Source organism: Delphinapterus leucas, chromosome 1, assembly GCF_059928025.1.
Source record: "Delphinapterus leucas isolate spDelLeu-1000000601 "Yukka" chromosome 1, BTC_Dleu_Yukka2, whole genome shotgun sequence".
NCBI lineage: Eukaryota > Metazoa > Chordata > Mammalia > Artiodactyla > Monodontidae > Delphinapterus > Delphinapterus leucas.
In genome coordinates, this window is record NC_143129.1 from 93,840,144 (window position 1) to 93,901,091 (window position 60,948).

The following is a 60,948-nucleotide window of genomic DNA, read 5'->3' on the forward strand; positions in this document are numbered from 1 at the left end:
ATGCACTGCAGCTGCCAGGCTAGGCCCGCATCCTGCAGTCAGGCCCTCAGGGCCCTGATTGGCTGCTGCCCTCTGATGTTGTGTGGGTGGATCAGAGGACCCAGGCCTGCTCTAGCAGGCAGTCCCTCCCCCGCTTGCAGCCTTGGTCCCCCGTCACATAGTGCTTCTGCTTGTCTTCCTTGTTTCTCTGGGAGTGCATTTGCTCACACTCCCAGTTTGTGCTCAGACCCTCCAATGAGCAGCTTATCTCACTGAAGAAGCCCCGTGGCCACACTGTGGGATGACTCACAGGACTCATGGTGAATGTGTGGATTCAGGGTCATCAGCCAGCTGGGCTGTCTCTCTCTCAGTCCACCCTGAGGTATCAGTATATCCTCACCCAGCTCCTTGGCTTTGGTTTGAACTTTCCAGGCAGAAGCATCTGTCCTTCATTATAGTTCCCTCTTAATCCCACAGTCCTCATATCTCCCCAGTAGCTCGTCCTCTGGGGGACCCACTGGCCATACCTGGTACTGGAGGGTCTCTCTACATTCAGTTTATTCTCAAAGGAATGAGGCTAATGCATGGGCAGCACTCTAAGGGAAAGGGACCAGGAGGGGACTGTGTGGGTGGCATGACTTCAAGAAGGGGTGAGGAAGAGGTGGACCAGGTATGGCCCCATCACTGGAGGGGAGGTGGTCAAATCACAGTTTTCCAGGTGAGAGTGATGGAGCATCAATAGCTCTGTCCTCTAGAAACTTCCAAGCAACCTGGAAAGTGTTCATTCATTCATTCATCCATTCAAGGTTTACCGAGCTCCTACCCTGATGTAGTTTGTGTAGGTAATGTAGGAATAAACAGATCCCATCTCCTGCCTTCTAGGCTGCCACTTGAGCTCAAGAAACACAGAAATAGGTGATTAAAGTACCATGTAGCACAGCTTTAGCATGGAGGAGGGTGGGCTGGGGAAACTGGCAGTACCTAATACTGGTGAGGGTGTGGAGCAACCGGGTCTTTCACACAACACTGGTAGAAATGCAAAATAATACAGTCACTTTGGAAGACAGTTCAGCTGTTTCTTAAAAGTTAAATATATGCTTACCTTACAACTCAGAAATCCCATTCCTAGGTATTTACCCAAGAAAAATGAAAACATACGTCCACATAAAAATCTCTACATGAATGTTTATAGCAGCTTTATTCATAATTGTCTAAAGCGGGCAACAACCCAAATGTCCTTCAGCTGACAAATGGATACACAGACTGTGGTACATCCATACTTTGGAATACTACCTAGCATTAAAAAGGAATGGATTTCAGATACATGCAACGACTTGGATGAATCTCAAAAGGATTATGCTGAATGAAAGAAGCCAGGCTCCAGATTCCATTCATGTGACATTCTGGAAAAGGTAAACTAGAAGGGAAAAAATAAAGCCCACCCAGATTGGTGGTTGTGAGAGGCTGGGGGTGGGAGGTGTGGTTGACTGCAAAGGTGTACGAGAGAACCTTTCGGGGTGATGGTACTGTTCTGTATCTTGATTGTGGAGATGGCTAGCTACACAATCATTTGTGTCTGTCAAAAATCATCCAACAGTACACTAAAAAGGGTATATTTTACTCTGTGTAAATTGCACCCCAATAAAACTGACTAGAAAAAAAATATGATATGGTTTAGATACTATGCTATAGGAAGGCCTAGGGGGTGTTTGCTTCCTCGGAAGGTGGGTGACCCTGTCCTGGAGGTGAGGTAGATGGGAAGTGTGTCAGGGAGGATTAAAAACGGCCACTGAATTTAGAGGGTGACATCCTGCTAACAGGAAGAGAGCAAGGTCGTGGCTAATGGCATGGCCAATCCTAAGAGAGGCTGAAATGAAATTTCCCTATTCAGGGAAGGAAGCAGGGGCCAGATTCTACATGTATTTAGGAGTGTGTTCCTGGGGGGCGTGGGGAGAGTGGTAGTATCTGGAATGTACAGATTTAGGGAGGACCCATGTCCATAAGCAGTGAGGGGTGGGGGGTAAGGATGGGCCTTGGATCAGCTGAACCCATGTGTGTGAGCACAGCAATGAGCCAGAAATGTACTTACGTGCCTCAGAGTTTACCACTGCTTCAGAGAAAACCCCTAGACAGCACCTGCAGTATAAATAGCAAACAAGCAAACACGACATTCTTCCACATCAGAATGGAGCAAAGATGTTGGCACTGAAGCAGCCTGAAGGGGTCCAAGAGCAGCCCCACTCATCCCCAACCCCTCCCAGTTGCCTCCTCAGCTCCCAAAAAGCTAGTGCCCCTCATCCCAGCAGACCCCACCCCACACGGCCTCCCGAGCCACCTGCAGCCAGAAAAGGGATGAATGGCAGCCCTCCCCAAGGGCGCTGCCTGCGGAGGCTTGCAGGCTGCTTGCTAAGTGGAAGCTTCAGAGGCCTCTGGGGCTGCTGCCGTTTGTTTTGCTACAGGCCCCTTGGCGGATGCTGTTTGCTTGGCCTGCCCAGCGAGCCAAGGAGAGAAAATGGGGTGCCCTGGGAGAACTAACCAGGCGATGGTGAGGGGACCTCAAAAGGAGCAAATGCCGCCATGACAACAGTGCATCAAGGCCTGTGGCCCTCAGGGGTGAGGGAAGCCAAGATTTCAGATATCTCCCAGTAGTGAGGTCCTTTGGGGTACAAATGCCAAGGACTTCAGGGGGGGAATCGGGGCCCATCACCAAGAGTGAATTTTAGCAAAGGGGCCAGGCAGGGCCAGGAATAGCAACAACAGCTGTGAAAGTCTCAACAATAGCTGAGAGTAGACTGGAGCTAGGCTGCTTGAGTTCAAACCCCAGCCCTGTCCCCTATGGGGTTTTTGCCCCTAATGCCCCGAGGCAAGTTGTTTAACGTTTCTGAGTCTCCATTTTCCTCACTGGCAACATGAGGATAGTCATAGTACCTACCACCCAGGGCGGCTGGGGAGACAAATGAGTTATCCCGTGGAAAGTGCTTAGAGCAAACCCAGCCAATAAGAAGGACCCAAGGAGGGTTATCCACAATGAAGGATGATGCTGGCGGAGGAGTTCCAAGCACATTCAGGGGTTGGATTTATTCGTGGGACCAGATTTGTTCTGCACTGTGGTCCTCCCACCCCTACCCCAGGCTATGAATATTTCAAGGTCTGTTTAGTTCAGTTCAGCCTGCAGCAGTGTGGGAATCTGGACGACACAAAGCCTGATTGGCTACTTAAATTTCTTAGCTCGTCATTTCTCCCCGCTGTTCCACAGGCTGGAACCGATTGAGTGAATTGCACTTAAGCATATGAGTGCCTGCTCCATGGTGCTCCTTCTGTCCTCACGCAGAGCTGGGGAGCCAGTCCCCGTTCTGTCTCTAGCTAATACCCCTGCACCACAGCCTGGCATCACCATGTTTTCAGGAGGAGAGGGTCTAGTTCTGGGCAGGACCTAACCTGTCCTACCCACCTCCCAGGGCCTCTCTGAGTTCTTCTTTGGGGCCCAGAACAGGCTCCCTGGTGCCGAATGGAAAATGATGTTTCCTTGGGCTCTCTCCCCAAACCAGTGAAGGTTAACATTTTGACATATGCATGTTGTAATCCAAGGAGACAGAACAGTGCGGGGTGAGCATGCCCAGTGCTGCCTGGGGAGAGGGGACAGGATGAGTCTCTTGGGCAGCCCTGTCTAAAAGCCCCTTTGGACTTTTCCAGCAGCCGTCGGTCCCAATGGCTAGGGGCTGTCTTCCGGGTGGGATGGCTTTTTTTTTTTCCTGCTGCTGGAGACCCATCAAGACTGATCATTCTCCTGTTTACCCACCGGCCACTTACAAACCTGTTTTCCAAGGCTTCCAGCTTAGGAAGAGCCTAAACACTACAAAGGAGAGATTTTTCTAGGGATTTTCAGAGGGGTTGGGGGGAAGGCACATGGTAACACAAGCTCTAGTATAGCATCAATAAATTATATTTGGATATTGCAACTGTTTGTGTACTTATTTTCTTTTCCTCTTCTACTTTTTAAAAATTTTTTTGGTCAAATCCCTTTTAGAATTTCAACCTGCCTCATTATACTGAGTCCAATTCATTTGACCAGAAGAATGGGGTAGTTCTGTACTCAAAGGGGAGGCAAAGCCCAGAGGTAAAGAGATGCTTGCAAATTGGCCTCTTCCGCGCCTCCCCTTCGTGATCACCTTCCCTCACTCAAAGCTCCAAAGAGCTTGGTTTTGTTTTAGGAAGGAAGACTGTTCCCTTACAGACCTTCTTTCTTCCCCCAAAGTAGACCTCCCCACTAGAAGAGCTGTTTCTTATTCTATGCCTAAAATTAGATTTTGAACCTATCAGTCCCCCACGTGAAATGTCCCCCTCTGACTGGTCTCCTTTGTGTAAGGGCCACTAGGAACACCAGAAACAACTGTGGGTCAGATGATGGCCTGGTTTGGCGTGGCCCACATATTTCTGGGCGTCTGTCTGTCTGTGTCACCCAGACGTGCTCCTACTTACCCTGGTAATCCCTTCTGGACCAAGAGTGCCAAAGTAAATATCACTCATTCTATCTCCAGCAGCAACCTTAGATGGCCAAGGAGACGTCAGCCTTGGAAAATAAACAGCCCTAATATTATCCCAGACATGTGGACATGTTTCCCCAGCAGGGGTGGAAAACAAAAAAACCCTTAGATTCTCGTGTATTTTTTAAAGCATGCCTCCTGCACCCAAACCTCCCATGGTGTCACTAAAATGTATTTTGGCCCAAACAACAGTAACTCTTACCCAAGGGACGAGCCAGCATCCAGCCCTCGGTTCCTTGGGCTCAGGGCAGGCAGCTGTCCCCAGAACAGGTTGAGCAGCTCACGTCTTCTGAACCCACATGTCCCCTCTGCTGGTGGGGGGCAGGGTGCAGCAATTCTAGGGTCTTGGCACATGGCCTCTCCCCCCATCGTAGAAAAGTGTACAAGTGACAGATGAAGACAGGTCACTGTGAGGATCCCAGATGGCACGCTGTCACCAATGAGCACTCACTGCACACAACAGCCGTCATGCACAGTGAGTCATGAGGCCTGGGTGCAGCATGTGCCGTTGTTCACAGGGCTCTGTTCTCAGCACCGAGGCTCTATAGAGGCTCACAGCCCAGTGCTCACAGGTCTGACAGTCCAGTTGGAGCAGCAGGACATCCTCATCGTGATAAGAGCTGATAGTGCCTGACTGTGCACATAAGTGCTGGAGAAAAGCTCTCACAGGAGGGGCAGCCCAGGGAGGACTGCGGAGGCCAGGGCCAATGAGGTGCAAGAAAGAAATGGGATCTGATGGGGTCTTAGTGCAAACCTAGACCTCAAGTAAGTAGGGAGGAAGAAGGCGCCTAGAGCAGAATCAGGAGAGGCAGTTTTGATGAGTCTGATAGAAACCAGGTAAGGCAGAAGCACAGCGCTACTCTTGGGTTGGCCCAAAAGTTCGATCGGGTTTTTTCCCTAAGGTGATACATGGAAGCTAGACTTTATCCTGTGGACAACAGGGGATCAGAGTAGGTTCAAGAGACAGGTCTCAGAATGTAGGCTAGAAGACTCAGGCAGTCCCTGCTGGCCTGAAGTTGACGTTTGCATTAACGGATGAGGCACCTGCAGAACAATGGTAGGCACCAGGGCAAGGCGGAAGGAGAAAGCGGAGAGGAGAGGCCAGGAAAGGAGAACATGTATATAAGAAACAGCAAGCTTCCAGTTAGGTCAGAAGAAAAAGAGCACTCCCATGGGGTATAAGGCAGTATACAATAAGCATCACATAATTGCTATAGTACCCAAAGTCTGTCCTTTTAAGCAAGCAGAAACACTTTTAAAATAATTTGTTATATATTATATAATTATTATATTTTTATAATTTTAATAGCATGGAGTCAAAACTTATGGAACTTTCTTATTTAAATAATTTTAAAACAAGTTAGAAAATTCTGTTTCCAATTCTTTTTAAAGTGTACGGATATGAGAGATTTAAAGTTTTTACAAGCAGGGCTTTAGTCAAAATGGTGTAACAATGGAAACATCCAAATGTGTTTTCAAGTGCTCTTTCCTTAGCGTGAGTTTATTTTTTGAGACGATAAATCGTCACCTTTATCTTGAAGGGACAGATCAAGAGTGCTTATTAAAAAAATCTGACAGACATTTGTCATCCCAGAGAAGGGTAATAAAAATCGAACATTTGTCTGCATAAGAAAAACATGTGATCCATCTGTAAGCCTGGTAACTCTCTTTAGCAACTGTTTTGAGAAAACTGGAGAACTTCTATGTGATATGAAAGATCTTCCTGGTCACTCCATATCCCATTCCAAAGTAATGTAAAGACTCTATTACACTTTAAAGGCCTTAGTTTTACAAAATTAACAACATCAGTGATAACACTTCACCTTTTGTGCACGTCTGGCTTTAACTTCTTTGCTGTTGAGTGAATGTCTGTCAGGTGTGTTTCTATCTTTGTTAACATCACCCCAGGTTCCACTTTTTATTCCAGTTAATAGTTATTATTACTAACAATTAAATAATAAAGCACTTTTTAAGGAAATCATTTACTCTTCTCTCACAGGTTTTTCCTTTAGTGGTTCAAAAATAGTCCTTTCTCCTGTGTTTCTAGTATTTAAACAAAGCTAGCAAATTCTATTAACTGAGATGTTAGAAATCTCTATACTTTTAATCAAACAAAAAGCAAACTTCCTATAAGACATATTTTGCCTTAATATTTATTTCTTTTAAAATTTATTTTTAAATTAATTTTTATAGTTGCTTTACAATTAATATTTATTTCTTAAAATTTTCAGCAATGTTTTCTATGCATCTTTCAATAACCATATATTTTTTGTGCCATATTTTTTTTGTGCATTATTTCAGTTTATTTTCATGGTAGAGAAAGCAAGGGTTTTCCTAAGGGCATGTGGGATTTTTGTGTTTTGCAATTACTAAGAAAGACCAAAAGACTCATATATGTTTGTCATTACATTTAATGAAATCTGAAGTACTGGGGTAAGTATTGTAATAACTTTGAGCATCAATGAAATAATTAAGGAAGTTTATATTCATGGTCTAGATGCTTAGTTTTTAAATAGCTTACTAACTGGATAGCTTTCTACTCTCATTAGCTAATATCTCAAGGTAAAAACTCTTAGGTCAATAACCTTTATTAACAATAATAAATGTCAAACATATTTCAGGGATTTATTGCTTCATATCCAATTAGTTGTCATTGCTTTTGCCTTATAATATAACTAAGAAAGAGCTTAACCAAGAGGAGAAAGGCCATTCCAAACATTTTCTTATTGTTTCTTATGTTTGCATTATTGATAATATCTCTAATCAGTTTCCTTTGCAGGTATCTTTTAAAGCATTTGCCCATTTTGTGAAGATTATATAAATACATAGTAGGCACTCAAAAAGATGGTGGTTAAACTGAGAAAAATCTGACAGATGATAGTCATCAAGTCATCATTTCCTCCTTAAAAAGCCTTAAGTCCTTACAGATCCCAAAGGGTTGAGACTCGTGTTCGACGGAGCCATCAGTGGGGAGCCATCTCATACCATCAATGGTTTGAAACAGAGAGAGAGAAGATTCTATCCCTGGGTTTGGGAAGATCAAGTTTTTAATTCTCAGGGACTTTTCAGCCAAGAAGCATTTTCCTGGATGCCATATTCTCCCTTGGGAGGAGTGAGAGCAGTTCATGAGACTTAATTCTTCACTTTCCCCCTGAGTGATATATACAGATGAACAATGGAGGAAGAGCTCTGCCAAGGCTGAGATGCACACCCAGGCCAGCTGTGAGTTCTGCGGGGAGAATTCAGCCGCAGTTTCCCTCCCTGATAAATGGGGTGATCTGACCCGAGCTGACCCGGTTCTAACACCAGAGGAAGTGAGCCTAGGGACAGAACCAAGACGGGAACTGCATATTGGTTGGCGAGGCTTCGAACACACAAAAAGGCACAGCCCTCTGGCAATCTTCAGGCATCAGTTAGGATTACATTTGCCTTCCTGTGTAAGAGAAACCCATGTTGGCTTACCCAAATTGGGCTTTTATGTTTGTCATATAACAAGAAGTCAGGAGGTAGGGAGTCCAGGGATGATGTCAAGAAATTCCCAAAGGACCTCAGAGCATCCCAGCTTCCTGCTCTGCCATCCTAGCGTGAGGCTCTTCCTCCCAGTCATGAGCCAGCTGCTCCATTCCCACTCATCTCCTCATTCCAGGCAGGAAGAAGGGGGTGGGGGCTGAGGCCCAAATGCAGCCTTCTTCTCTTGGGCCCTTGCCTTTTATTAAGGGATGGACAGCCTTCCCAGGGACATTTACCTGTACTTTATTATCGGTCCCTGCATAAATCTGCAAGTGAGCCTGAGAGATCAGATATTTCAACTGAGCACATTACTGCCCCCCAATAAAACTGGTGTTCCTTTAGCAAAGATTAAGTGGAGAATGGATTCTAGATACACTAGGAGGGTCTGGGCTATCTCGTCAGGGAACCACCCATACTTCAATTCCATACTGAATAGACCAACACTTGCTTTTCCACAGTCCCCTCTCAAAAACCTTTTTCTCATGCCTTGGACAACATATTACTTAAAAATCTTGTCAAGAAGCATGAAATGGGGAGAAAGTCTTGCAGGGGGCTCCCTGTGAGTCCAGTCATGCATGCCCCTGTGTTGGCCCGTAAATCACTCCTGAAATATTTCCGGGGCCGTGACAGGAGACGGGATGCCTGGACCCAGGCTTTGGTTTACTGTGGGCCTCGTCCGTGTCCCCGACCTACCTTGCAATTCCTTGAGGAGGACAGCTCCAGTTCACAGATAACCGGAGCCACCTGCGAGAGGCTGGGCAAAGGCTGAGCCTTGCTGGCAGACCCACAGGCTCACCCCTGCTGTTCAGCAGGCTCCAGGCAGGGATGCAGCCCAGCAGCCCCAGAGGGCCTTAGGTTTCAGCGTCCAGGAGACTGTGTGTGGGAGGTGCTCCCAGACAAGATGAGCTGGAGGCTGGCAGCAGTGGAGGCTCTGGGCCGAAGGGCTAGCGTTGCATAAAGCTATGATTTTCTCCAGCTCCTTGGTGGATTGCCGCTTCTACTCCAAGCCTCTTCCAAGGGTGATATCTGCAAAATCTGTAGAGTTTGCTGTAACTGAATTGAATTGATATTAAGTTTGTTCAAACACTGTTTTAAGAATTTTTGCTCTATCTTCATGAAAGTAGTATAACATAGATGACTCTGAGCCTGGCTAATAATCACCCGTGTGGATAACTAAAAGAGGGATGATGGGTAGTGGTTTTTTCCTCATTGTCAAATAAATATATACACACACTGCTGAAAATTTAGAAAGTACAGAAAAGTTTAAAGAAGCAGGAAACAAAAACCCTTTATAAATCTTAGGACCAATATGTAGCATGTATACACACACATATATGTATATCTATGTGTGCGTGTGTGTGTGTGTGTGTGTGTATATATATATATATATACTGTTTGTGTGTGTGTGTGTGTGTTGTATTCCCATACAGTGCCTAGAAAAATTCTGCTCCCAATATCATTCTCCCATTCTTCATTCCTACCATAACTCCTATGTTATTTAGGGTGCAATGTACCCAGGTAAAAGATGACATTTCTTAACCTCCCTCCCTTACAATTGGCAAGTGCTAATGGGTTATAAATGGCACTTAGATGGGCTTTCAAGAAGACCCCGAAAGGAGAAGAGGGGGCAGACAGGGCTTGCATGCATGCCCTTTTGTTTCTTTCCTATCTCCGTTTTCCTGCCTGGAATGTGGATATAATGGCTAGCACTCCAGCAGCCATCTTGGGTGTTCTAGGATTGAACTGTGTGCTAACAACAGTGGTGCAGAAAGCTAGAAGGAACCTGCATGACTGATGACCTTGTTGACCTATCAGACAGCCCTGGAATACCTGCTTCTGGACTTCTTGTATGAAAGAGGATAAATGCTTAGTTTGTTTGTTTTGTTTTGTTTTTTTCAGTACGCGGGCCTCTCACTGCCATGGCCTCTCCCACTGCGGAGCACAGGCTCCGGACGTGCAGGCTCAGCGGCCATGGCTCACGGGCCCAGCCGCTCCGCAGCTTGTGGGATCCTCCCGGACCGGGGCACGAACCCATGTCCCCTGCATCGGCAGGCTGACTCTCAACCACTGCGCCACCAGGGAAGCCCGTAAACGCTTAGTTTTTTTAAGTAACTGTTATCATGTCTCTGTTAACAACAACTAAAATAAATTCTTAGCTGATCCAGTGCCTGACACAGAGCGAGCGTCCTGTAAACGTTTGGGACAGCACATTTCCCTAGAAAGAGCTTTTGATGATGAGAAGCAGAGTGGGCAAAGAACCCGGGCCCTTGCTCTAGCATCAACTCTCTGAGTGACCAAGTTTCACACTCTCTCTGGGCCTCAGTTTATTTTCTGTGAAGTTCAAGGATCAGGCTAAATGCTCTCTAAGAACTTCTTTGGGCTCTTATCCCTCTGAATCTATGGATTGGACAGAACTGAGGGTTCTTCTGGTTCTACCTTTTACCAGTTTTGTAACTGTCTGTGGGTCACTTAGCCTCTCGTAGCCTCAGATTTTTAAATCTCGGTTGCCTAGCGTATCAGGTACACAGGAAATATTTGTTGAATGAATGGGAAAATTGCGGACCATGCTACCTGTCTTGGCTGCCTCCCTGCATGATATCAAGGATAAAATAAGATAATCCTACACAGTGCCACTGGAAGAGTGGGTTACTATGATTCAACTGGCTCCAGGACTGGGTTGACCTGGCCTCCCCAAGCCCCACACAGAGCTTGTGTCTAGGTATTTGCCAGGACTGGCCTCTACTACAAAATGGCCCTGTCACCTTCCTCCCCAAGCAGCTTCCAGACTTCTTTGCGGATGGCCAAAGTCCTTGGGCAATGGAACACAGAGAGAACTAAATCAATCCTATGACAGGTGTGAGGGCGAAATAGAATCAGTATCAATCCCTCCCTGAATGAAGTTCCAGGCACAGCATCCTCTATCTCCCGGCTAACACCTTCTGAGGATACCAGGGACTCTGCAATCATTTGCCTTCAGGAGAAGAAGCTGTGGCCATCCATGGAGCCCCTTGATTCCCATTGGCCCAGAGCTTTACCTGTGCCGCTGTTTCCCAACAGGAAGTTCAGTTGCCCTGCCGCTCAATCTCCATGGCAACCCTTGCTTTTGAGACACTGAATGGAAACTGCTGGTGTGGGGAGACCAGTAGCAGAATACGGATTTGCCAAGGTGTCTGTAACAACGACTGCATCTCAATACCTTTCCAGATACCCAAAGAGCTAAAAATACATCCAGCTCTGTCTAGGGCTCTCCAGCCAGGTCAAGCATCTTAAAGTGCATCTGTGCTGACTCTGACCTGCTAACATTAGTTATCTTTGGTAACTTGGGCTTGGGGGACAGGGAGTGGAGAGCTGAATGCAAAATTGCAGAGCACAGGTCTGGGGGGGTGTGGTATGTTAGAGAGAAAAAGGTGGAGGAGTGAGGAGGATCTCCTGAGAGGAAACCAAGGGGTTGTGGAGGGACAGCCAGCAGAGCACATTGAATCCTGACTCTGCAGAGCACCCGTGAACTAGCTGGCCCAACTCAGATGATCCAGGCATTTGTTCATTTGTTCATTCAGCAAACGTACATGAAGTCATATTCCGTTCCAGATTCTGTGTCAGGCACAGGGCTTACAGGTGTGAAAAAGAATGCATATGCTCCCTGTTTTTAGCAGAATTTACAGAATGTTTTGAGGTTATCCTGGAAAGTGCAGACATACTACACGTACACCTGGAGTGAGCTTCTTCAGCTTGAAGATTATTTTATCAATACATATAACCTTGGCAGTGTTCCCAGCATATAGCAGGTGGTGAGCGAATACTGGATCGAATGTCATGGGATGGAATCTAACGGCGTTGCTGCTGTGGCTGTGGCCTGTTTACCCCAGTGTAACAGCCCTCTTTGTGGGCCTCCCCGAGGCTCTGGCCCGCTCTGCAGTATGCGCTCGGGCTATGGCTATGATGTACTGTATTGGGGATAGATGAGGTGCCTGCACCAGTCACCTGCTAAGGGAGCTCAGTGTAAGTGACAGGTTGAATTAATTCCTGGTCTCCTTGGCAGGATCTACAGACAGTCCTCCCCTCACCCCATTGCTTTCCCGTAATCACTGCACATGTCATTCAGTTAATCCTGCATTTCCCAGAGCAGGAAGCTGTGCAAAGTTTCGAGCAAGCAGTTCCTGCCAGGGCTGCTCTCAAAAAGCAGGTGTCACATACCCAGCCCTGGTCCCCGCTCCAACACTGGCCTCCTCCACAAGGCGGATAAGCCACAGACGGAGAAATGGAAAGTGATCACAACTCTTTGGGGCTGTTCTTGGATACACAGTAGGGGCTAAGCAGTCATATGAAGAGCCCACAAATGATGCACCAGATCATGTGAGGATGCCACCATGACCCTTACCGCCTTCCTGAGCCTTAGGGGGTCAGACCTTGCAGCTGACTGGTTGGCTTGGAGCAGAGGGAAGGGGCTGGGCTCCTGGATGCCCCCCAGATCCTTTGGGCTGTCTGGCTGAGAATGTAACCATGTAACCTAATTCTCTTTTTTGGCAAAGCAGCTCTGGATATGCCTGATGGGAGCATCCACTGTCCGAGGGAGCAGCTCTGCTTCTGGTTCCCTCCTGCAACTCTGTGGGCAAAACCGCAGTGGCATCTCCTTCCGCCTTATTTCCGCTTGTGTGTGAGGTGATAGCAGGTCTTGGGTAGTTTTCCTTCCCTACCCCCTGCCCCCTGCTGAAGGAAGCATCCTGTGGCTACCTGGGGATTGGTCTGGAACTGATCACCTGCGCTTACTGGTGGCTCCCTGCAGGGCCATGGGGTGGGACAGGGATCCTGCAGACCAAGACCCAGCATGAACCTTTGGGGGTTACTGGGAGGGTCCTCACTTGGACCAGGACCTCAGTCCTGCCAGTTGCTGGACTCACTGGGGGCTTCACCTGAGATGTTTCTTACCACCCCCCACTCTCTGACTCAAGCTGCCCCCAGGGCCCATCTGATGACACCCTCAATAAGACACCAGCAGGACTCTTCTCATGGCTGGGGTCCTGGGGTGGAGGAAGAAACAGTAGAGAAAACTCAGCTGACCAGGGATACCATTTCAGGAAACAGATGATCCTATATCTGTGGCCCGGCAGAGGAAAGAGCCCTCCACGTGGGAACAGAAAATCTGAGTCTCAGTTCTGCTCTTCAACTAACCAGCTAGTCACCTTAGCTAGTCCCCCAGAACCTGTATACCCACCTCACAAGGTTCTCAGGAAAATTCATCAAGACAATGGATATCCGAATGCTTTGAACAGTAACACACAAATGTGTGGAATTTATTCAACCCCTGTTTTGTGGTTGGCACTGTGCTGGATGATATGGTAGAAACTTGTAATATCTAGAGTTGACCTCTCAGGGCTGGAAGCAACATGACATCTCAGATGATTGGTTGTTGCTCTTTATGAAACCGCACTCCTTCTACAACGGGACTTGAACCCACAATTCCTGACTCAGGAGGAGACTCGAACCCACTGTGTTTTCTTTTGTTTTGTTTAACATCTTTATTGGAGTAAAATTGCTTTACAGTGTTAGTTAGTTTCTGCTGTATAACAAAGGGAATCAGCTATACATATACATATGTCCCCATATCTCTTCCCTCTTGCATCTCCCTCCCTCCCACCCTCCCTATCCCACCCCTCTAGGTGGTCACAAAGCACCGAGCTGATCTCCCTGTGTGATGCGGCTGCTTCCCACTAGCTATCTATTTTACGTTTGGTAGTGTATATATGTCCACGCCTCTCTCTCACTTCGTCCCAGCTTACCCTTCCCCCTCCCCGTGTCCTCAAGTCCATTCTCTATGTCTGCATCTTTATTCCTGTCCTGCCCCTAGGTTCTTCAGAAACTCTTTTTTTTTAGATTCCATATATATGTGTTAGCATACGGTATTTGTTTTCCTCTTTCTGACTTACTTCACTCTGTATGACAGACTCTAGGTCCATCCACCTCACTACTAATAACTCAATTTCGTTTCTTTTTATGGCTGAGTAATATTCCATTGTATATATGTGCCACATCTTCTTTATCCATTCATCTGTCGATGGACACTTAGGTTGCTTCCATGTCCTGGCTATTGTAAATAGAGCTGCCATGAACATTGTGGTCCATGACTCTTTTTGAATTATGGTTTTCTCAGGGTATATGCCCAGTAGTGGGATTGCTGGGTCATATGGTAATTCTATTTTTAGTATTTTAAGGAACCTCCATACCGTTCTCTCTACTGGGTGTATCAATTCACATTCCCACCAACAGTGCAAGAGGGTTCCCTTTTCTCCACACCCTCTCCAGCATTTATTGTTTGTAGATTTTTTGATGATGGCCATTCTGACTGCTGTGAGATGATACCTCATTGTAGTTTTGATTTGCATTTCTCTAATGATTAGTGATGTTGAGCATCCTTTCATGTGTTTGTTGGCAACCTGTATATCTTCTATGGAGAAATGTCTATTTAGGTCTTCTGCCCATTTTTGGATTGGGTTATTTGTTTTTTTGATATTGAACTGCGTGCACTGTTTGTATATTTTGGAGATTAATCCTTTTTAAGTTGCTTCGTTTGCAAACATTTTCTCCCATTCTGAGGGTTGTCTTTTTGTCTTGTTTATGGTTTCCTTTACTGTGCAAAAGTTTTTAAGTTTCATTAGGTCCCATTTGTTTACTTTGTTTTTATTTCCATTTCTCTAGGAGGTGGGTCAGAAAGGATCTTGCTGTCATGTATGTCATAGAGTGTTCTGCCTATGTTTTCCTCTAGGAGTTTTATAGTGTCTGGACCTACATTTAGGTTTTTAATCCATGTTGAGTTTATTTTTGTATATGGTATTAGGAAGTGTTCTAATTTCATTCTTTTACATGTACCTGTCCAGTTTTCCCAGCACCACTTATTGAAGAGGCTGTCTTTTCTCCATTGTATATTCTTGCCTCCTTCATCAAAGATAAGGTGACCATATGTGCGGAACCCATGGTTCTTTTAATTGAAACCTCTCACCTGTGTCAGGACTTACCGAAGCTCAGGTTCTTATGTCTTGGTGCAGAAAGAATTCAGCAAGAGGCAAAGTGGCAGGCAAAGAGTGAGTTTATTACCATAGGATGCTCGTGAGAAATACAAGCGGGCAGGCGAGAAGGCTTTGCCCCAAGGACTGAGAGGACTTTATTTTTATAAACAAAAGAAAAGTGGGAAGGGGGGAAGACCACCCTCTTCCTCATTCTTGGGCAGACATCAAAGCTTACATCATTAGTTCCTCCTTCGACCCTACATGGTTTGAACAGGACTGTCATGGCGCTATTTAAATCATATGTATATTAGCAAAAGAGTGGTGACATATACTAAAATATGGTAATTCATCTCAGGTTTTGGAATAATGTCCCCTTTCCCCCTTTTTTTTCCCCTTCACCTATATTTCTGTCTTGGCTACATGCAGAAATGCTGCTCTTCAGGGACTATTAACTCCCTGACTTCATGTTAACAAGATTCAGACCCCAAATCTATTGTCTTGCGTTTTAACTATCAGGGTTTGTGGCTTGAGTGTGCCTGGTGCTTGGATGCACCTGGTCTCCCTCCAAGGCAGTGTAGATTGTTGCTAGGTTACTGGATTCTTTTTCTGAGTGGTCATTAGCTTATAACAGTCTTCGAAACTCCCTGAAAACTCCCTTTCTGTCCTTAATCCCCTACTGGGATTTCTAAACTGACTATTTCATTATCCTAGTCTATCCCTGTCATTTAGGGAAGGCAAGAGGGGGCAGGAACAAGGCCTACACGTGTGAAGTAAGCCAAAGCCATAATGAAGTGCCCTTATGTTTAATAAAAAACAATGGGAGATCGGGAAGGAGAGAAAGGGAGAGATGGACATGGCCCAAAATGTCAGGGAAGGCTTTGTGGAGAAGCCCGTTTGAAGCTGGGCTGTGAAGATACTCAGTGTTGGCTTCAGCGAGCTGGCGGAGAGGATGGGGGCGGGAGAAGGGTGTGAGGGTGGAGAAACCTAGTGAGCACAGGTAAGGGTGCTGTGAGGGAAGACGGCCTGCCCAGCAGGGAGACAAGACTGTAAAGGCTGGGCTTCGGCTCTGATTTCAGGTCTCTCCGTCCGCAGTTGTTTGCCTTGGACGAGCTTAATTAGGCTTAGTCTCAGTTTCTTGACTGAGGAAAAAATTGCTACCAATACCTGCCTGAAATGACCAGTGTGAGGAGTATGTTAGATCCAGGCCACAGTTATGCAGCTCGCTAGCTGCCTGACCCACACAAGATCACTTCTCTGAACCTCAGACTCCTTGTCTTTAGAGAGGGGATCACACCTCCTCCAGAGAGTGATGTCAGGACTAAAGGAGTTAATGTCATGAAATATTTGGCAGAATAAATGTCCAGTGAATGTGAGAATTCGCCAGATTCACTCCAGGGAGGTGAGCTGTTGGAAAGTTTTTGATCAGAGAGGAAGGGTTTGAGTCGAGCCCTCCGCCCTCCCCGCTATGACCCAGGGAGAGCATTTCTGAGTATCCAGGAGGGAAAGCCCCGTGGGGAGCAGAGCTTCTGTCCACCCCATCCCAGGCGGAAGCCAGCAAGTTAACCAGGCCAACCGCAGTCCTGCAGGGCGCACCCTCATCCCCTGAACCCAAGTGACCAATTTAATGACTGTAACCAAGGCAGGAAAGGAATTCAGAGCAGGCTATCCTCTGGCAGTCACTGTTGGATTACGGGCCTCATTTCTTTGTTGGAAGAAAAAAGAGATCATTCTGGTGGATTTATTTTCCTGTCGGCACACTGAATCACAGAACCTGGACAGCCTTTCCCAGCCATGAAGCCACTGAGTTCACCGAGTGCCCCTACTGAGACCTGGGAAAAGCATTGCACTCAAGCTGCCGGGGCCACTGGACTCTCTGGGCACCTGGACCAAGAGTGGAGGTGGGGGCAGTGGGCTGCAGAGGCCCCAGGTTAATGCAGAGCCTGTCCCCCTCCCCCTCCCTTTCCTGTGACCACTCCTCAGAGAGCCACCCGTAGTGGGCTTGGTCTCAAAGTCCCCCTGATGGGGGTTCCCCCCTTTCCCTCACTGGGTCAGGAGAGGCAGCCCGAGGTGAACAAGGACCCTGGACCCAGAAACACTGATGTCAAATCTCCTTTACTGATGAAGTACGGAGTGGCCAGCGAGAGCCTTCACCTTTCCGTGTCCCGTTTTCTTCGCCTGCAAAATGGGATGCTGTCCTGCCCTGCTGGCCTCATGGGGTTGATATGGGGATCATTTGGGTTAATGCTGTCTGTCATCCTATCACCTTACAAATAATCACGAATGACCAAGTCACTTAAGTGCTTCCTTCTCTCTTGGGCAAATAATCCCAAATCCTTGCCCTCCAATCAAATTTGAATCCTGTCTCTCTGCAAATCATTTTCCTGTTTGTGGCCTGTGGAGCTGGAAGCCCTCTAACAGACAGTCCTCTAAGCCAAGCTGGACTAGTGCACGGTTGGGGGTGGGGTGGCGGATGGCTTCACGGGGAGGTCCGGCCGCGACTCTGGCCTGGGCTCCCCTACCCGCTGGCTGCGGGCAGCTGCCACCCCAGATACCCGGCTCTTTCTCTCTCCTTGCCCACCGCTCCAGCTCCCTCCCTGCCTGTTGTGTGGTCCTCATCCACTCGTCGTGACATCAAAGACTGGAGTGTTAGCCAAGCCTGCAGGTGAGGCCAGCGCATCCTGGCAATCCAGGGACTTGGCCTCAGGAGCAGCCACTTACCTTCCTGCCCGTGGGCTGGGCTCAGCCTCCCCTTCCTCCTCCTAGAGAAGCCCCGTGTCCCTCCCAGAGGACGCGGCTTCCCCTGGCCGAGCACCTCAGGAGAGGGTCCTACTTTCCTCTTTTCCCTCAGGTTCGAGCAGGGTGCCCAGGTGCGTGCCTCCCTCAGAGGAAGCGTGTGTCTGTGGGATGACTGGGTGAATGAATAATTGTGCTGAAGGCCTCACAAAGAATTCCCCCGCTCCTTGGGATTTGGTTTTCCTCAGACATGAAATCCCTACCAACACTGAAAGCCCCTCCTCCCCTTCCTTGGGCCAGCCACGTGGGCATATTTCTCCAAGAGGATAATTCCATTGCTTTTCCTGGGAGTTTCCAACCCCAAAATGGCTCAGGCTTGCGCAGTGATGCCAAATGTAGCACAAAAATTATTCTGAGCAACTCACAGCCTGGTCTTACACAAATAGTGAAGTAGAGGAGGATGATTCTGGCTTTCTCTTTCTTCGTTCCTGTCTTCCGTACTGTCATTGATTGAGTGAATCACTCATTGAATCATTGATTCAGTTACAGAGCCCCAGGCACTGGTAGGTGTAGGTTATACAAAGGGGCGATGGAAACTGTGCAGCCAGGAGGGAGTTTGTAAACCAATAGAACAAAGTTCAGGGCTGCCTAGTCCAGGGAGGCCCAGAAACCCAGGGAAGCAAGGAGGAGGGACCCCTCCTGGGGGTGTGGCTGGGAAGACTTCTGGGTGGAGAAGGGGCTTTGGGGGGAGGCGGTCATGTGGGCCTAGCCAATGAATGAGGGAGGTCTGGTGATGTGGGAGGGGAAAGGGTGGGAGACCAGGGAGAGAGGAGCTGTGTCTGGGAACCATCTGGAAGACAGTGTTTCCTTTGACAGGACAAAAGGGGGAGTGATGACCCATTCTTCTGTCAGCAACTGACTCCAGCTAAGGTGTTAACTGCTCATTAAGGAAAGTGTTAAATGTTAATTAAAGGTGTAATTGTGAATTAAGCTTTAAGGTGTGGCCTCCTTTTGAGGACTGTATTTGTTTTCATCACCTACTGCCTGGGAAGAGTGTGGCCTTGGAATCAAGCCGACCTGGGTTCGAATTTGATTGCAGTCACTACCTATAACCTTGAGTACATCATTTAGTTTCTGGAACCTTCACTTTCTATAAAGTGGAGACAATAGCCTTCACCCCATAGGGTGGTTTTGTGGGTTAAATGAGATGTCATATGGAACCTAGCTCACGGCTAGTACAACACACGTGCTCAGAAATCTTGCTTTTACCTCAAAAAATTAAATACAGAATTACTATATGATCCAGCAATTCCGCTTCTGGGCACATACCCAGAAGAACTGAAAGTTGAAGAGATATTCGCACACTTATTATTCACAAGAGCCAGAAGGGTGGAAGCAACCCAAGTGTTCATCAGTGGATGAAGGGATAAACAAAATGAAACAAAATGTGAGATCTCTCTCTCTCTCTCACACACACACACACACACACACACACACACAAAATGGAGTTTTTTCAGCCTTAAAAAGGAAGGAAATTCTGACACATGCTACAATATGGATGAACTTTGAGGACATTACGTTAAAATAATCACAAAAGGACAAATACCGCATGATTCCACTTAAATGAGGTACACTGAGTAGTCAAGTTCATAGAGACAGAAAGTAGGATGGTGGTTGCCAGGGCTGGGGGGCTGTGGAATGGGAAGTTGTTGTTTAATGGGTACAGAGCTTCAGTTTGGGGTGATGGAAAATTTCTGGAGATGGATAGTGGTGACGGTTGTACCACAATGTGAATGTATTATACTTAATGCCACTGAACTATACCCTTAAAATAATAAATTTTGTTGTGTATATTTTATTACAATTCTAAAAAGAGCAATGTTGCTTTTATTCTTATTCTCCAGCAGCAGAACCTCTACCAACTTCTCTTTTCTTTGTAAGGAAAGTGGACTAGGACGGGCTTGGCGTGACACTTCTAGAAGGTCACCATCCTGAGCTTGATGCCTAATTCTCAAGGGATCCTGCCCAGACTCCCAGAGGGGATTGATGAATCAGTGTTCTGTCGAGGCTGAGGAGTCTATAGATCAGGCTCACTGGAAGGAAGCTGGCTGCAGGCTGGAGTAGAGCAGACGGAGGGGAGGTGGATTAGCATTCACGGAGTGTCCACTGTGCGCTGGGCAGAGCGCTCAGCAGGTGCTAGGCATGCAAATGACAAGCTTCTGCCCTCAAGGGATTCGCAGTCAACTTCCACCTTTACCTGCCAGCTGGACTTCCCCACTGTGGAGATGGCCAGGAGGGTAAAGGGGAAGAGACAGCGTTTGGCAATTGTCTACCTGGACTCAGGGCCCAGAGATTTAACCAGGGCCCCCTGAAGACCTGGCTTCTGAGGCTAGAAGTCCTCTGTGTCCAGATCCTAAGGAGCAGTCAGAGTTGTCTGGGGGGATCTTCACAGTGCTGAGTCTGGCAGGAGCCCAGGCCATGGGGCAGCAAGGGACGGGAAACCTACCTGGGCACCCTGCTTCCTGCAGCACTCTGGGTGGGTGGGGCTGGGAGGACCTCCCCTTGAGCTGACTGAAGGAACCTGCATTGGCCAGCATCCCCTTGGGATCACAGGCCCCAAGAATCGAAAATCTTCGTGGAGATCACCTAAATAGTTCAAGGTCCTGGAAAGATCTCATCCTTCCTACATCCCCAGCTTCCTGGCATACGGCAGATGAAGACCCTACTGCAAAGTGCAGTTGACAGTTTAAACATAAGGTCTCAATTCTATGCAAGTGCTTTTTATTAATTCAACAAACATTTATTGCGCCCCTACTTAATACCCGGCATGTTAATAATTCAGTCTCTATACTTAAGCTGTACAAAAGATAAGAGATATAAGTATAATTTCCAAAAAGTTAAAAGCACAAGTCTCATACAGATATGGAATGAACATGTGTCAAAGACTTTACTGAACTCACTAACTAACGAGGGAACCAATAAGATGACAAAGCTGGTTCAAAGAGCATTGAAGGGACTGAGATTCAAAGGAAAGGCACACCAAAATAATTTTTTTTTTTAAGTTAGAGACAAATCTGGTAAATATCCTACAGGGTAATAAAACAGGGATTATCTCTCTTATTGGACAGAAATCATTTGAATCTCTATCAGCAAAAATCTACAAGTTAACATGTATTTCATGGTCTGAGCCCTTCATTAATAATAGCAAATGACAGGGCTTCCCTGGTGGCGCAGTGGTTGGGAGTCCGCCTGCCAATGCAGGGGACGTGGGTTCGTGCCCTGGTCTGGGAGGGGCTGGGCCCGTGAGCCATGGCCTCTGAGCCTGCGCGTCTGGAGCCTGTGCTCCGCAATGGGAGAGGCCACAACAGTGAGAGGCCTGCGTACCTCAAAAAAAAAAAAAAAAGAGCAAATGACAAAGTCAAACAATGAACTTGTCTTCTAGAGCAGTGCTATCTGACAGTATGTAACGTGGGTCAGGTGTGTAATTTAAGTTTTTCTAGTAGCTACATTAAAAATTAAAAGCAAATAGGTGAAACTAATTTTAAGAATATATTTTATTTAATCCAATATGTCCAAGACATTGTCAGTTTGACATGTGGTATTAGCCACATTTCAAGGGCTCGATAGCCATGTGTTGATAGCACAGTTCTAGACAATTAAATAATCTTCCTGTAGGTCTGTTATACAAAGCTTCAGTATGACACTGAAGGAACATACAGTCATCCCCTTGGCCTTATCTAAATTTCAGATAATTTTTCCCAACATACCTACTTAGGTCTCTGTGACCTAGTTGGCAGGGGTATGGGAAAGGTGAGTCCAAACAGTGGCCCTTAAAAGACAGCCATATAACCATCCAGTGCAACAAATGGTCTTGGACAGGTGTATGGGGGCCGTGAGGGCCCAAAGTTTTGCTGGTGGGATGGGATGGATCAGAGAAGACTTCACAAGGGATAAGTGGCTTTCACTCCAAGCAAGGGGAAGAGTGTAACTAAAAGCAGGACAGTGCACAGGTCAAAGAACACTCTTGCCCAGGTGTGTAGGCAGGGAGGGCAGGGACTGAGCCTCAAAGTTAGGCTGGGACCAGATAGATGGTCAAGGGTCTTGGGCCTCTCACCTCTATCCAACAGGGAGCCATAGAAGGGTTTTCAGAAAAGGAGGGACGTGCCCAGACTCATCTTTTAGGAAGACACCTCAAGGAGCTTTGGCCCTGCGGCTGGCAGAACCTTCTCCAATTCCCTACCCTCTCATTGCCCCAGTTGTGAATAGGAAAGAAGTCATGGCTGGTAGCTAAAAATATTTCCTAGGCTCAAGTTCCAGATATGATGCTAAATCCAGAGTGAAGAAAGCATTGGTGAAGGAGGCAAGGATGGAGTAAGGCTCCTCTGGGTCTGAGGGAGGCTGCAAGGTGACTTTTATGGATTGGTGATTTAGTCACTGATAACCAGGCAGCCTTTAGGGCGAACTTAGTACAAGCTAAGAGAGATCTCAGCCTGGAATTAACTCAGCCACTGGCCAAACGAGGCAATAGAGGGCACGGGTTTGGCTGTTTTGATTCCCGTCATCTGGATGGAGATAAGAGCTGGTTTTGATTTCTCTTTCCCTTTACATCTTGAGAAGTTCAGAGTACTTCGTGGGCATGCCCTAAGATGCTGTCTCTCAGTCCTGCAACAGGCAGGTCAAACAAGGGCAGGGGAAGCTGGAACAGGCATGGATAGTACAAAGAACAAAGAAGAACTCTTGAATTTTCTGAAATTTCCTCCCTGGTCCCCCACCTCATCAATGTCAGAGAAGAGCGACCTGACTTCCTTGACTTCTAGTTCTACCTGAAATGCACAGAATAAGCTACTTCAGGCTGAGAGCCTGTGGCCTACAGGAAGAGGAGAGGCAGTGTGGGGAAGGAGAGATTTGGGGATAGCTCTGCAATCAAGTCATCTCTCTTGGTGGTGTATACAAGGGCCGAGGGGTCTTAAATCAGCTTTTTTACAGCTGATGTGTTTCCAAGTGACCAGTCTGAGAAGGCAGACAACTCTAGGGTCCTATTTCCACTGGGCGTTATATAATCACCATGCGCAGGGCTAACCACCCAGTCACACAGGAAAATTCTAATCTAATCTCCTTGGAGATAAGACTTCCCCTGGCTTTTTGCCATGAATTGATCACCAGCTGGGGCTTCGTGTGAATGTCTTCTGATGAAAACTGAAGCCCAGAGCAGCAGAGAGGACTGAACTGGAACTTAGGAAATGGACCCAGCCCACAGCCTCCTATTTAGAAATGAGCTGGACAAAATGTCAAATACTTGGTTAAAGCCAAAATCCAGTCTGATAACCAGCTGTGTTCCAAATATCAGATGGGGGTTCGGTTGCCTCTCTGCCACAATGGGGACCTTCTGCTTACTCAGACCTCCCTCTCCCAATCCTGCACCAGATCTAACGCTCCAGCTCCAGTTCCTCGTGGGCTGTGACCTCCTGTGTTCTCTCTCTCCCCAGTTTAGTTCTCCTCAAAGGTCCTGTGGTGGGGCTTCCCTGGTGGCGCAGTGGTTGAGAGTCCGCCTGGCGATGCAGGGGACACGGGTTCGTGCCCTGGTCTGGGAAGATCCCACATGCCGCGGAGCGGCTGGACCCGTGAGCCATGGCCGCTGAGCCTGCGCGTCTGGAGCCTGTGCTCCGCAACGGGAGAGGCCACAACGGTGAGAGGCCCGCATACTGCAAAAAAAAAGGTCCTATGGTGGAGTCTACCTATTAAATGTGGAAAGAGCCTTAGAGTTCATCCAGGAAAGAAGGAAGAGAGGAAGCAAGGACATTAAGCTTCATGAAATGTTAGTTGCTAAGTCGTAGAGACATGGGATCTCACTTGAGCCTTGTGAGAACCTGCTAAGGTGGGCAGTATTATCCCCAAGTTTACAAATGGAGAACTGCCGCTCAGCCAAGTTAAGCAAGTTGCCAAGGATTGCACAGCAAGTGGTGGAGGTGAGGCTGGAGCTCTGGCCCCATCATTCCTGTCCACATTCAGTCCCAAGTAGAGCTGATCTGAGCTCGAGAGAAAACGGCGATGGAGCAAAAGTCCCAAAGCGAGAGGGACTCCTTGGGCCAGGCTAAAAAGCCGTGCCAGGGGCCACCTGGCTCCAGCTGCCTTCACGGCCTGTGCTGGCCCAACCTCTAACTGCCAGACTAAGAGTTCTTTGTATTGGCAGGGGTGGGGTGGGAGGTGGGTGCAAACTCCTCCGAGAATCTGATGAAAGCTCCGGATCCTGTCTCTAGAAAACGTACATTCACCCTCACACACATACAGCTTCCGCTGCAATTTCAGGGGGTTCCTGGGCCCCAGAAGTCAGCAATTCTCTCTGAAACCCGGGAGTCCCCATGGGGGCCAAGGTGGGGAAAGAGGGAAAGGGTTTGGAAGCGCAGAGGAAGATGGAAACTGTGCTCTGCGGGGTGGGGGAGGTGAAGGAGCAAAGAGGTGGGGTGCAGAGTGGTCAGGGAAGGAGGCGCCCACAGCAGAAGTTCAGGAGGCCTTGGCACCTCCCAGGGTGACATTTGCTACCATGGAGTGAGCTCATGGAAGGGCGTGGTGGTGCTCCGGGAGGGCTGAGGGAGATGGGCCCCCAGGCCAGTCCTGACACATCCCACAGCTGGGTTTTGTTCTAATAAGGGAAGTGGGATTCTGTGACACAGCTCAGATTCCGAAATCTCCATTTGGAAAGCGAATTCAGATCCCTTCGCCTGAAGCCAGCAGCATCCACAGTTAGAATAAAAACCCACAGCGGTCTTGGTCTCAAAGTAACAAAACCTTCCACCTGCCAAGGACAGGGTGGCGTCAGGCTAATGCAGCCACCAAGCCAGCCTGTTAAAAATACTGGTTATATAAAGAAAACATCCTCAGAAAAGAACCCCGACTAATCTGGGCTGGGCTAGAATAAACGTCTCCTGTCCTGACCTACCCCCGAGGTGATGATTTATTTCTCCCTTGAATTGCTCCCCCAGGTCGGCGCATTCACATGCTTGCTCAGCAGACCCTCAAACAGAGCGTTTTGGGTTTGCCCGGCTGTTCCATTTCCAGCCTGTTCAGTTCATGTCAGGTCCCACCGCTGGGCTTGGTCCCTCCTTCTCCCCGCCCCCTCGGCTTCCCCTTCCCGCTTTTTTTCTCCTTCCTCCTTTCTCCCTCTTCCTCTCCCTCCTCCTCCTGCTCTGAGATCCCCGATTGGCCTCCCTTCCAGGCTGCCTCTCACCTTACCGCCTCCTTGGCTCCCATTCCCAGGGGCCCACAGGTGTGTGTGGAAAGGGGGCAGCTTCTGATCCTGGGCCTTGAAGGAGAGATGAGGAAGGGAAGGGGGAAGAGGCACCAGCAGCACAGGTGTAGCCTTGGCAGCAGGCTGCTCTCTGATTTCTCACTGCTTTGGGGAACAAGCACGCAGGTATCACTGTGTCACCAAGAGGGAAATGGCCACGCCAGTGAGTCATCTCACGAGCACCCATATCCCCAGCGCCTGCATCCAACAGGACACTGCCTCCATCCCATCATCCCACAGTGAGTGGCCCTAGCAAGGCATTTCTGGAAAAGGGTTTCTGGTGCTTTCTGTTGTGGAAGTTAGCCCTGCCAGCCGGCTCCCATCCCCCCTGCCCCCCCCCACGCTCCCCTGTTTCCCTACATGTAAATGGGGAAGGACACTAGTTGAGTACCATTCACCTGCCTGAGTCGGGCTAGCTCTTTCACGCATTCATCCTCCAGTGATTCCTCCTGGTAAAATTTACAGGAGATGTAGGATTATTCCCATATCCTGGATGAGAGACCATGCTCAGAGAGGTTGTCATTTGCCCAGGGTTGCACAGCTCATAAGTGGCAAAGCCAGTGGCAGCCAGAATCAGCATTCTGAGTGTGGGTAGTAAATCGATGGCAGTGGTAGTCCTGGTGCTGAGGGGCCAGTTCCTACCTGTGGCTGTGTGAGGCCATAGAGCCAGTGGTCAGGAGCATGGGGCCAGGGCCAGGCTGAATGAGTTCAGGTCAAACTCAGGCTGTGAAATCCACTATCTGTGGGACCTCTGTGCCTTGATTTCTTCATCCATAAATGGGAGTGTTTAAAAGAGCCCTTTCCTCCTGGGTTTGTCCCGAGGATTAATCCACATATAGGGCTTAGAGCAGTGCTTGGCCCACATAAGCACTGGGTGTTAGCTATCACTACTTCCAGAGGCACCAACGCTTTGATTCTGGAGGAATACCCCAGCCTCTGAGAGAAGGTTGGAGGAATGATAACTTTCACTTCAGGTAGTGCTTTAGAGGATCCAGAGGCCCCATCCACCGATTTTCTCATTTAATCTTTATAACTCCCTTGGATAAAGGCAGGGGTGGTTTAATTCCCACGTCACAGATGTGAGCTTGAAGCCCAGCAATATCATGGGACATGACTGGGCCCCTATGGAAACTCCTACCAGCCTCTCTCTATATGGCTTCTTATGTGGCAGGACTTGTGCCCAAGAGTGCACACCTGAGCAACCAGACTGGCACTCAGAGAACTGGGGAGGGCATGAGGCTCATAAAAGAACACCCTGATGAAGGCTGAGAAGAAGAAAGATGGAGAAGAAACCAGGACATGAGCCCCTGGCCCTTCCAAGTGGACTCCACTGCCTATCTAAGCCATTAATGTCAGGAAGGAAAAACCCAGCTGGTCACAACCAGGGAAGCCAAAAGGAGTGGAGGGCAGTGGATGGGAGCCCCGGTGGCAGGGGAGGAGGTGGGGAGATTTGGCTGGCACAACCAAGGAGCCCAACATTCCAGGGAATTGTTCTGGACAAATTCTGAAACCAGACATGGGTTAGAATGACAGGTATGAAAGACAAGAGTCTTCAGTGAGCAGCTAATTCATTTGCTTTCTACCCCTTCCATCCTCCCTTCCTTCCTTCCTTCCTTCCTTCAACATTGAGCTCCTAAGCCCTGAGCAGGGGCTGGAGATAAAAGTGTTAAAAAGGTGAAGCATCCATAACTGAGTAAACAAGCAACAAGCTATACTGTGATAAGTACTATAATGGAGGCGCAAACAAGGAGCAGTGAGAGCATAAAGGAAGAATCCAAGAAGGGTTCTCAGAGGAGGTGACAGCTGTGTGGACCTTGAGGGATGAATAAGAGTTTTCCAGGAAGAGGACTCAATACTGGAATGTGGAAGGGAGCAAAAAAGAGAGAGAGGATCTTCTGTCTAGAAGCAACTCCTATTGCTTATCACTTCAGATTTCCCTTTTGTGTTCCATTTTCTTTTTTGTTAATCAGAGCCAAAGCAGAATTCCTTATAGAGCCCTGGTCTCTAATTTACCTCACACAAGAAGCTCCTGCTTTCTTTCTCCTCTGAACAAAAAAATCATCTACCCTGTTTGGAGCTCTCTGGTGCTAGGGTTTCCTATAACAGAGAACAAGGCTCTCATTCCATGAGTTGAGATGAGGTCTAGTAATCCTATATCCTGAGAAATAAAGTATACATGGACTCTAATTTACACTAGAGTGTGGATGACTGATACAAGATACTTACCTATGCATAGATTAGAACACAAAGAGAGAGTGAAGAGAACAGAAGGACCCTGGAAGTATGTGTGTGTCATTAAAGGGGAAACAGTAGTGAGAACCCTTGACAAGGGTGGAGAAGAACCCGGGAAGAGAGATGGAGAGAGTACTAGATTAACAGTCACAGTTCAGCACACTGAGACCCAGAGGGAGAGTGGTACCCTCTGGAGCCTTCTTACTTGCCCCCTACTCTCACAATCCCACCCCCAGACTCCCTGGAAAATGATCGCTACCTCCAGTGGGGTCCTGAGAGAAAGAAGGTCCCTAACTGACCTGCCAGGAGTACGGCATTGTCCCTTCAGGGGAGAAGGCGGTCCCAAGGCATGAGGCTGGATGCAGGTGGAGCATCAGGAAGGACGCCGGTTCCATCCTGTTCCTTGGTCCTGTGTCTGCCTGGTGGACTGAGAGGACGGCACAGGCTGGCCCCCAGGCCAACCAGCCAGCAACCTAGGAAGGGTTAAGGATCCCAGGCAGCTTCTACACCGTGCTGGTGGTAGCAGGGGCACAACTCTGCTCTCCACAGCACCTTGGGAACCACCACCCCTGGGAGGGCCACCATGGCAACAGCTAGTGTGGGAACAGGTCCTCTCGGTCTCCCTGCCTCCTGGGCTCGCCCAGGTCCTCCCGAGGGGCAGCTGGGCCATGAGGGAGAGGCAGGCCACCTCGTCTCTGAACCCTTCTGGGGCCGAGGGCTGAAGGCATGGAGGAAAGTCTGGTTTTGTTTGTTTCCCTTTGTTTGCTCTGAACTTTTGATCACTGACACTGCATTGGAAGTAACTGTCCTTGGACCTGGGGTCTAAAGATGAGGAATTGGGGGGAGATTTAAGGGGGAATCTCTGGGGACATTAGGAATGGAGTCGTGCCACAGGTTGAGGCATCCCAGCCTCTGGTCCCTGCAGAGGTCCCCTCGGGGCTGGTCACCTCCAGGAGGCCTGAGCGGGATCCGGAGGCTCAGAGCTCAGGAAGGAGCCCATGGGAGGTGAGGGGGGCACTGGCATGAAGGCCAAGCTGGGCCAGCAACTCCTGCCTCAAGGTTTTCCTTCTTTCCCTCCATCCCAACCTCCCCCCTCCATCGGTCTTTCCTCTCTTCATCACCCCTTCCTGCCTCTTGCTCCTCTTGCCTTCTCTTCTTCCTCACTCCTCTTCCTTTTCCATCCACTCAAACATTTCCCTGGGCACCTACTATGCAGGGAGCGCTGGGCTAAGCCCTGAGGGGGCGCCGGGATGAATCAGCTCCCTGGGGTAGCTCACAGTCAGGGGAGGGGAATTCGACAAGCATCCAAAACACCAGGAAGAGATGGTTAAGTTCTGAAAGGAAGAGCTATGGGAACTCTCCTCTCAGTCCCTCTCTTCCAGCCCTCCTCATTATTCTAACAGTTTCTCAGGCAGGAAATGCATAATGTAAAGAGAAGAGCTTTCACGTTATTCCCCAAGGACTCGCAGGAACGCCCTAGAAGTGAGGTGCCAGCCGGAGACATTTGGGAGGGATAAGGGAGGACACAGTTGAGCACTTACTCATGCCAGGCCCACCTCTGCCCCTTCATTCATTCATAAAACATTTATTTCACACGGTGCTCGGCCCCAGGTACTTACAGAAAGGCAGGCAATAGACAAATACAGTTACGAGGAAGAAAGTACCATGAAAAAAAATGAGCAGCTGCAGTGACAGAAAACAACACAGAGGTAGTGGCAGGGGGCAGGGGGCGGGGGGGGGGGGAAATCACCAGGGAAGAGACACTTAAAGCCGGACCCAAAGAGTGAGAACTCAGCCAATCAAAGGGGTCGGGAGAGGTGGGGCACAGTGGTCCACATGAGGGAACAGCATGTGTAAACTACTAAAGGGGGAAGAGGCTGGTACGTGTGAGAAAGTTTCCCGGGGGGCAGAGGGAGGGGCAGGAATGATTTGCTGAGGCAGGAAGAGGCCTGATGAACAGCAGGGCCTTGAGGGCTCGCCTTTCTTTGAAGAAGTTTGGATTTTGTTCGAAATACAGTGGGAATCCAGCCACTGACGGTTTTAGTCAGGGGTAGCACGATCTGATTTCTGTTTTAAGAAGCGCTCTCTGCTGGGTGGAGGCTGGGTGGTAGATGTCAGCGGGACCCAGGGAGACCAGGAAAGAGGAGATGAAGCCCACCTTCAGAGTTGGAGGGGAGAGAGTGGGAGATGGAGAACGTGTGAAACACATTTCAGAGCTTGGAATGATAGAACTCGCTAATGGCTTGGAATGGGGGCGGGGTATTGTTAGATATTTTAATCTACTGGTCTTTTGGCCTACCTCCCCTATTAGAATGTAAGCTTCATGAGGGCAGGGATTCCATTGGTCTTGTTCACTATTGGTTCCCCAGGACAGAGTATAGGCATTTAATACAGATGTAATGCACGGCGAGTGAGCTGAATTAAGGAATGAGAGGGCGGGATTAATGATGACACCTCAGTTTCTGGCTCAGCCTCAGGGAGAGGGGCCACGCCCTCTCTCCACACCAGGTATTGTGAGTTAGGAAGCAGAGACCCTAAGTCAGCAAAAAGCACAGCCCTGCAGTTCCAGGAGACTTTTATGGAATAGCCCTAGAAGTAGGCAAGTATGGCGGGCGGGGGCCCGACAGAGCTATGGGGAAAGGAGAGGCTTCCAGCACCAACAGCAGAAGGCCCCTCTGACCTGGAGCCACAGCTGTCCTCCTGGCTCCCTCTCAGCCCATGATGCTGTGTTCAAAGCCAACTGTGGTCTCCCAGGAGAGAGCAGGTCCCAGAACCCCTGGCAGCCCTCGCCGGCCTCTGGAACAACACAGGCAGTTGCGGCATGGGTGTGCTTACCACAGCCTGAGGTGACTGAGCCCGCTCGTGTGCCCCCTGTTGTGTGGGTACCAGGGTGGGCATGCTCAGAGGCCTGCAGCTGGGAGGTGAAGGCGGGTGCTCACTGTGGTGACGCTGTTGGGGACCCTGGGGGCTATAGGGGTGGGCGCTGGGTGCATGTCGTCAACACCGAGTCACTCTGGACTGGATGCACCACAGATGCCGGTCTCTGCTCCAGCCTGTGCAGAGGGGCAGGGAAGAGGCAGACAGGGAGTCTTCTACCCTAGAGTTAAGTACTTTGAGGAAAATCATGCTGGGAAAGGAGCTTATCTGAGTCCTGTTCAGAAGACCTGGGTTCTGGACCTGTCCCCACCATTAACAGCTGTGTGGCCCCATGTAAGTCAGACCATCTTAGAACTGGAAGGGGCCTTCTAATTCCACCTTCCAGGCTGAGCAGAAATTCCTGCCACGAACCCCCGGCACACGATCGTTCGGGGTGTCTCTAAACTTCCAGGATGGGAACTCCACTCCAGGACAGCCCATTCCTTCAGGAGTTTTGTTAGGAAGCCTCTCTTTTCCAAGAGGCCTGGAAGGACCCAACACCAGAGGTTAACAGTGTCACCTCCAGGGAGGACAGTGGGATTGAGGGGGGCGATAAGGCTTCCCAGTTGATTTGGTTTGGGATGCTTTCAGTACCACGTGTTAAATTTGTAATGGCAAGGAAAACAAAAAAGTCAGGTTTTTCTTGATTTGAAGCCAATCTGCCTTCCTAACATTTCCACCTACTGGTTTTAGGTCTGCTCTTTGGGATCAGAGAATAATCTAAACCTACTTCCCCTCTGATACCCTTCAAATACGTGAACTTGATCCCCATCAAATTTCCAATAAGCCATTTCCAGGTTGAGCTGCTCCTCACGTAACTTGGTTTCCAGACCAGTCCCCATCCAAGTACCTCCCTTCTGAGCATCAGAAAATAAAACTCAGTGAGTTGCAGAAGGAAGGAACCAATCACTCCTTCAGTTGGGTGTTACCTTATGCTAATTAATTAATGAGGCTGAGAAGACATCCTTCTCCCTTTTCTGTGTGCGTGTGGCGGCATGATCAAATCACTTACTTCCTCAAGCCTTGATTTTCTTACCTATAAAAGGGGGAAAACAATACCTTTGCTATGAGAATCAACAGAGGTTAAGGAAATTAAAAACATTAAAAAGCACAAATCTATACTTTAGGTATGATGACCTAGAAGCCTCATTCCATTTAGACAGCAGCTAAATGTAGGGCTCACAGAGCCAGATGGCTTGGGTTCAAATCCCAGCTTTACCGCTTATTGGCTGTGTGACCTTGGAGAAATGACCTAACATTGCTGTGCTACAGTTTTCTCCTCTGAAACAAGGATGATAACACCAAGCTCAGGATGGGTGTTTAGGAGCATTAGATGTATTGCCTGGCACTTAGGAAAGGTTAGCTGTTCGGTATTATCACCCCGACTCTTATTCCTTCACAGGGAGATAAGGGGCTCATCGAAATGAGGCGAATTCATGGTACCTATCTGAAACGTGAGGCCATCAAACCAAACCAGTCATTTGTCATTGGAGAGAGTTGCTCCCCCAGCCAAATATTTGTAAACAATGTTTTGTGCTAGGCGCTGTGCTGAGGGTGTCACAGGCCCTGCCTCACTGAACTCTCCCAATAGCTGCATGAGGTAGATACCATTATTGCTCCCATTTTACAGATGAGGAAATAGAGGTTCACACAGATTAATTAACTTACCCAAAGTCACATAATCAGGAAGTGAAGGAGCCATGAGTCAGACTCCCAGAGTCAGTCTCCATCACTATAGCATCCTGCTCTTTTAACCAGCTCCCTAGTTTGGGTCCCACTCCAGCTTCGGGGACCAGAGGGAGCCAGAGCCTTTGCTTCCTTGACAGCATTGTCTGCTGTTTCTGTGAGGTGGGGAGGAGGGGCGGTCCCCTGCTTCTCTCACTGAACTCTGCCCTCCTGCACACTGCCCCCTCCCCTTCCCCCTCCAGGGGTCTGAGGGTGTCACCGGGGACCCCAACTGCATCTCCTTGGGTCCCCTCAAGCCCCCCTGGCATTGGGTACCCTTGGGCAGCCTGCTGGGTTCTCAGCCCCTGACCATGAAACGGTTCCACATTGATCAACAACAACAAAAAAAGTAAAAGAAAAAGAAAAAAACCCCAAAATACCCAAACCCCATTTTGGACATGGGCCCTGATGCGTAATATCGTTATGGAGTCGGCAGTGCATCCCGTCCCCTTATTGCCAGGTCAAGCTTCTCTGAGGCGAGCCTGGCTGCAAATGGCTTCCTCCTGTCTGGGGGAGCCGTAGCCTCTACTTGCCCTCCACTGCTGGAGGAGAGATTTTATCTTTAATTGACAACTGGCTGCCTGCCATCGCCTTGCCTCTGCTGGCCCAGGCTCCAAGTGCGATTTTCTCTTTGCTTCAGGGACAGGCTTCCCCGTACTTCTCCCCTCCCCTCAGCCCTGCCGTCCTCACCCCCTGCTCCCTGGTGTGCTCCTGTCCTTTCCTGGTGTGACTGGACCAGGCAATCTCAGAAATCTGGGGAGAAAAGCTGAGAGCAACAGGAAATGGGTGAGGAGGGAGCTAACACTTACCGTGCATCTACTGCATGCCATATGCAGACAGATGACACTGGGCCAGCCCTTTACGCTCACTGGCTCTGAGACAGGGGCTATCATTATCCCCATCCTACAGGCAGGGAAACTGAGGTTTGGCAAGTTGCCCCAAGTGACCCAGCTAGGAAGTGGCAGATCAAGACCCTGAACTGAGGCCCCTTTGACGCTAAGCTTACACCTGGGATAAAGAGTAAAGAGAGCACACATGTGCCCAGGCCTGGCTACATAATCCGCGGAGCCCAGTGCAAAATGAAAACACAGGGCCCTTCTTCAATAATTATCAGTAACTTCAAGACAGCAACGGCTGAGCATTAAGTCGGTTGTGGGCCCTTCTGAGTGACTGCACAGGTGGCACGGCCCTGAAGCCAGCCCTGCTCATTCCCCTGTGTGAGTGTGACAGGGACAACAGCGAGGGATGACGTCTGAGCATCACTCACCACCACCCCCATCCTATCTAGGCCCAGGACCATTCACTCCCCAGCCCTAAGTGGTCCCAGTTGTGCTCCCAGCCCCTTGTCGGCCTCAGTTCATCAGCCATCCATCCAGTCATCACAACGACTTCGGCATCCCCAGGGCCTTGGCCAACATAGAACTGGTGCAATTTCAGGGAAGAGAAGATGCCCCCTGCAAAACAAGCAGGAATACAGTGGGACCCCCTAAACAAACAACAGTCTCTTCTTCCATGTTACTGCTGGGGGTGGTGGTGGGGCGGTGGCAGCAGTGGAGATCATTGCCCAGAAGCCCGGGGTCCCAGGCTAGTCCTCTTGGCACGACCTTGGCCAGATCACTTTTCATCTCGAACATTTCATGTCTGGCTCTAAATGCAGGGGTTGGGCTGCACTGGTGATTCCTGGTGGGGGCGGGTTACGAGTGTGTTGCATTTCTCAGGTGTTGGGGGTGGGGGAAGCCCGGGGAGGTCCCCACAGATACAGAAAGGAGAGGCAGAGGCAGTCACTCACACAGCGAGCACGGCAGGACGCTCCAGATGTCTTTATTGGGGCTTGAGCACAGCATGACAGTCAAAGGCATGCAGACAGGGCGGCAGGGCCCAGCCTAGGCATGCCTCAGACACACGAGGGGACAGCTTTAGAAAAGGACAACCAACACTAGGGAGGGGCAGGGCGGGCTGGGAGTGGGGAGGGAGGGCCGACGCAGGGGCAGAGGCCAAGGTCGAAGGGGGCACCTGGCCTCGGCTATTGCACGCATACTCTGGCCACTAGCCAGGAAGTACTGTATTGCAACTGGTCCCCGCTCGCCCTCAGCGTTCCCTTCTTGGACCCCTGAGCCAGGTGGGCAGACAGACCCCTTCCCTGCCCGTCCGCCCAGCAGCATCTTTGGAAACAAATGGACGAAGGCGACAGAACAAAAAACCAGAAATAAAAAAAGACGAAACACCCCCTCAGTCAAGGACACAGGGAAGGTGGAGAAAGGAGTGGAAGAAGGTGCAGAGGAGCCCCGGGAAGTCCCCCAACAACTGGGGCGTGGGGTGGGAGGTAGAGCCCCAATCTGGGATGGGGTGAGGCTAGTGGAGCAGTGACCCCAGGGGGCAATCTGGCCTTCCGCAGGCCTCTGGACCACAGGGGAAACACTCCCAAGAGGGAGAGTCTAGCCGGGGACCACCCAGCTGGACTGGCAGTTCCCAGGTACACTTTTCCTGGGATATTCCACACACATATTCAGCAGAAACAAGGAATCAGTGAGGGGGAAGGGAGTGAGGGTGGGGGTGGGGCGAGGGCCTGGGGAGACACAGCCTAATGAAGAAGACAGACCACCAAGAGCACATGCACTACACACAATAGTATAGTATGTATGAATATAGACACTATATGTGCATATATATCTCTTCAATGTACAACAGAACAAGAACATCAGACCCAATGGCTCTGGGCCCCGAGGGTCACATGGGAGGTTTCCCATCAGTCCTGTGCAATCAAGGATATCTGAGTCTTTCCCAGCGAAAGATTCTTGCCTGGGTTCCAGAGCTGCCCTAAGCCTCTGGCTTTCTGTCTGTCTGCCTGTCTCTCTCACGTTGGTGCCGCTTTAAGAGAGGGTGAGGACTTCAGCCTGGGCATAGTTGGACGAGAGGGCATCTTGGCAGGTCTCTGTGTTTAAAGAGCACAGGTGTGAGACACTTGGACACACACTTTCGGCTCAACATTGCCTTCTTGGGGGAGTTGGTGGGTAAGGAGTTCAGCAAAAGAAAGGGAGAAACAAAACACGAGATGTTAGAAGGAAGGCAGCTGCTGACCTATAGGCAGTGGGTTGAGGAGTAGGCCAGGAGCGGAGCTGGAAGGTGTGGGGCCCAGAGCTAAGAGTCCAGGAAGAGTGGGGACGGGGAGGAAAGGGGGTGAGCCCTTCATCACCCCTCTGCCAACCCAGCACTGGGCCACGGTGACCCATAGGTGATGTTACAGCTTATCTCCGTGCCTGTTAGGTAATGAGCTCCAGGAACCAGGAGACCTCAGGTCCTCAAAGCTGCAGTGCAGTGGGAAGAGGGACCACAGCTCTGCAGCCTGGCATGGAGGCAGTGGGAGAGGTTCCTGGCAGGGTGGTGGCTCACAGCCCACAGGCCATCACCTGGGCTGCTGCCTGCCCAGCCTGTGCTCCCCCCTGACATAGCTCCATCTGCTGTCACCACCTGGGGCTAGTCCATTGTCCCAGGGAGCTGGTGAGGAAGGCTCCTGAGTGTGCTGCCGTGTCATGCCCAGTCCCCTTCCTCAATCTGGCAGGAACAGAGTCCCAGCAGCTGGAGGGTGAGTGCTGAAGGGGAAGGTCAGGAAGGACGACTGTGCCCATCTCAGGAGAGACAGCAGGAAACCCAACCCCTCAGTGAGCCCTTCTCGGCATCTCCTCCTCAGCCTGGGACGGCAGTGGCCTGGGCCTTCCCTTGCCCTACCTTCTCAACTGGGGCACAGGCAGGGCAGGCAGGAGGCTGCTGTGGGGGCAGGCATTATGCCAGAGAAGGCGATGTTCTCTGGCCAGGGCAGAGGGGGCCCTCGTCTTCCAGGAAGCTCTGTGAAAGGGCAGCCGGAGCTGTTATGCAGCCTCCCCTCTGACTCCCATGCAGTCTGGGCTCTGGGCTGAACAGGTACTTTCCCCTCTGGCTCCAGCTCCCAGCCACCCCTCTCAGAAGCCCTGGGGGCTGAGAAGTGGCCTCTAGGGTTGTCAGCAGCCCTGGTACAAACTGGAGGTGTAACAACTCCTAAGCGGGCTGCTTCCCTGCTCTACGGGGAGCGGCTGGGCCCCAACTGCAGGGGAAAGGCTGTTAGAAGCCAAAGTAATGGGTGGAGGTCCAAGTCCAGGTCCAAGGTAAAGCAAACTGCACTCTCAGATTGTGGGTGGGAGGGAGAGCCCTCTCCTGAGGAGGGAGGCCCAAGGCCTGGGCAAGCCTGAGGGCCATGCAGGCAGCCGCCTCCCCAGGCGGGGCCTGGTGTACAGTGGGGCTCTGTAAACTCCAGGGCTCACTTTGCCCTTTCCGAGGGCCCTGAGGGGAGCTGGGGCAGGCAGCCTACTCAGCTCTCCCGTCAGCTCACGCTCAATCCTGTGTCAACCCTACAGAAGCCAGAGAGACAGGAGGGGTGTGTGGGAGCCCACCTCCCAAGGCACTAGGGGCTCCAGCCTGGCACTCCTGCATCATGTCGCCCAGAGACATCTGTGCCCACCACGGGGGTGCCGTGAGCATGCCCGTCCCTGTGGGAGGGAAGAGAGGGAAGGAGGCGGTGGGTGCCGTGGAAACTTGGGCTCCTGACAACTTGAGGGCTGCCACAGAAATAGCCGCCTCAGTTCCCTGAACCAGAAAGGCAAGTGAGAGGAGAAAACAGCTGTGGTGCCCGTGCTACACCGGACACCCAGCTCCTTGTGTCCGTGTCAGAGCCAGGACCCCTGCACCAGGGAGCCCGGCCGGAGCAGGACCGAACCCATCCCCCCGGAGGAGAAGCTGGGTTCTCAGACTGGGCTGGAAGGGTAGAAGGTGCCCTGCTCTCCAGGGCTTCCCTCTCCGTGTCCCCTTCTGAGGGGCAGTGACATGGATGCCCCTGTATCTTCTCAGCTCTTCTTCTCGTCATTCTGAGAGCAAGCAGGAGGCAGGCCCCACAGACCACAGCAGGGCTGGGGGAGCCGAGGACCCACCTTGCACAGACTTTTCTGGAAGGGATACTCCTGTGTCTGCCCAAGGCTGAAGAAGGCACTGAAATGGGGATGCTCCTGGAACAGGCTCTTCATCAACCCTCCAACCCCATGAAACAGTCTGACCTTTCCGCCCAGCTCACCTTTTGGGGTGGCCTCCAGAGTCCCCAGCCTCCTGCCAAGTCCCAAAATGCTGTCTGGCGGTACCTATCTCTGCCCACTCTGGAAGGAGCAGACATGGACCTTCCTTAGTCATTCCCTCGACCAAGTTGCATAATCTGACTCTAAAAATTGCCAGGCACACGGCTCCGCTGCCAGGTCTAATTCCCATCAGGTGAAACAGGCAATGCCTTGGCTGAGGTGTTCCGAGTTCCTGGGCTGAGGAGGTCCTGGAGAGCCTGGCTGGTGCGCTGGGGAGGGGCCCCCTGCGGCTCGGCCCACCCTGGGCGCGGCAGGCTGCCCGTCAGCGAGCTGGTGGGGGCAGGATGGCTTCAGTCCCTACACTTCCCCTCAGCTGCCCCTGCCCAGGGTGCACCCCTGCTCACTCAATGACTCACAGACCTGTGTGCTCCCTGGCTCGTTAGGTAAATGAATACACTTAATTATAGAAATTAGATGAGTCTCCGGTTCTGGCAGCGATACAGAGCACAGAGGCTGGGTGGGAGCGGCAGGTGACTCAGAGGCAGGGCTGGGAGTTGGAGGGAGCAGCAGAGGAAGAAGAATTGTCGGGGAAGCAGAGGAAGCAGCGTGGCAAGCGATACTGCAGCTCGGGGTGCAGATGGGATGCTGGGCTCCGCTGCTGGGCGCCACCCCGAGAGGAGGACATCCCCGCGCCTACGCAGCCAATCCTTGGGCTCTGACTCTAGGAACTCCCACCTGCACCCCATGGCAGGGCTGGAGAACATCAGGTGGCACCGCTCCCCCAAGGAGTCAAGCCCTCACACACTGGCAGAGATGCCCCAGGGGACAGCCTTATTCCTGGCCGGTCTGGGTGTGGGATTGACAGACAGACAGACAGAGATGTTCAGTTGCAGGCTGTTTGGTTACTTGTTGAAGGCCCCGAGGGATGGAAATGCATTTGCTGTGATCTAGGTGGGACCCTGCGGGGGAGGCAGGGCCCAGAGACACAGTCCTGGGGGTGACGGCACCCTCAGCTCAGGACGGGAGCGAGCGGGATAGAAGGCCTGCAAGTAATCTCTCCCTCACTCTCAGGTCCCAGAGCTGGACATTTTGGGGAGCTGGGTGCTGTGGAGGAGAGGCCTGGGGGCCTGAGTTCTCCTGCATCCCGCTGTCTCCCGCAGGCCCAGGAGGGACGAGGGCTGGAGGCATGTGAGTGTGCCTGTTTGTGCGCGTGCGCCCAGGGGCGGGGTGAGCCGAGGGTGCAGCTACGGGGCTGAGTGTCCAGGGGGTGGGCTGGGGAGGGCGTGGAAGGGGTGGGCGAGCAGAAGCTTTCTTGGGGGGGTAGGGTGAGCTGTACCGCGATGCCAGTTGAGATAGCCCCAGACTGGTTCCAGCAGCTCCTGCTGTGCTGTTTAGGCTCCGGGACTTTTCACAGCCTTGGTGAAGAAAAGGCACGTGGGTCAGAGGGGCACAGCTCCTTGCCTGAGATGCTCCATGGGATCCACGTTCCGGGGACCCTACAGGGCGGGCAGCCCCGGGACTGGGTGGAAGGGTCTGGTCCCCCTGGGAAAGGCTCCCTGAGTCTCTCTGGTCTCTGGATGGACCCCTGGGCCCCACACTCAGCTGACCTTTGCCCTATCATTGTCCCCAGGTAGGTTTCCCTCCAGTTGCATGAAGCCCCTACAGCCCTCAGTACCCTCCTTACTCAACCCTAAGACGCCCTAATTAGCACTCACCACTTTCCTTCCAGGGAGTTCACCTTCAGTCACATGCACCTACAGGGTCACATGGGGTCTGTGCTGGTGGCCGGAGGAGGCCTGGGCCCACTCACTCCTGGGCCTGAATGTAGCCCAAGTGCAGAGAAGTGTGGCGTGGTCTGGCACGGGGAAAGTTGCCGAGCGCGCACTGGGAGTTTGGCGATGCTAACTGCCACGCTTGCTTAGCAGGGCCTGTTTCCCAGCAACCCACCTGTTCCCTCTCGAAGGTCACTCTAATTGGCTGAGCTACATGCTTATTGCCAAGAAGCAGTGTGGAGGCATCTTGAAAATAGAGCAGCCGGGCCCCACAAGCAGCCAGAGAGATACGACATGGTGGGACGCAGGCTCCCCAGCCCCATGCGTGCACACACACAGTCTCCTCCTTAGATGGGACCTGTTCCCCAGGCCCTCATGGTCCCTGTTCTGACTTGCAAGCTCACAGCCTCCTGCGCACCACCACTTCCACTGAGCCCCTCACCACTCTGGATGAAAACAGGGGTGATCAGGACTCAGTTCTGTTTGCTCAAGTCCTACGTGGGGGGTGGGGTCCCCTTCACCCCACCTTCTACACCATCCACTTAGCGCGCTCCAGCCAGAGCAAGACTCTGGGTCTGAACTAGGACACAATGGAAGCCACAGCACGTTTGGGGTGGGGCAGGAGGGAGAGGCACATCCAGAGCCCGAGGAGTGGGCTACACACAGAGGCCAGGGTTGACCAGAAGAACACAGAAGAGGGTGTAAGGAGTCTGAGCACCGTCCATCTGCAGCCCTTTAGCTGAGCCTCCGGGCCACCTCCAGGTTCCAGGTTGCTGCTCCTGCTTCTGCCACCCAATAGGACACGTGCCCAGCAAAGCAGGATGCACACCTCTCAGGTCTTGGTTAGGGTCAGGGTGCCCTGGGGATCCCTTGGGGACAGTGGCGCTGAGGAAGCCAGGGAAAGGGACTGGGAAGGTATCCCTGGAGGCTGCCTGGGCTGGGCAGGCCAAGGGACATCCCTGGGGGGACAGAGACATCACAGGCTATTCCTACAGCAGCCACTGCCCCTGCCTCACTCAACCTGCCTTTGGTCTGGGGTTTGGGGATGGTGGGAAGTGGCGACGGGGTGTTGGGCTGAAAGAAGGTTAGTTAAGAAGTGGCCTGCAAACCCAGGGAAGAGCTTTTAGCGGGGAGAGTTGGGGTTTATCCTGAAACTAGGCAGGCTGTTTAGAGAGATTAGGTCACAGCGACAAGGCAGGAAAAACAAAAAAGTGACGAGGAGCTGGGCAGAAGGGACACTTGGCCTTAAGAGCCCTGGCTCTCAGCCACCACTGGCTCTCAACCATCCCTAATCATTTCGGTCCCACTTTTTCAGGCCAGGAATCCCTAGCTCCACTGACCAGCTTCTGCATGGGGTCTGCTGATGGCATTTCAGCCTTCCCTTGAACTTGCCAAATCCTTCAGAACGCACTTCAGAGGGGAACCACTCTCCCTGTCCACCCCTCCCCCTGGTCACCCTTCTGGCTCTACCCGGAGTGAACAGTTCCATCTCAGGGGCTTGCAGATTTCGGCTGCAGAACCCCCAGTGCAGGACGGAGGAGGTGGGGCCTGAGCCAGGCTCTCTGAAGACCTCACACCAGCACCCCACTCTTACCCTGACTCCTGAGTGTGTTGGCATCTCCCAGGACTACTTACTCGGGGAAGCCTGAGCTGTGTTTAAGGGAGGCCTAGGGGAAGGCTGGCAATGGCCATGAGAAGCCAGGCCTGAAGACCACTGCAAGAACCAGAGGAAGAGAGGCAATAAAATGGAGGGGGCGGCAGGAGCCTCGATCTGGGGTCCCCTCACCCTCTAGCACTTGTCTTCTCCTGGGGGAACCCAGGGGGCTCTGTGTATCTTCTGGGGATGCTGCAGGCCTTTCTAATCCGGGAACTGGAATATCGGGGGACCCATCCTAAAAGCGAGGGTGCATCCGAGGCAGAGGAGATGGTGTCCATGGCCTCAGAGGAGGAGGAGACCTCAAGCTCCATGGGGGACACTGGGGAGACTCAGCTCCGTGGGGGCTAACCCCCTGCCCAGCCTGGGGAGCCATACCTTTCCGGACACTACCATCGGCACAGGCAAAGTCCCCAGCGCTGAGCAGGAAGCAGGCAGCTGCCTTCTTGTTTCTGTCTCGGGTGCCGGAGCGTCGCAGGGCCCGGCGCTCCTCTGGGGTGCGGGCGGAGGCCAGGGGCTGGGTGAGGCCGGCTCCCTCCTCGTCTGACAGCACCGCGCTGGCATCGCCGTTCTGCTTGGAGTCTAAAGGGGCAGACAGAAGGAAGGCTGCATGAGGGCTGATCCCAGACCTAAAGCATCACTTACCCAACCCGAGGGGAGAGTGTTGCCGGAGCCAGGGAGTGGGTCTGGTCCTGGGGGGCAGGGGACAGGATGTGGGCTTCCCTCCCAGCCTTGGCCAGGGCCACAGATACCCTAAAAGCAGGGATTCCCCAAGTTGGCCCTCTGAGATCAGTCCAAGGCAGGCAGCAGAGTCGGCTTCCTCCCTGGGTCCGGCTCAGGCTGACACGCGGGTGAGTTTGCATTCCCTAGGAGAATGTCTGGCTTGTTGGGGTGAGGGGAGCACTGCCAGGGCTAAACTGTTAGTGTGGCGTCCGCAGCTGTCTTCCTGGACCACCCGAAGGCACTTGTTCGCCAGGCATCCAAGCCAGAGTCAGTGCCTGAAGGATTTAAAGCCCTGTGCTCTCGGGGCTCCCCTGTGTCTGGGGAGGACCCCGAGGGGAAGAGGCTGCAATTCAGCTCCTACTGCTGTGGTCTCTAGTCCCACCCCTGCTCCGCCAGGCACGCAGCAGCACAGATGAAGCTGAGCCCTGGGATCTGGAGAAGGGGCACTCCTTGGTCTGAAGGCAGTGGCCAGGAATGCCCTTTCTGTGACCGAGCAGTTAGGGTCAGGCTAAGGAACGGCTCATGGCGCCGTAGGTATTGCGGAGCCAGCCTAGGGACTTGTACATTTTGACATTAAGTTACCCTCTGAGCCCTGAATGGACCTCAGGGTAGAGCTGAAATTCCCTGGGGTACTGGCTGGGAGATTTATGTTCAGGGATTGGGGAAGAGGGTACCATTATGGTGGGGGAGAAGAGGGGGGCCTAATGGGTACCGTTCCATCAAGGTCTTTGAAAGACCCGGGCCCTTGAACGACCCCAGGGAGTGAGTGGCTCCAGCACGTAGGATGGGCACCCACCAACAGGCCACAGGTGAATGTCCCAAGTCAGGCACCTCCCCACAAGGACGAGTCCCACTTTGCCCCCAGAGCCGAGACAGGAGCTGCTACCTTAGTCTCCTGGCACCACCCCATCCCCCCGCTCCCCAACGGCCTGGCATCTGACGGCCCCCCCATGCTAGGAATCCCACACCTCCCTCAGGAGCCCATCCCGTACCTAACAGATGGGTTCCCACTCTCCAACCTAACTTCACGTTGCTGTGGGTGAAGCCAATTTCCTTTCACTCTTGACTCAGGTAGAAGCAAGCTTTCCTGGGGTGGCCTTTCTCATCCTTGAAGAGCACGATTCAGACCCTCAAGTCCTCCCGTTCCAGGATGCAGCTACCAGTTTCTTCCACCTTCCCTCTCCCCTCTCCCAACACTGCCTGGGCTGCTCCCTCTTGGTTCCCTTCCGTCCCATGTTAAACCCCGAGCCCAGGACTCAGTCTAGCTTGTGCCAAACAGAAGGCAGACTCCCACTGCCATTACGTTATCACATTTATCAGGCCAAGAGACACTAGGCTGGAACGTTTGGAAAGAAATGATTCATGTGTTGATTCTCCTCAGAAGAACAGCTGCCCGGCTCTCCAGCTAATAAAGACAGTGCCTGATGTCTGTAAAGTGCTTTTAACTTCTTAAGGCACTTTCACGGCCATCATCCATCTGGGTCTCGTCAAAGTCGGGGTAAGACATTGACAGCATTCCCGTTTTACAGGTGAGGAGTCTATGCCCAGAGAGGGTGAGTAACTGGCCTGTGGGCACACAGCACAATGGCCAAGAAGGGATTAGAAACCCAGGCTTCTAATTTACAGCCCCACGCACTGCCCAGAGCAGCCTAAATTTAGGGGGATACTCACTCCACGGAGCCTGATGTTCAGGAAGCTATCAGAGAATAGATATTCAGCCTCCATACCGTGCCCTCATAAAGGCACGCCTTATATTTCGGGAAGCCCAGAGCAATAAAAGCACAATCCCAAGTTCCAAGGGCTGAGTTTCCCCTGGGAACTCCCCTGGCCACTGGGGGAGAGGTGGCTTTCCTTCCCAACCCCCAAGCTCACCTGCCCGTTTCCTCTCAACCACACCCTCTTCTGGGGCAGGGGGGCTGGCATCACTGTAGGTACTGTCCCTGGGCGAGGTCTCCTGCGACTTGCAGTAAATGGGTGACTCCAGCTGGGGCGGCCGAGGTACGTGCTTCTTCCGTTTCTTGGGCAGCTTCTGCTTGGCCATGGCCAGAGAGTAGTACATGCCGAAGTTGTTGACAATGACAGGCACGGGCATGGCAATGGTGAGCACGCCGGCCAGTGCACACAGCGCCCCCACCAGCATGCCTGACCACGTCTTGGGGTACATGTCCCCGTAGCCCAGCGTCGTCATGGTGACCACGGCCCACCAGAAGCCGATGGGGATGTTCTTGAAGTCGGTGTGATCATTGCCCCGCGGGTCGGAAGGCCTGGCGCCGATGCGCTCCGCGTAGTAGATCATGGTGGCGAAGATAAGCACGCCCAGGGCCAGGAAGATGATGAGCAGCAGGAACTCGTTGGTGCTGGCGCGCAGGGTGTGGCCCAGCACGCGCAGCCCCACGAAGTGGCGCGTAAGCTTGAAGATGCGCAGGATGCGCACGAAGCGCACGACGCGCAGGAAGCCCAGCACGTCGCGAGCCGCCTTGGAGGACAGGCCGCTCAGCCCCACCTCCAGGTAGAAGGGCAGGATGGCCACGAAGTCGATGATGTTGAGCAGGTTCTTAACGAAGTCCAGTGTGTCGGGGCAGCACACGATGCGCACCAGGAACTCCAGCGTGAACCACAGTACGCACACTCCCTCGATGTAGGTCAGGATGGGCTCCGTTTCCACCTCCCGCCGGAAGCGCACACTGGTAGTATTCCCCACTCTGTGGATCTCCGTCACGTTGCGGTCGATGTTGAAGGCCTCGTGCGTCTCCAGGCAGAAGGTGGTGATGGACACCAGGATGAAGAAGAGAGAGGCAAAGGCCACCACCTATGGGCGGGGAGGAGAGTGAAGGCAGCTGTCACGGACAGATGCACCCGCAGGGACTGGGCCCTCGGCCCGTAGAGGGAGGGGCCGTGGGTCACCAGGCAGTCTGTTAGGTGGTGAGAGGTGGGATTAAGGTACACAGTCAGGGGCTGGAATTCCCTCCCCAAAGGGTCTTCATCCCTCTGCTTGCGTGCTTTAAGGCAGTACGTCCCAATCCTTGTCATGGTGCACAGAAGTTAGAGGCTGCCTTTAGCTGGAAGGAACTGAACAGAGGACTATAGCTGCCTGGCCCTGCCTACTGCCTAGTTCTGCCCACCTCTAACCTGATCGTGCTTTGAGGCTTCTCAAACTGTAATGGCTGTATAAATCCTCCAGGAACCTTGTTAAAATGCCATTCTGACTCAGGAGGTCTGGGGCAGGGCCTGTGATTCTGCATTTCTAACAAGCTTTCAGGTGAGGCTGCTTGCCCACAGACCACACCTCAAGTAACTAGGCTTTAGGGCAGTAAAGTGACCTGGACCAGCAGCGTAAGCATCACCTGGGAACTAGTTAGAAATGCAAAGCCTCGGGCCCCACCCCAACCTACTGAATGACAACTGCTGGGCAGAGGGTCCAGTAACGTTTCAACAATCTTCCAGGTAATTCTGATACACACTAAATTGCAAGGGCCACTACATTAAGGGGTATGCCTAGAGGCAGGGGGCTGGCATTCTACCTATTAAGCTCCGGCCGTGACTCACCTCCTCAACCCCAAGTCCCAGCCCCTCCTGCCTGCCTCTCACCCTAGGATGTCTGAGCCGACTGCCCAGACAGTGAGAAGCGTCTGAAGAAACACAACCTGCTCCGGGGCAGGAGACAGGGTAGTCTGCCCAGAATAGCCACCCTCCCCTTCCCGAGAACTGACATTTCCTGGGACACTGAGCGCCAACAAAAAATAAACTGCACCCATTGGGATCAGAGTGTGGCAACAGCTGATCTGGACAGCTGCTGGGATCTCGGCTAGAATGGTGACAGCAGCACTCAGCAGAGGAACGGCTGGGTTTAAGTGTCCAATCATTATGAATGGAGATGAAATGCATGTGTAATAACACCAATTACGGAGACTTCATCTGTTATTCATGTGATGCCATTCACCACTGTCAGGGTGCTCCTTGCTGGAGTCCATGCCCCCTGCTGTTGTCTGTCCTGCTTGGTGGGTGGGGATGGGCTTCCTCCCTGAGCAGCGGGCTGAGCTGATAGATGAGGGAGGACTGTGGCCCCACGACCCCTTGGCAACCCCCATTGCGTGCCCCACTCTGATTTCCACCTGGCCATGGCATTGCCCCGTCTAATGATGCCTCTCAGAGATGCTTTCCTCCCTGCGAGTCTGCACCAAGACGGGTGAGGTGGGTGGGCACAACTCCTTCTTAGTACTGCAAAACACCAGTGGGGAATACAGGGGGATCTGGGAAAATAAAGCAAGAAGTAGCACATAAAAGGGCTTCTGGAGCAGGAGCGAGTCGGAGGAGGGAACTTTGGGAATGAACATTCATTACCCGGCTATTCTGTGCCTGGCATACTTGGGCACTCTACATGTGTTGTCACCTTCAGTCCTCCCTGTGAGGTAGGCCCCATTATCCCATTTTCCAAAGGAGGAACTGAAGATCAGAGAGGTTATATACTTGCCTAAGGTCACACAGCCTGGAAGGGATGGAAACCAGACTTGAACTCAGCACTGTTTAACTCAGGGGCTGTACCTTCTCTTCACACCTCCCAGGCAGGGTCAATTCACAGACCCAGGAAAGTCTTCTCTGAATTGTCAATACTGCTCCCAGCCAGCTCCCTGATGACTGCTATTTCACTCTCAGGAATGTGTACCTTTGGCTTGAGACAGACACTCGCCACACAGTAAGACTTATTTATACTTGAACACGGACAGGTTGATCAGATAACAGCAAGTTAGGAGAAGCAGGGTAGCAGACCACAGACACGCTTTTCCACTTGACAACTCTGCCTGGAGCTTCTCTTGCCTGCTTCTCCCCCCTGCCCCATGAAGGTGAATTTCAAGTTTCCTTGCTGGTTTCAGTTTTCTTCCCCTGAGAAATGGGCTGTCAAGACAATACAGGTTGACATGGGCATTAGGCAAATAGCTCCAGCCTATGGGCTCTCGAGGGCCATCCAGAGATGAGCCGGTGGAGGCACCTGTCCAGTGGCCACGGTGATGCTGGGAACCCCGAGTCCTGGCACCGCCCTCCCAAGCAGAGGGCATTGGGGTAAGGGATGGGGTCAGCACATCCCAGATCTGCCAGGAAGCCTGGGAAGCAGAAGCTGGTGCTCTTCTGAGGAAAAGTTAGCCAGCAGAGTTGGCCCACCTGGGAGCCCAGCGTGAAGTTAATTGGTGATTTGGAAAAACAAGTTCAGGAAGAGCTGCCAAGGGGCTGAGTAGAGGGCACAGGGAGGGAAGGGAAGGGCAGGGCGGGTGCTGTGGCCAGGGCCACTCTCTCACCAGCAGGGCCAAGGTGCCTTCCTCAAATCCACCCCAAGGGCTCCTTCTGCAGCAGGCCCAGTGGGTGCAAACCACTCCTCCCTCCTGCATTAGGGAACAACCCCCTGAATTCCTGCAGTGTTCACTCTTTTTTTTTTTTTTTTAAAACACAGAACCATCCCATCTATTTACTTCTACCCCTCACTGCCACCCTCTCAGAGGATGCGGACAGGGAAAAGGGAGCCACACGTGTCCATTTCTCAGGGGCAACAGAGGCACGAGACAGGGCAAATGACTTGTTGAGGATTAAACTGAGGCCAGGTCTCTTGACGCACAGCTCAGAGCTCTTTCCTCTTGGCCTCTCTGACCAAACAGATGGGGACAATCCACTCCTCCCTGATGAAACCTACATGGGGCCTCAGTCTCCCTTGCGGCCCCTCCTGGATGGTCCCAGGAAGCCCTCACTCCCTGAGCAGACAGGTAGACCTAAGGCCGAGCGGTGATAGATGCAGTGGCCTGTGCTCTGGCAGGCTGTCCCAGGTGGGTCCCGAAGTTACAGGTACCCCTTCAGGGCCCTAAATTATTCCCCAAGCCAAGTTATTTTGTAAGTGGTGGCCCTGCTTGCAATCGGTGTCTTTCACCGGGGCTTTTCCCTTTCGTGGCAGGGATACTGCTTTCATTCTGCTTTCAACCCTTGACTGGGACCTGAAAGGGACCAGCGAGGAGGCGGCGGCTGCAGCAGCATCGCCCAGCTTAGAGGTCAAGGCCTCACACCTGAGCCTCCTATCCAGTGCCCCCACCCCCCAACCCTGGCCCATCCTGCGAGGCTGGCAGGGCCCCTCAGAGCGCTCCCCATCGGCCCCTGCCACACATGGGGCTGTGCAGCCTCGGGGAGCTGAGACTGAGGGCAAAGGAGAGCTAAGGAGCCCTGGGGTCAGCTGCCTGGGTGCCTCATCCCGGCACTGCTACTCAGCCAGGGAAACGGTGCACTCTGTGCCTGTTTCCTCGCTACAAAGTGGGACACTACTAGCGCTCCCAGTAGTGTTACTGTAGGATTAAATGAGCTTCTACACAGCAAGTGCCTCGCATACAGTAAGTGCTCAATAAATGGTGACAGAGCTGAGGAGGCGAGGGGGCCTCCGTGAACACCCGCGCACAGCTTCTGAGGACGAGTTGGATCTGGAGCCCAAAATATCACAAAGCCTTTGCTTCACAGAAGAGAAAGGGACTCGGAAGGTCATTGAATTCAGTTCCCTTTCTGCTGTTTTACAGGTGATGAAACTGAGGCCTGGGGAGAAGTGACCTGCCTGGTTCCCATGGCCGAAGCTGTCCGTTCCTTCCACTGTGTGGGGACAGAAGCATGGATTCTGCTGGAAGTCAACACTGCCCAAGCAGGGACTTCCTGGCGGTCCAGTGGCTAAGACTCTCCGCTTCCACTGCGGTGGGCGTGGGTTCGATCCCTGGAGGGGGAACTGGCATACTGCATGCCGCACGGTGCAGCCAAAGAAAACAAAAACCGAAACTGCCCAAGCAGAAAACCGCTTGTGTGGACTAGTTCGGCCAGCAGCAGCCCCTCTCCTGCCAGCTGGGAGGACACAGGAGGGTCTCGCCACCCTGGACAGGAGGGTCCTAGCCTCTCTGAAGGACAGTGCTACTCCTTCGAGCTTCCTGCTCCCTTGGGCCCCTCACACTGGCTGGCTGTATCCTGTTGGGGACCCATCTGTCTCCAGAGACCCAGGTGTTTCAGCTGGTGGGCCAGCCCCGTGACCAGCCTCCTTCACTGAGCTCATCCCACAACTGTCCTTGGCGGAAATGTAAAGTCACACACTTCTGGACGCAAGTCCGGCTCTGCAACTTACTGCCCAGACCTTGGGCAAGTTACTTACCCTCTCTGAGCCTTAAGATCTTTGTTCATAAAATGGAAAATTGAGTACCTACTATGTGCCAGACACTGTTCTGGATGCTGTGGAACAGTAGGAAACAAAACACCCCTGCCCCTTAGACCTTCCATTCCAGTGGAAGGAGACTGTCAACAAATAAGTAGAGTATGTCAGATGGTATAAGAGGGAGAAAAATAAAGAGAAAGGAGGTTAAGAAGTGTGAGGGTGGGGGAGCTATTTCAAATAGGGTGGTCAGGCAAGGCCTCAGTGCCAAGGTGACATCGAAGCAGAGACCTGAAGGAGTGAGGGAATGAGTTACGTGAAGATCCAGCAGAACTCCAGAGGCAGCCGGGACAGGCAGTGCAAAGGCCCTGAGGCTACCAGCATACTTCATGTATTGACGGGATAAGAGTACCTATCTTATAGGGTTATTTTGAGGATTAAAAGAAATGATATTTGTAAAACTTAGCACCGAGCCTAGAGTGGCTCAGAAATCTGGCAGAGGCTGGGTTGGGGGGGGTGGGGAGGAGGTGACAGACACCAGTCATTGGGAACTGCATACAATCAGCAGGAGCAGGGGAGGGGAGCCCAAGGAGGAAGGGCCAAGGAGACAGATGGACAGATAAACATAAGAAGACTCATGCCCAAAAACCTATATTAAGGATGAAGTGTAGGAGAAGAGAAATTTGAGAACACAGCCAAAGACACTTGCAGAGGAAGATCTGAGGGGATGGGATGAGGAGCTGAGCCTTCTGGGGAAGTGAGATCCTAGTGCCCAGGTGGTGCTGGAAAGGGAGTGGGCAGCCCTGCGGGCTGAGAAGCAGGGAAGGAGAGGAAGTCTGCCAGGCAAGGCATCTCTGAGCTGTCCCTGGGCTCCTGGGTGAGGACCTGTACTATGATGCCCAGGTCCCAGCCGAGGGACCCCAGCTCCTCTCCCTTCATGGGCTGCCCAAGAGCAGAACCTGGCTGGCCCTGGGCCTTCCCATCCTGAGCCAGGACCCTCTGGTTCCAGTGTCAGAGCCAGCCTCTACCATGCCCAGCCCCTGCCAAGTTAGCACCTGGGGCCTCTCAGGGCCACGTGGCTGCCTAGAGCCGATGAGTCCCAGAAGGAATTCAGGCCAGTCCATATCACTGGCCAAGAACTTATCCAGACAAATGCAATTCCAGGTTCTTGCCTATCTGTCAAAACACCCCTGCCCCTTAGACTTTCTGTCCCATGCTGTCCTATCTCTGCTCTGGCTGGTCGCCTGGCCAGGAAATTCCCTTCTTCACTAACTCTGCATGGTTAAGCACTACCCACACTGAATATTTATTTATATATTTATTTATAACTGGCTTCCTTCTAAAAATTATTTAAGGAAGCTAAGTCACTATCACGCAGGGCCTACCCAGTTTAACTTCTATTTCCTTGTTGAAGCTTCCCTGCATACCAATCCCCCTCCAAACAAAACCTCATCTCACACAGAGGTGGGATTTATCACTTCCCCCTCTCACCTTCTACTGAACTTCATTTTTTAAGACTACTGTGGCCCCTCTCCTGATCTATCTTGTATTATTATTACCATTTCTTGTCACTCAGTTTTCCCCAACTGCCACCTACTCCACCTGATCTGGTTCTCTTTAGGAACAGGGACCACCTCTAACTCGTCTTTATATTTATAGAGGCCAGCCTGGCGTCTGGCAGGTAGTAAGTGCTCAATAAATGTTTTCTGAATGACTGAAGCCAAAGTGACTGCCTGCCCCCTCTCCTGGCCCTGGGGAGCCTGTCACGAGGAGAGATCATCGGCCTCACTAACTGGGACTACAGGTGACAAAGGGATGCCTAGGAATCCCTCCAGGCACCTGGGCTCTCAAGACTCTGCCGGCTCTCAGGGGTGGGTCAAGCCAGTTGCCTGATGGGGACCCCTGCCAGGGGCCAGTAACCTTCACCCAGCCCAGAGAAATCCCCAGCAGGGAGCTGGGCCAGGTGGTGGCAGGCTGGCTGCCAAGGAACAAAGTTGGCTTGAGTACCCTTGTGCTCAGCATCCCAGGCTGACGCTGACCACAGGTGGAGGTGAAGGGTCTGGGGGCTCCCGGTTCCCAAGGCCCAGCTGCCTAACTCTGTTCCTGCCTGCTCTTCCCCCAACTCTCCAAAATAGCCCAAGTTTATTTTATCCCTTCCCCCACTTTACACCCCACCCCAAACGGAGACAAACAGAAACACCTCATCATCCAGAGACAAGATGTTCAGAGACAAATGTTGGTCTGTTCAGAGCAAGAGAGGAAAACAGAAAACAAACCCAGGAGGAGACTGGGAGGCTGCCTCAGGGCAGGGGTTGGGGGAGGCCTGCAGCCCTTGGCCTAACATTGCTCCCGTTCCCGGGAAGGCGGTAGAGGGGCTGCCCTGGGGCATGTTGGCACTGCCCCCCTAAGGGTGCTGTGGAAGCTGGGGCACCCAGTCTCCTGGGCTCAGGTTCCTGGCCCTTCCTCACCCAGAGGGCATGGGACTGCGAGTCCTGGCCCTCACTCAGAAGCCTGTCATGCCCACTGACTGGCTGGTCCCAGGCAACACCCAGGCCAGAGAAGCTGGGGCCTTCAGACGGGGTGTGAGCAGGAAGCGAGCTCTGCATGTCCTTCCGAGAAGGCCTCGGTTTCATTCCTCTGCCTGGGCCACGGAACACCTAGTCTCTTCTCTTAACCAAGCCCCCTTTCTTTTTGTCCTATAAAAAGCCCCACAGTGAGGGAAAGAAAGAAAAAGCAAGCTCAGGTGTGAGCAATTCTAGGGAGCAAGGAGACGGGGGCTTTAGTTTGGAGGGAGAAGTGAAGGAAGGGATGGGAGGAGAGCAGAAGAGCCCTCCCCTCCCGAAGGGCCCTCCTGAAGTCAGAGGCCCTCTCCAAGCAGAAGCCCCAGGAGGCGACCGAAGCAGGGGACAAGCACAGACGTGGATGCACAAGATCTGGGCTTGGATCCTAGTTCTACCACCAGGTATGCGACGTTAAACAAGCTCCTCTGGGTCTCCGTTTCCTTCTCTGTAAGCTGAGGTTAATAATCCCTGCCTCACATGGGTCAGATAAGGTATTAGAAAAAAGTGCAGGTGTGCCAGCACCTGACAACTGGCACAGTGGATGCCCAAGCAGTGTGAAACCCCAGCTGCAGCTGCCTCTTGGGGCAGTGGGATCCTGTGGGGTCACCTCCTCTACTCAGAGGGGAAACGCCATGAGAAAACTCAATCTAGGTACTGATTTAGCCAAAGGAGAGCTATCATCCTTAATAGGGCCGATAACTGGACTAAAGCCAGCTCAGCCCCTGGGACCTCTGGAGACTGGGGATGAGGAAGGTGAGTGTCCCAGGGTCCCATTCATCAGGCCTCCTGTCTGCCCTCAGAAAAGGAGGAAGGCCTGATCCTAGAGCTCCGGTTGCTGCCCAAACCCTGACTGGTCCGCCTCAGTCTGGGAAGCCACCCTCGCCATTGCTGAGCCCTCCCTCTGCCTGGGACCAAGGGCAGAGGGGGACAGGACCAGCCTGCCTCCTGTGCTTGCTCCCAGGTCAGGCCATGGGAACAGAACCACAGCAGCAGCTGTCCATGGACCCAGCCGCTGTGAAAGGAGCAGGGTGAGCACCCAGGCTGGAGCCTGCCTGAACAGGAATGGCTCTGCGGGCCAGGCCGGTAGCTAGGCAACAGGCTCCCATAATCAGCTCAATTCACTTTCCGTTTGTATCTGTTTTGTTCCTGTCATAACGCACTACTCAAATGACCAGCTGCTGTATGCAAAGAGATGCTCTGCCCTTACTGGCCCTCGGTGAGCGCCCCAAGCCCACCGCAGTGCTGCAGGCCCCTCCCTCTTCCTCCAGGGAGGAAGCCGAGGGAGGGAAGGTATGTGCACAGACCCAGGGGAGAGCACAGGGGCAGGGGGTATTATTGGCCTGGCGTAAACAGAGCAGGGCGGGCATACCCCCAGAACCCAGCACCTCAGACCCTCAGGCCTGGAGGCATAACCGAGTAAGTGTCCCTTCTGATGTCCCCAACTGCCCCTGGTTTTCTGATGTCATCCACAGGAGGTACAAAACCTCAGGCCACCTCCCAGACCAGAGTAACGTACGATCCACCTCAAAAAACAGCCGCCTTCAGTGGCAAGAACATGTTATCACCCGAGGAGCAAGGGCTGGGTAGTGAGGGAGCCCGGGCTTTGAGTCACAGCCCACCGCTCTCTAGCTGTGTGACCTCAGGCAAGTTGTTTACCCTCTCACAGCCTCAGTCTATTAAATGGCGATAATACCTCCGCTGTAAGTTTACTGGGAGGATTAGAGATTAACGCAAAGTACCTGCACGGTGTGCTCAATAAATGGCGGTTGTTTATCAATTAATTTTTTAAACTTTTGTATTCTCCCTTGTATGTCCCAGGAACAGCTGAAGGCTTGCCTTTGCCTGTGCCTCTCAGGAGGCAAGACCCTTCTGGCATGAGTGCCACCAAAGCTCCATATGGCTGTGCACACCAGTATTAACAACCAGACGGCAGGATACTTGGGGTGATTTGCCGGCTCTATTATTTATTAGTTAAGGATCTGTGACGACACTTAACACCCCTGAATCCTGGTTTCTTCGTTAAGTGGGAAGAATTTACCCAACCCAGCCCCAAACTTCTGACCTCAACTGGATTGCCCTGGCTGCTGTGATTCTACATCCAAAGGGCCAAGTATCTTGGGCTCCTGGAGGATTTCCAGGGGCTAACCAGGCTCTGAGCTTACTCAGAGAGCCCCGGCTGGACCACTCTGTGGTGAGTTCAGGAGAAAAGAAACTCACTGATGGTACAGCCCCTTGGAATCAAAGGGGGAGGAACCTGAGCAGATGAAAAGTCCTCAGAGGCCCCAGAATGCCCGGAAATAGGGCCCCTAACCACCTCATCTCATTCCTGCCTCCCTGGCTTGCCCCCTTTGCCCCACTCCATCAAGCTAAATCTGCCTTCTCCTCCCCCACCCCCAACTTCGAAAGAGCCTGAAGGATCTGCACTTGACTCTGCCCTCCTGCACACGTCTCTGCCCTCCTGCACACAGCCAAGAGCGAACACTTAGCAAGGTTAGAGGACTGCATGAGAAGCCCATGGGACTCACAGCCAGCCAGGGCAAACAGAAGCAGCACCCTAGCTTTGCTCTCAGTCCCAGAAAAAGGTCCCTACCTTCCAGTGGCTGCCCTGGGATGGTACGCCTCAGCCACTGAGCCCTCTGCCCCTCCCTCCTCTTCCACGCAGGAAATGCATGTGCCCTGGTAGAGCTTTTATGCCAGCCTAGCCCCTCCCTGCAGCCCCGTTTCCCAATCTCCTGCCCTCCCCTGGGGGAGTGTAACTTTTTCTTCCATGACTGGGTTGAGGCCCAGCACAGGAGGTGCTGGGGAGTGCGGCAGGGCTCTGAGACTCACAAACATGACGACTTGGGATGCCAGAGGAAACTACCAGCTTCCACAGCAGGGGGCAGTCCCCAGAACCAACACATCACGCAGCTCTTTCCTGTCTCCCAGACAGACTCCAGCCAGGCTTCAGGCTGCCATCCATGAGATCAGACACCAACCCCCAGGGGTCTCTTTTTTAAAGAATCTAAAGCCATCCTTCATGGGTATTTTTTTCTTTTTAGATGCCCAAGCCTACCTTCCCCTCTACCCGCTTCCACCTAAGCGGGTTAGAGGAAACTGGATTGACTTGGAGAGGGGATGGTGGGAAGGGACTAGATCTTGCCTAAATCAACCTACACTTCTCTCCCCTGCCCCCATCCCCATCACCTATTTCAAGCAGTAACCTGAACCAGGGCTTTCTGGGAAGCCAGTTTGTGCTGCAGTAGAAAGAAAGAAGCGGCAACAGATCTGGGATCATCACCAGGCAGCCTGTGGCTGGCCACTGGCTGCGGGAGCCCCAAGGGCCCGCAACATTAGGCTCTTCCTGTCTGACTCTCCCCTCATCCCAGCAGAGGCCAGGATAACCCAGGTGTCCAGGAAGCCTCAGGGGCGTGGCGTGGGGCAGGCATCTTGACTTATCTTCCTGGGATAAAGAAGGGCTCTCCCAAACCTGGATGAGAGGCCTGGGTCCTGGTCCCAGTTCTGCCTGTTACGGCTGAAGAGGCTGAAACCCGTGTCCCCTTCTCTAGAACTCATAGTTCCCAGCACACTGAGCTGCTGGGGGGATTTCAATGAGATGGGACACAAGGAACTGCCACAGTAGCCACTTACACTCTAGTTTTTTCCCCCAAATCCTGCCTGACTCCAGCACAAGGCCCCACTCCAGTTCTCCAGGACTCTGTCCTTCAGAGGAATTGGGGGTAGATGTAGAGAGGCCACCTGTGCAGGAAGAAGGGGGTGGAAGAGCTCAGCTAAGAGCACCCCACTCGCTGGGAGGGGGATGCCTTAAAGCAGGAGCTGGGATTAGGTCCAAGAAGTAAGCCAGGAGTGCAAAAGTGTGCAATCTCCTGATGAAGCATTGGGGGCGAGGACGATTCCCCTGGGGGCCCATGGAAAGCAGGGGAATTTGGGAGAGAGGCGGTGATAAAAGTCGGTCAGTCTCGGTCCGAGAGAAGACCCAGGCTCCTGCCACTCACCCTGGCCGCCCGGGAGGAGTAGGGATCCTCGAAGAGCGCCCACATGCGGGGCTGCCAGCCGCGGCAGCCTCCGGACCCGGCGCCGGGGCCCGCACCTCCCTCGTGGGGCCCCAGGCGCTGCAGGGCCAGCTCCCGCTCATCGTCGCCAGCCTCGTCGCCGGGCCCCGCGCCCCCGCCGCCTCCGTCTGGGGTCTCGAAGATGTCGAGCGCCTCCTCGGCGTCGCGGTGCTGCCGGTAGGTCATCCAGCAGCAGGGCTCCACGTCGGTCTCGTCGATGCCCCAGAAGGTGAGCTCCTCCTCAAACAGAGGCCCGCACACGTCGGCGGGGCAGTGCAGCTTGCCCGTGCGGTAGTAGTTGAGCACGTAAGCAAAGACGCCCGGGTGCCGGTCGAAGAAGAACTCGCAGCCACCGCCGCCGCTGCTGCCTGCACCACCGCCATCGGACGCGGGCCGGCCTCCGCCGTCGGGATCGGCCAGCCAGGCGAGGCGGGTGCCCGGTAGGGTGCGCAGGGTGCTGCGGTAGGTCTCATGTCGCGTGCCGCCCACGTTGATGATGATCTTCTCCGACGCCTCGCCCTTGGCCATCTCCTCCTTCAGACATGTTTTGGACGGAGGCTTGTTCCCCGACTTGCGCCCGCGGTAGGAGGAGACACACACCGAGCTGATCATAAGAAGCGCTGCGGGGCTTCGGCTTGGGGCGGCCGCTGCCCTCCAAACACCCTTCCAGAGGAGGCAGCGTCAGACGGGGGAGGGGGAGGAGACCAGGAGGAGGCAGGAGGCCGCGGCGGGCCCCTCTGCGGCGTGGCCCTGCCCCTGCCTCCCCCCCGGGGCGCGGAGCGGGAGGAGTTGGATTTCTCGCGGGCACAGGTGGTTGCGGTTTGGGCTGGCAGCGCCGGGGAGGGAGGCGGGAGGGAGGCAGGAGGGGAAAAGGAGAGCCGAGGACCCAAGCGAGGCGCCCGGGAGTCAGGGCTAGCACACACACACTTCCCCCGCTAGCACTGGACACCCAGACGCTCGGGGCCCGGGACACACCCCCTGCACCCCCCAACAGACGGGGAAGCGCACTGTCCAGGCGCACTGCGCGCGCTCACACTCACACGGGCCACCCTCTGGCTCCCAGTCCGCGCCGAGAGACCCGGGAGCTGCGGCGGCGGCGGCGGCGGAAGCAACGCAGCAGCAACAAGTCCTCCAAGCGGCTGCCGGGGCTGGGCCGGCGCTCTCACGGCAGCCGGAGCTCCGCGGGCCCGGGCTGCGTGCGGTCAACACAAGGCGGCGGCGGCGGCATGTGGCCTCTTCCCCCCATTCATAAATCCAGCGCAGGGCACGGATGGCGGGCGGGGCGGAGCGGAACGCGGCGTTCGGGCGGGCGGGTGCTGCGCAGAGCGAGGCGGCACAAGGAAAACAAGCGCGCCCGCAGGAGCGAGCCTCTGGTCCTGCGTCCGCGGCTCGACAGCGGCGGGGAGCTGCGCTGCGCTGGGCGCTGCGCTGCGGGGGCCGTGCCGGGGCGGGGGGGCCTCGGACGGGGCGTCCTGCGCGGCGCCGAGCTTGGGGGCGGGGCAGCTCTCGGGAGCAGGGCTCTGGGCACTGCGAAGGAGTCTCCCGGGCGGTGGCCGAGCGGCCAAGGACACCTGCAGGCTTCCTGGGCTGCGACAAGCGGGAGCCTCAGCGCAGCGCCCCGGCGCCTGGCTCCTGCGATCTGGCGGGGCTGAGAGCCACGCCATCCACGCGTCTACCCATCTCCGGGAGGGGCGCTGGCCTTGGCCCGCAGCAGGGGGCGGGCGAGAGGTGGCCTAGGGTCGGGGGTTGCCTCCACGCCGGTGGGCTGCGGCTCTGGGTGCTCTCCGTCTCCCTCCGGCGTTGGTAGCGGACGCCGCTCTCTGCTGGCGCCTTTTCCTCCCGGCGCCGCCTCGCCCGGGTGCGCCCTCCGCGGAGCGGAGTGGGCGGGGCGCGGCGTGGGGCCGACCCGGCTCGCTGCAGGGCCCCGGCGGCCGAGCTCTGCCTTCCTCCGCGGAGCCGAGCGGAGCCAAGCTAAGCCAGGCGCGTAACCCCCTCGCCGCCTGCACGCCTTGCGCGCCTCCGCCGCCGTCCCCCCCCGCCCCCTTCGGCCCGGCTCCCCGCCTCCCCCGAGCCCAGAGCTCCTCCCACTGCAGTCCTGCTGCCACCTAAGCGCTCTCGACCCCTGACCTCTGACCTGCTCCCGCCCCTTCTGGCAGCTCCTGTTGCCTCGTCCCCACCAAGCTGATCGCTTTGTTGCCGGTTAATTGTGGCTGACTGGAGGCTGGGGAAGAAAGAGCGGAGAGACAGTGTCGCTAGGAGGAGGCTGCCCCCTCCTCCCCCAGACACTGTGTTAGGGCCTCCTGACGACTCCGCCCCCAACTGGGTCCAAGATCCCCGTGGTCTCTATGCTTGCGGCCTCTGTCACAGTCACCGAAGCCCCCGCGGTGGAATAAGGGACCCGGCGGCCTTGGGCAGAGAAGCATCTCCTGGTTTAGGCGGGCGGAAGGAAACCGTAGCCTTGGCGCTGTTATGGGTGTGGGGCAGGTTGCCCTGAAAGATCATTAGGTTAAAGCCGTGGCTTATTATCCTAGGGAGCAACCTCCTGGTTCTGCTGTTTCACTCATTGCAAGCTGACTTTGCCCTTTTCCTGTCTCATCTCCCCTCTCTGACCCTGAGCTCTTCCAGTCCGGACTGCTTTTTCACCTTAATAGCTCCCACAGTGCCTGCCTCTGAGAACCTGTTTGCTAAGTGATTGAGAAGCTGCTGTACCCAAAACATTAGGCACTAGCCCGACTTGACTGGCCTCATCCCAAGAGCAATGTCCAGATTCATTTTTTTTGGTTTGTTTTTAAGTCCAGACCTCTTCCACATCTTTAAATTAATCCTCTTTGTTTTTAATTTAAAAAGAAATTTTTTTTTTACAGTTTCAGGCAAGCCCCCATGTCTGTCCAGATCACCGTAAGAAGGATTTTAAAGCAGAAATGCAAGGTGATTAACACACCTTCCCTGGACACCTGTGCATCACCTGTTTTCCAGCTCAGGCAGTACCTGGCTATACTGGGAGAAACAAGACAGGGGCTTGGGGGTGCTCTGAGGAGAGGTTAGAATAGAAGCCCAGTACAAATACGGGGAATTCTTATAAGCAAAATCTTGTCATTAATGAAGTCAGAAAACCAAAATGATGATGACGATCTGTGACCTGTACTAACATGCAGAAGAGGTAAATACCATCCTGACCTGTAGTCAGAAACGCTCATTTGCTGGCACTCACTTTGTGTCCAGTCTCCCTACCCCTTGGGCCTGATGTCTGCATTTCAGAGTTTAGCTGGCTTTGAGTTTGCTGCAGTGGAAAACAAATCTCCCACTTGTGACTGGGGAGAGAAGACCCAGGACTGGCCAGAAGCTGGAGTGAGGAAGGAAGAACCACAGCACGGTTATTAAAGAATTGACTGCAATGAATAGCTTTAAAGCCCTATCTGGTTGTGTCCTGGCAAACTCCCTTGGGGTCTCTCCCCCACTTTCCATTCTTCAGGCTGGCTGAACTCAGTCATTCCAAGAAAAGGGAGAGGTTGGTGGGGGTGGGTGGGAGAAGTGAAAAATACCATCCCGGCATCCCTCTCCTAAGTCATCTGTTCATTCAGTAAATATTTCTTGAGTACCTACTATGTGCCAGAAGCTGTTCCAGGCCCCGAAAGTCAACAAACAAAACAGAGCCCCTCCAGCCTTGCCCTGGTAAATCTCCACCCTCTTGGTTCTTTCCCTCTGTGCTGTTTGTAGATGGTGAGAAGCATGTGGGGAGATAAGCGGAGGGAGAAAACTGCCAGAGAAAAAGGAGGCCTGGACAGGAGGTCAGAAAGCTGGGGTCGGAGCAGGGGAACCCAGGAAGAGTCACTGAAAACAGAGGGCGCAGCCTGGGAGAGGCAGCGGGGTGAAAGTGCACTGGGTGGGAGGGCCCCTGACTCAGCACACTGCCCGGCTCCTGGAGAAGGGAACTCAGCCAGGCCAGAGGCCTCCAGAGAAGACCTCACCACTTGCTGAAGGTTTTATCCTAGAGCTCTGGGCTAACCTGTTACCTGGGCCTCTGTGGAATTTTCTGGAGGATTCAGCATGCCGCAGCTGGCCTCATAGGGCTTGTCTCCATCAATTCTGTATGTATGAGGTCCTGCTATTTCCGAAAAGCTCAGAACCCAGGAAGGAGAGAGCCCCCCCGCCCCACCAGACTGCCATGTGACAACCTACTGTGGATGCGTGGGTGCTGCCCCCTGGTGGTGCTAGGAGGCCCTGCTCCAGACCTCACTGGGCTGCCGTCTTGGGAGAAAATGGGGCTGATAGGCTTCCGGTCAATTCCAGGACCTCAGGTGTCTTTCCCATCTGGGACTTGGCCTGATCTCTCCCTTTTCCTTTCCTCCAAGATCTTGATGACCAACAGGCTTAAGCAAGACCACGAAGCAGTCACAGCTGGAAATTCCGAATTCCACAAACTTCTCTCCCTTTTCTCCACTTTCCTCCTCTGGATGCCCAGGTTTCTTCCAGCTGTCTGGAAAGAACATCCATCTGGGAGCCAGTTCATGCTAAAGTGTCAGTCACAGTGGGTTTTCCTCAACAGGAATAAAGGTATAGCAAAGAAAAGGAAGAGAGCAATGTCTGATCCCAGAGTGGAACGGATGGGGGCTCTTTTAAGCACCTGTAGCCTTTCTAGAGCCCCCTCATATGAGGCCCTTGCTCTCTGAGAGCTGAGGCTGATCTGGCCAGTGGGAGGCTTGAGAGCCTGACATCAAAGCCACTTACCCTTCCTGTTTGCCCACTGGGAGCTTGGTGTGGGGCTCAGCCACTTTGAGGTGACAGAAGCTAGCCAATTTCCTCTCCATTTTTTTTCTGCGGACTCTGCTTGTTTTGAGGGGCTCCAGGCCTAGGAGCAGGCCCGATGGCTGCCAAGGCAAAGTCCTAGCCATTGATACTCACACCTCCCCCTTTTGGTATTCCAGCTCCTGCCAAGAACCAAACCCTCTTCCCTGAGGTCCAGGTCAAGGAGCCAGCATCCTTTCCCAGCCTTCCCTGCTTCCCAGACTGGTTAATTGAATTGCTTTATCAGTCATCATCATTGGGGCAGAGGGTGATAGAGCTTTTCCCCTCATGGAGGGAGAGAAGGGAGGGTGAGAGGAGGCCGAAACCTCCCGTGTGCTTATCACTTCACTTTATCCTACCTCCCACCCCCACCCCCAGGCAGCCTGTGGAGACTTGCAGGCTCCAAATCAAATGCTGAGAGCCTTCCCAGGAGGGGTCTGGGAAGAACCCAGACACAGAGGACAGCCCACGGGGCCTTGCAGAGGTCAGCTAGAAGGGCTCGGCACAAGGTACAAAGGTAGGGCTGAGTTGCTGTGAAAATCCTAGTGAAGGTGTATTTGGGGCTCTTGGGGAACACCAGAGATGGCCTTTGACGGCCCAGCTCTTAAAGGGAAAAGACCAGAAGGGTACAGGCTACAAGCTCAGGCCTGGCCAGGACTCAGAGCCTCATAAACCATGGACTTGGAGCCAAAGGGCTAGAAGGGACCTGATTGTCAGCTCACAAGCACATTCTCCTTGACAGATTCCAGCCCTGTGGAGCCCCAGTGAGTGCTGGGAGACTGAGCTGGGCCTGGGCTCGGGCCAAGGGTCAGGAAGGATATTGGGCCCACATGGCCTCTGAATGTAGAACAGTGTTCGTGGGCTCCCAGGATCAGGGCAGCTAAGGGGACTCCCGGAGCCCTCCTGGCTCAAGGCTGCTGAGATAGAGACCCAGGCCAGGTGCAGAGAGCAAGGGCACGCGTGCACAGCCGGTAGCTCAGGGCCCAGCTGGCAAGACTCCTTGACACTCAGTGCCTCTCCGTCTAGAAAAGTACAGCTTCCTCCCACCTGGGCTAAATTCCAGCAAAACTGGCTTATTCCATTAGAGTGGTTAATTAGTCCTGACGGGTCTGGTCCCCTCCAGCGGTGTCCCAGGGAAAGGAAAGCAGTTGTCTGGAGAGGGAGACCAAAGTCTGGCTCCTCTTGGATACTCACGAAGCCCAGGGACTCTTCCCTGCTTGGGTCAGC

The 60,948-nt window shown here is 52.8% G+C and overlaps 1 protein-coding gene across 3 annotated transcripts; it reads right to left on the reverse strand.

The window, feature by feature from the left end:
* Positions 1–13,710: 13,710 nt before the first annotated feature.
* Positions 13,711–56,954, reverse strand: KCNC4 (potassium voltage-gated channel subfamily C member 4). Of its 3 annotated transcripts, none has more exons than XM_022584119.3 (4): positions 54,880–56,954; positions 43,043–43,979; positions 40,826–41,029; positions 13,711–34,919 (listed from the first exon to the last, which is right to left on the reverse strand). In XM_022584119.3, exons 1-4 carry the CDS (start codon positions 55,546–55,548, stop codon positions 34,864–34,866), a joined length of 1,866 nt encoding a protein of 621 aa, XP_022439827.2. In that variant the 5' UTR covers positions 55,549–56,954; the 3' UTR covers positions 13,711–34,863. The 3 variants fall into 3 exon arrangements, with proteins under 3 accessions (XP_022439827.2, XP_022439826.2, XP_022439825.2); XM_022584118.3 differs by having other exon boundaries at positions 13,711–34,857; positions 54,880–56,953; XM_022584117.3 differs by lacking the exon at positions 13,711–34,919 and having other exon boundaries at positions 38,342–41,029; positions 54,880–56,953.
* Between the last annotated feature and the right edge of the window lie 3,994 nt (positions 56,955–60,948).

What these genes read in the sequence shown, in the direction of transcription:
- KCNC4 (XM_022584117.3), bottom strand. Translation starts at nt 55,548, where the DNA reads ATGATCAGCTCGGTGTGTGTCTCCTCCTACCGCGGGCGCAAGTCGGGG. An exon ending in ACTCCTCCCGGGCGGCCAGG is followed by an intron (nt 43,980 to 54,879) that starts GTGAGTGGCAGG and finishes CCCCGCCCATAG; the next exon opens with GTGGTGGCCTTTGCCTCTCT. An exon ending in GGTTGAGAGGAAACGGGCAG is followed by an intron (nt 41,030 to 43,042) that starts GTGAGCTTGGGG and finishes CTGCCCCTTTAG; the next exon opens with ACTCCAAGCAGAACGGCGAT.